This window comes from Aegilops tauschii, chromosome 3 (genome assembly GCF_002575655.3).
Source record: "Aegilops tauschii subsp. strangulata cultivar AL8/78 chromosome 3, Aet v6.0, whole genome shotgun sequence".
NCBI classification, from domain to species: Eukaryota; Viridiplantae; Streptophyta; class Magnoliopsida; order Poales; family Poaceae; genus Aegilops; species Aegilops tauschii.
Window position 1 is genome coordinate 373,455,691 of NC_053037.3, and position 72,089 is coordinate 373,527,779.

Genomic DNA, 72,089 nt, shown 5'->3' on the forward strand with positions numbered 1-72,089 from the left:
TAGTACTACTTGTCACCCCCAAACTGATGGACAAACTGAAGTAGTAAATAGAACATTGTCAACTATGCTTAGGGCTGTTTTGAAGAATAATAAGAAAATGTGGGAAGAATGCTTGCCTCATATTGAATTTGCTTATAATCGTTCATTGCATTCTACTACTAAGATGTGCCCCTTTGAAATTGTGTATGGTTTCCTACCTCGTGCACCTATTGATTTGTTGCCTCTTCCATCTTCGGAGAAGGTTAATTTTGATGCTAAACAACGTGTTGAATTGATTTTAAAAATGCATGAGTTAACTAAGGAAAACATTGAGCGTATGAATGCTAAATATAAACTTGCGGGAGATAAGGGTAGAAAACATGTTGTGTTTGCACCTGGAGATCTTGTTTGGTTACATTTGCGTAAGGATAGATTTCCTAATTTGCGCAAATCAAAGCTAATGCCACGTGCTGATGGTCCTTTTAAGGTGTTAGAGAAAATAAATGATAATGCATATAAACTTGAGCTGCCTGCAGATTTTGGGGTTAGTCCCACTTTTAACATTGCAGATTTGAAGCCTTATTTGGGTGAGGAAGATGAGCTCCCGTCGAGGACGACTTCACTTCAAGAAGGGGAGGATGATGAGGACATCAATACCATTGTTACACCCACGGCCCCTACTACTATACATACTGGACCGATTACTAGAGGTCGCGCACGCCAATTAAATTACCAGATACTTTCGTTTCTTGGTAATGATTCTAATGTTCATGAGAATATGATGCTGCCTAAATTGGATACATTTGTTTTGCTTACAAATGAAGGGCCTAGCTTGGAAAAGGATGAACATTGGAGCAAGAACAAGCATGGAGTTGATGGCATGCACAAGGGAAACAAGAACGGAGTTTCAAGTGATGATTTCAGGACTTTGAAGCCACCATAATGAGTGCATGAAGCCTTGGACGAAATATACAAGATGCCACTTCATAATATTCGTACAGAGGCTATTCTAGGTGCTGCGTCACCTTATTACTGGGCCAGACCCATGTAATTTCGATATACTTAATATAGGCTGTTTTTAGAGTCCGTATGTGTGGGGAAACAAGAGTTAGGGTTGGTTTCGGACCCCTCCCTCAAGGGCCACGAAATTCCCCCTATTCTTCCATATATACAGCCCTTAGGGCAATGTTTAGACTTTGGGTTTTGTTTAGATTAAAATTTGCCAAATAGCTGCAACTTTGCGTACTTCGTTTGTGTTCAACGACCAGACAAAGGCGTCACAGAACCCCACCTTGATCAATAAAGCTTTCCTCTTATATTCGCAATATCCAGATTGCAATCTTAATTTCTTGCTTGTTCTTCATTTGCCTGTAGGAAACAGACCTTCATGGTCAGGTTGATCATGCTCCGGCGTGGTCAATAACCTCTCGAAGTTGGTTTAGTGATTGCTAAGGCGCGACGTCCTCGCACGTTCGTAGTCGGATCGTCAAAGTCGACTTCCTCCAAAACGATAGCCACCATCTCATCGAAAGACGGGACACCTTTGCCTCTATCAAGTTTGAAGACATTTGAAGTTGTGTGGAATAGGTATCTCAGATTTGCTCATTTCCGGTCTAGAATTCCAGCTGCGGGTGAGGGAGTCCTGGACTAAGGGGTCCTCGGGCGTCCAACCTATTATCAATGGGCCGGACTGGTGGGCTGTGAAGACACGAAGGCTGAAGAATGTACCCGTGTCCGGATAGGACTCTCCTTGGCGTGGAAGGCAAGCTTGGCGACCAGCTATGAAGATTCCTTCTTATGTAACTGACTCTATGTAACCCTAGATCCCCCCGGTGTCTATATAAACTGGAGGGTGTAGTCCGGAAAGGATATACTCATTACCATAGTCATACAGGCTAGACTTCTAGGGTTTAGCCATTACGATCTCGTCGTAGATCAACTCTTGTAATACTCATATTCATCAAGATCAATCAAGCAGGAAGTTGGGTATTACCTCCATAGAGAGGGCTCGAACCTGGGTAAACATCGTGTTCCCTGTCTCCTGTTACCATCAACCTTAGACGCACAGTTCGGGACCCCCTACCCGAGATCCGCCGGTTTTGACACCGACATTGGTGCTTTCATTTAGAGTTCCACTGTGTCGTCGATGAAAGGTTCGATGGCTCGCCTTGTCCTTAAAGACAACATCACCTCCAGGGGAGTCCTGGCCCCAGGCCAAACCCTCCGGCTGGGCGGCTTTACCATGATCGCGCGTTCGGCCGTTGAGCCGACGATGACCTCTCGGGCCATCGAAAACCCCCTTCACATCAACTCCGAACACTCCAAGCAGATGGATCCGGCAGAGTTTTCATCCTTGAACGAGCTCCTAGATCGCATCGCCGCTTTGGGAATCGCCACAGATTACGATCGGATCAGGCCTAAAACCGATCAAGGAGAAATCAAAACTCCACCGGTCACCCACCAGATAGCGGTAGTCGAGGAGCAGGACGGCGAGTCTTCTTCTATATCGAAGACGGACTACTTTCGGATCGCCGATCAGGAAGAACCAGATACCCACCAGCGAAAGGATGCAACCAGCCCTCTGAACATAAAATCGGACGGCAGTCTTAGACAATCAGAAGATACTCCGAAGCCCGGACTGTTGAGTCTGGAAGGTCTTCAGACTCCGGATAATCGGTCAGGTCAGGGTTCGGATTTAATTCCACCCACCCACCCGGACATAGACGCCCTTATGAGCATAAAACAGCAGTCTCAGGAAACGGTCCACCACTTCTGGGCCAGATTCCTCCTTGTCAAAGACAAGGTAAAAGATTGCCGCGACGAGGACGCGATATCAGCATTCTGCAACAATTGCGCGGACGAAGGAATCCTCAACGCCATCAATCGTCGCCGCATACTGAAGTTCGTTGACTTAGCAACTATCGTACAGAAGTACAACGCGATGGAAAGTGCCTGGAAAACTCAGGCAGCTTGCTGGGAACCGTCGGTCCCAACTCAACTCCTCCTACAGGCGAAGAGGGCGCACCCCCGTGGCACGCCCAGTCCAACAGTCAAGAAACATAAACCCATTACGCGGCACGACACCGTTCTGGAGGGATGGCTCGATGGCCCATGCAAAATACACACGACACCAGATACCGTGGCGACCCACAGCCTCAGAGCATGTTGGATACTCCGGTAGGTAGCCAAGAGCGACGAGGACATCCTTATCAAGGACACCCCAGAACAGCACCCTCCAGAAAACGACGACACAAGAGTATTGACGGTCTTCGAGACATTCGCTTCAAACAACAAGCGCAAAAGGGCACTTCGCGACCTCGTCGAAGTTTGCCAAATCGCTGCAATAAACCCTTGGAACGACACGGCTATAACATTTAATGCCAGTGACTAACCAAAGTACAGGACAGTCCGAGTGCCAGCCGCATTAGTCCTCAGTCCCATCGTGGATGGGTTTCGACTTACCGAGGTCCTCATGGACGGCGGCAGCGGACTAAACCTCATTTATGAGGACACACTCCACAAAATGGAAATAGACAGGAGCCGCATCAAGCAAAGTGGCACAACCTTCCGAGGAATTATTCCCAGTCGGGAGGCGCGATGCGCGGGCAAAATCACACTGGACGTGGTATTCGGCACGCCGGATAATTATCGGTCCAAAGAAATCACCTTCCAGGTGGCCCCTTTCAGCAGTGGATACCACGCCCTGTTGGGGCGGGATGCTTTTACACGCTTCCAAGCCATACCTCATTATGGGTATATGAAGCTTAAAATGCCCGGACCAAACGGTATAATCACTCTCGTCAGTGATCCGGACATAGCACTCCGTGCTGAAAACAAAACCGCATACCTGGCCCTTGAGGCGCTATCCGAAGCCCTCGCGGCCGAAGAATTAACCGCACTGCGCTCCACGGTGGACAGGGACGATGTGATTCTCGACAAACGCCCCAAATCCACCTCCTTCAAACCAGCATAAGAGATAGTCAAATTCCAGGTCCACCCAACGGACCCCAAGAAGACAACATCTATCGGAGCGCAACTAAATCCAACAGTTGACGCCGCACTACGAGAATTCCTGGGCGAAAATTGGGACATATTTTCCTGGCACCCTTCCGATATGCCAGGGATCCCACGCAAGCTGGCCGAGCATAGCCTCAATATATTAAAGGGATTTAAACCGGTCAAGCAAACACTGCGGCGCTTTTCCAAACCCAGGCGACAAGCCATGGGGGAGGAGCTGGCCAAACTTATCGAGGCTGGATTCATTAGAGAAATCACATCCGGACTGGCTGGCAAACCTGGTGATGGTACCAAAGAAGGACAAATCCTGGCGCCTGTGTGTCGATTTCAAAGACCTCAACAAGGCTTGCCCTAAGGATCCCTTCCCCCTCTCCCGCATTGATCAAATCATTGACGCCACCGCAGGACATGACTCACTGTGTTTCCTCGATGCATATTCCGGATACCATCAAATCAAAATGAAGGAGACCGATCAAGCTGCAACAACATTCATTACCCCATATGGGTCATTCTGCTTCAACACTATGCCCTTCGGGCTCAAGAACACCGGGGCCACATACCAACGCATGATTCAAACATGCCTTGAGAAGCATATCAGCAAGACAGTAGAAGCTTACGTTGATGACATCTTCATCAAAACTAGGCACGTCAAAACACTAATAGACGACTTACGTCTTACATTCGACAATCTCCGCGCGTATGACATTAAGCTCAACCCGGAAAAGTGTGTCTTCGGTGTCCCCGTTGGAAAACTGCTGGGCTTCATCGTTTCCAATAGAGGAATTGAGGCAAATCCAGCCAAAATCCGAGCTCTGTCACAATTGGCTACACCAACAGACCTCAAACATGTCCAAAAACTCGTTGGGTGCGTGGCAGCGTTAAGTCGCTTTATCTCTAGATTAGGAAAGGCACTACCACTCTATCGCCTCTTACGGCGCACCGATAACTTTGAATGGACAGAAGCGGCAACTGCCGGATTGGAAGAAATAAAGGCCCTCCTAGCAAGCAACCCAATCCTGGCCGCACCAAACGCCGGCGAACCTATGTTGCTATACATATCAGCAACACACCAGGTGGTGAGCGCCGTGCTCGTCATTGAACGAGAATAGAACGGACACAAATTCCCGCTGCAAAAACCAGTATACTACGTATCTACTGTTCTCACACCATGCAAATCCCGGTACCCCCATTACCAAAAGATAGCATACGCGGTCTTCATGGCATCCCGAAAGCTACGACACTACTTTCAGGAGTGTTCAATCACGGTGGCCTCTGAAGTCCCACTCAATGACATGATAAACAACCGCAATGCCACGGGACGGATCGCCAAATGGGCCATAGAGCTACTTCCATTTGACATAACATACAAGCCATGTCGAGCCATCAAATCCCAAGTACTAGCTGACTTCCTCGTCGAATGGACAGAAGCCGAACTCCCTAAAGAGTACGGCGCATATTCCAATTGGGTCATGTATTTTGACGGCTCCAAAATGCTGGCGGGGCTAGGAGCGGGAGTTGTGTTAACATCCCCCACTGGAGATGTCGTCCAGTATGTACTCCAAATACTATACACAGACTCCAACAACGCAGCCGAATACAAGGCCCTATTGCATGGTCTTCGGATGGCCGTATCTATGGGCATACAACGCCTAGAGGTGCGTGGGGATTCAAACCTCGCAATATCTCAAATAAACGGAGACTTTGATGCCAAAGATCCAAAGATGGCAGCTTATCGTAATGCTGGCTTAAAAATGTCGGCTCGGTTCGAGGGGCTCGAATTTCATCACGTCGCTCGAGAAAGTAATCAGGCAGCGGGCATCCTTGCTCGCATTGGCGCCAAGCACGACCCCGTCCCACCCAACATTTTCCTGGAAAGGCTTTTTAAGCCATCCGTGGTGTGGCAAGGGGAGGGCGGCAACAACAGTCCAAATCCGAATACAACCCCAAATCCCGAACACACCGATAGCATCGGGGGCTCACCCACCGAAATAACACCGTCGGCCCATCTCATTATGGCAGTCATTGCCCCATGGACCGAACCCTTCTTGGCCTACATTAATAGGAAGGAGCTTCCCGAAGACCAGAATGAGGCTCGCCGCATTGTCCGGCGTTCGAAGGCCTACATGGTTCACGACGGAGAGCTCTACAAGAAAAGTACTACCGGAGTACTTCAAAGATGTATCTCCGAGGAAGAAGGGCGGCAGCTTTTAGCGGAAATTCACGCTGGTCTCGGCGGACACCACGCCGCAGCTCGGGCCCTTGTTAGCAAGGCCTTCCGTACTGGGTTTTATTGGCCGAAAGCCCGAGCAGACGCGCAGGACCTTGTCCAACGCTGCATCGCATGCCAACTCTTCGCCAACCAAAGCCACATGCCCCCAACTGCCTTACAAACTATCCCCATTACGTGGCCTTTCGCGGTCTGGGGACTGGATATGGTTGGACCCCTTAAAGGGGGAAGCCATAAGAAAAAATATCTACTGGTCATGGTGGACAAATTCACTAAGTGGATTGAGGCTAAACCGGTCAAAACGGCTGAGTCCGGCCCGGTGATAGAATTCATATCCGGTGTTGTGCACCGTTATGGCGTCCTACATAGCATCATCACCGACAATGGCTCTAATTTCATAGCCGACGAGGTGAAAACCTGGTGTACTAATCTTGGCATTTAAACTCGATTACGCCTCTGTCTACCACCCGCAAACCAACGGTCAAGTCAAACAAGCCAATGGTCTTATTATGAGCGACATCAAGCCCAGACTAGTGCGGTCTTTGAGAGAATCAGACAAGCACTGGGTTGAGGAGCTCGATTCCGTACTCTGGGGGCTGCGGCCACGCCCAACCGTACTACCGGATACACAGCTTTCTTCATGGTGTATGGCGCGGAGACTGTATTACCCTGCGATATTATCCACGACTCACCTCGAGTGCGTATGTACGAAGAGAGAGAAGCCGAGCTTGATTGGCAGGACAACCTAGATGCCCTGGAAGAGGGGCGCGATGTGGCAAAAGCCCGTTCAACATTTTACCAACAGTAGGCTCGAAGATATCAAAGCAGAGAAGTACGGGCCAAGATCTACAACATTGGCGAACTCGTTCTACGCCTGCCGGAGAAGAAAAAGGACAAACTCAAGCCCAAATGGGAGGGTCCCTTCATAATTGACGAAGTTCTCACCGGAGGGGCGTACCGTCTTCGTGATGCATCAAACAACCGCCTCGAGCCGAACCCCTGGAACGCGGCCAGACTCCGAAGATTCTATGCCTAGCGCCGAACTCCTTGTTCGTCTCCTTCTCCCCTGTAGTTTCCATTATTTTTTCTCTCTTTTCCGATTACTTTTTTCTTTCTCACTTTAAAGCTTTCGTACGGCTAGACCGCACACCCCTGACGCATACATCTTTAAATATGTACGTCCATTATACCTGGGGTCTTCTTGGACAGAAGTTTTTTATTATTATTCCTTGAGCATCAAGCTCTTCACATATGAGTTTTTTCATATGTACCTTCTCTTCGCCACTATATGCATCGATATGACTTAAGTTTTGGCCAAGCTGGGTTGCCTGGCTCCTGTGCTTATGCCCTACGTTCCCATTAGTTCGGCTAGGGCATAAAGGGAGCACCTCTGCGATTGTTACTGCCGGGTCATCCGGATGTGTACCTCAGACTGGGTGAAGCCGAAAGCTAGCGTTCTTAAGGGAATATTCGGTCGGTGAATTAAAGATGTTTTTTGCACTCACTCCATTGTGAACCCCCAGAAGTTGTACACACTGTGATTTTCACATCACAATTCGGACATGCACACTAATGCATGCACACCCAGGGAAAGGAACCCTTAACGGAACTATTCTCTCTGGAAGATGTTTCTTACAATCTTAATGTAATATAACATAGCTAGCCGGATACAACTTGTCTGTTCAAGCAACTTTGACCCCTACGCCTAGTTTCCACGCATACTCCGGTCTATTCGGCCGTGCGGGTATTCGGAAACACTCCGCACCTTCGGGTCCGGAGGTGGAAGTGAAAAGGTCTGCCATGACAAATGATATACAATTCAGCTAAAGTTACATATAACAAGGGAAGTACATAGTCACTTGGACTCAAACACTTCCTCCTCTACACTGTCCGAAAGGCAGTTTAACTTACAATCCTGTTGGGAATATTTGGCGGCCACCTCTACTTGGTCATATACTAAACTAACGGGAATTTATTCCCCATTCGACCCTAGCGGTCCGACATGGGCCATGTGATTAGGATCCAGCTTGGTATATCGCGTCTTCACCATGGCCAGGCCTCTCGCGCACCCTCTCGGCTGGCCGATATCTTCCATAGTAGGATACGCCACCGCGCTCCTTTGAACAGCTCTACAAGCTCCTCCATACTTCCTGGAGGGGAGGCGGATGGCCATAGGGCCTTGGCAACACTCCGCATCGCCAGCTGAGCCTGTTCGTGCACCTGCGACAACCCTTGCAGCAGATCACTTGATGATCCGGACACCTCCTCTTCAGGACGGCCCGTCAATATACCTGCAATCATAACTATATCAGTTCCATATATCTCTTAACTACTTTAAAAATAGTTCAGACACATACTAAATATGCCGCCCCGCAGCTTCTTGTTCTCCTTCACGGAGTCGTCTAGCTGGGCTCGCACATCTTTCAATTCTTCACCCAACGTGGTGTTGGAATCTTGAAGCTTGTTTTTCTCCCCTCTGACTCGGGTCAGCACACGCTCGCCTGTGGCGTGTAGCCTTTTTGCCTCTTTCTCTCCCTCTTGGGCGATCTTCAACTTCTCTTCAAGTTGATCGGGCGATCCTATTATGCGATCAGCAACAGTATTAGTATAGTTGGTATACAATTATTGTTCCTCGATGGAGGGGAATGTTACCAGAAGACGCCTTCTTGAAGTTTTCCAGTTCGGCGGTAGCAGCATTTAGCTGTCCCCGGCACTGCTCCAGCTCTTGGGCTAGCAGGTCATTCTTCTCTGTAAGGACCTAGTTATACAATGATCCTTAAATCAGTTGTACCAACTGCTTTCAGTCTCGGAGGCTACGGGCAATCGTTATCCTTTTCGGACAAAGAAAAACTTACCTGCACATCTGTCAAATGTTGCTTTGTGGCTTTTCTAAGCCCATCTCGAGCAGCTCGGATGTATGCGTCAGCCGAGCTGAAGGCATTGAATGCCTCTCCTGAGAACTTGGGGTCTCGTAAGACAGCCCTGCAGCGCCGATGATTCATGGCGCTCTCTACTTCCGAGTTGGTAACGGACATGTCTTCCGAACCCTCGGCCGAAGGACAGTCCGGCGTTGTCCCCTTAGCGGCCCCCACCTTTTCGGTGGGATCTAAATCCCGGTTGTTGGGAGTGCGACCGGCCGAATCCCCGGACATAGTCCGGCGAACCTTTTTCCTGATACAGGACCAACATAACAATCACGGTTGGGTACGACTGCCAAAGCATACCTTCAAATCCATACCTCTTCGACGAAGGACCAGCCTTGTCTTCACCGACCTTCCTTTTCGAGGCCTTGCTCGGCGCGGGAGCCGCTCTTCCCGGAGTCATCCCCGGCGTAGCATGACGTGCCGAACGCCTCCCCTTTGAAGCATGAGACAGTGCGGTGGGTGAGGCAGTGCGAGGAAACTCTTTCGAGGGGGATTTCTCCTGATTACTTACGTGGGAAGCTGGAAGAAGACCAGGATAATCGGCGATAATGGCCACTTCTGTGTCGTCATAGCTCGCCTGGTAAAACACCCCTTCCGTGAGTACCACGAATATATCCGGGTCCTCTTCGAACCCAGGATCAAGCTCCCGGTTGTGGGTCTCCGGCTGTGGGGCAGGGCTATTAAGCCCCACGGTTACCTTCCGCCGGTGTTGTTTCAAAATAGACGGATTGGGAATTCATTAAAGATGGCTAAGAGAGCGGAGCGAATAAAAGCAAAGGGGTTAAGCAAAGGGGTTAGGACTTACCCAGCTAGGAGGGTTGTACATGGAGTACCCGTCTCTGCGATTGATGCGGAGAAATTCTTCTTCCTCCCCTTTAAACAACTCGGCCAGTATCTTGACTAGAGCGGCGGGGGTGTCCGGACCTTTTCGACCATAACGGGAGGCATCATCCTCCCCATTGTAGTGCCACATTGGGAGCCCTCTGTATTGAAGTGGCTGAACCCCTCGCACTATGGGGGTCGCCATTACCTCTACTATTGTAAAACCAGACTGGGCAAGCATCCTTATCTTGCCCAGGAGCTGACGAACCTCCGCACTGTCCTCCTCTTCAAGACTTCAGGGACGCCAACTGTGACGTTTCTTCAACGGAACGCTTGCAAACTCTGGGAGACCCTTGCGAACTGGGTCGGGAAGAGCGACGTCTTCTATATAGAACCATTTGGAAGGCCATTCTTCAGATGCCTTCCTTGGTGTGCCGGACAGGTATCCGGTATCGGCGACGCACCATACTTCGGCTCCGCCCACTTCAAATATTGACCCTTGGTGGTTGCGTGGGACAAGACATAACAACTTTCTCCATAGTTCAAAATGGGCCTCAATGCCCAGGAACAGTTCGCACAAAGCGACGTAGCCCGCAATATGCAGAATGGAGGCGGGAGTAAAGTTATGCAGCTGAAGGCCATAGTATTCCAGAAGCCCCCGGAGGAACGGTTGGATTGGAAACCCAACGCCCCTTAGCAGATAAGGGACGAAACAAACTCGCTCCCTCCAAGATGGATTGGGAAAATCCTCCGCCTAGGTCTCACCGTTAAGGGAAGCTTGCCCTGCTTGAACAGGGACCAGATCTGCAGGGGGAGGAATCCCTGCGGTTGCAGCTTCTCTAATTGGTTGTGGGCCACTGAGCACCTCTCCCACTCGCCTCTCTCTGAGTCGAAGGAGGAACTAGGAATGCTAGCCATGTTGGAATGGCTTCTCCTAGTAGTCTTTGGGGATTTTTCTCCGCGAGATATTGAATGGATCTAAGATCTGATCTCTTTAAATATGCGCTCTTCCTGGCCTGAACGGGGTGTTATCTGCAAAAATACCCTGACCCCCCGCATTCGCTCGACACGTGGAAGACGAGGTTATTAACGCGCAGAAGCCGAGGGGAGACATTGAATCTACGGCCGAATACACTACTTGAAAATCATTAAAGGAGGAACCCACCTTGCAATGTGAGGCAATTTGTGTGCCGAACACCTCGCTGTTGAAGACTGGTTCTGGGGCTACTGAGGGAGTCCTGAACTAAGGGGTCCTCGGGCGTCCGACCTATTATCAATGGGCCGGACTGGTGGGCTGTGAAGACACGAAGGCCGAAGAATGTACCCATGTCCGGATAGGACTCTCCTTGGCGTGGAAGGCAAGCTTGGCGACCAACTATGAAGATTCCTTCTTATGTAACCGACTCTATGTAACCCTAGATCCCCCCGGTGTCTATATAAACCGGAAGGTGTAGTCCGGAAAGGATATACTCATTACCATAGTCATACAGGCTAGACTTCTAGGGTTTAGCCATTACGATCTCGTCGTAGATCAACTCTTGTAATACTCATATTCATCAAGATCAATCAAGCAGGAAGTTGGGTATTACCTCCATAGAGAGGGCCCGAACCTGGGTAAACATCGTGTCCCCTGTCTCCTGTTACCATCAACCTTAGACGCACAGTTCGGGATCCCCTACCCGAGATCCACCGGTTTTGACACCGACAGCGGGCATTCACCCTCTTCATGTAAATCTTGTAAAACAAGAGAGAAAAGGTGTAAGTATTGTACCATAATGTGAAATAGCAATCCATAATGCAATAATTATCAACATAAAAACATGATGAAAATGGACGTATCAACCACCGCCCCCGACCACCTCGCACTTGGTTCTCTGTTGTGGTCTTGAGTGAGATAGATATATCTTGTTGACAAATTAGATCCATATGTCATGTCACACATTGGGGATGTTTTTTCTAGGGGCTGCAAAAAAGGCCATTTGGAAATCCAAAAAATTACGAAAATGCTAAAAAATATGGCGTCAAATTTTAGGCATGGCAAATCAAACGTTTTTCATGACAATTTATATTGATGCGAGTGTGACACACAAATGAATGGAGGCGGATTCGCTAACTAAACCGTCGTTCGATTTGTCATGAAAAAATGTTTGTTTTGACATGCCTAAAAATCTGACATCCGTTGGATATTTGGATTCAAAATTTATTACTGACCTGGTGAGATGCTTTAAAAAAAGAGCCCTCGTGAGATTTACCAAGGACTCAGGTTGTGCCTGGAAAATCTAAGTTTTGTGCCTGGCCAATCTAGCCTGGGAGAGGAATGTTTGGTTTGTGGCTTTGCCTGGTGATGTTTGCTTGAACTACGTCGCTATTTCCCCAAAGAGGAAGGGATGATGCAGCACAACAACGGTAGGTATTTCCCTTGGTGATGAGACCAAGGTTATCGAACCAGTAGGAGAACCACGCAACACTACGTGAACGGCACCTGCACACAAATAACAAATACTTGCAACCCGATGTATTAAAGGGGTTGTCAATCCCTTTCTGTCAACGCCGCCAGAAATTGGCAAGTGGACATGAGAAAGTTGTAATAAATTGATAGATAGATTGCCAAATAAAATAAAGTGCAACAAGTTTTTTTGTATTTCTGATTTAATAGATCTAAAAATAAAAGCAAATAAAAATAGATCGTGAATGCAAATATAATAAAGAAGAGACCCCGGGGCCGTAGATTTCACTAGTGGCTTCTCTCGAGAAAAATAGCAAACCGTGGGTAAACGAATTACTGTTGGGCAATTGATAGAACTTCAAATAATCATGACGATATCCAGGCAATGATCATTATATAGGCATCACGTCCAAGATTAGTAGACCGACTCCTGCCTACATCTACTACTATTACTCCACACATCGACCGCTATCCAGCATGCATCTAGTGTATTAAGTTCATTGAGAAATGGAGTAATGCAATAAGAATGATGACATGATGTAGACAAGATCTATTTATGTAGAAATAGACCCCATCTTATTATCCTTAATAGCAACGATACATACGTTCGGTTACTCGGTTCCCCTTCTGTCACTGGGATCAAGCACCATAAGATCGAACCCATCACAAAGCACCTCTTCCCATTGCAAGATAAATAGATCAAGTTGGCCAAACAAAACCCAAATATCAGAGAATAAATACGAGGCTATAAGCAATCATGCATATAATAGATCAAAGAAGACTCAAATAACTTTCATTGATAAAAAGATAGATCTGATCATAAACTCAAAGTTCATCGGATCCCAACAAACACACCGCAAAAAGAGTTACATCATATGGATCTCCAAGAGACCATTGTATTGAGAATCAAAAGAGAGAGAGGAAGCCATTTAGCTACTAACTACGGACCCGTAGGTCTACAAAGAACTACTTGATACGTCCATTTTGCATCATGTTTTCCTACTGTTATTTATGATGTTTTTATGCATAATAATGCTTTTTGGAGTAATTCTAATGCCTTTTCTGTCATAATATGCAAGGTACACACAAAAAGGGAGAATTCCGACAGCTGGAAATCTGGACCTGGAAAAGCTACGTCAGGCCACCTATTCTGCACAACTCCAAATGAGCTGAAACTTTACGGGGATTTTTTATGGAATATATGAGAAATATTGGAGCCAATAAGTATCGGAGGGGGCCCACTAGGTGGGCACAACCCACCTGGGCATGCCAGGGAGCCCAGGCGCGCCCTGGTGGGTTGTGCTCCCCTCGGCCCACCTTCGGTGCCCATCTTCTGGTATATAAGTCATTTTGACCTAGAAAAAAAAATAAGGAGATGACTTTCGGGACGGAGCGCCGCCGTCTCGAGGCGGAACTTGGGCAGGAGCACTTTTGCCCTCTGGTGGAGTGATTCCGCCTGGGGAACTTCCCTCCCGGAGGGTGAAATCATTGTCAGCATCATCACCAACAACTCTCCCATCTTGGGGAGGGCAATCTCCATCAACATCTAAAACAACACCATCTCCCCTCAAACCCTAGTTCATCTCTTGTCTTCAATCTTTGTACCGGAACTATAGATTGGTGCTTGTGGGTGACTAGTAGTGTTGATTACATCTTGTAGTTGATTACTATATGGTTTATTTGGTGGAAGATTATATGTTCAGATCCATTATGCTATTTAATACCCCTCTGATCTTGAGCATAATTATCATTTGTGAGTAGCTACTTTTGTTCTTGAGGTCACGGGAGAAATCATGTTGCAAGTAATCATGTGAACTTGATATGTGTTTGATATTTTGATAATATGTATGTTGTGATTCTCTTAGTGGTGTCATGTGAACATCGATGATACGTATCCAACGTATCTACTTTTCCTAATGCTTTTCCTCTAGTTTTGAACCCTAATTTGCATGATTTGAATGAAACTAACCCCGGACTGACGCTGTTTTCAGCAGAACTACCATGGTGTTGTTTTTGTGCAGAAATAAAAGTTCTCGGAATGGAACGAAACTTTGCGAGGATTTTTTGTACAATAAAAAAGAATTTCTGGAGCCAAGAGTTACCTGAGGGGGGCGCCTGGGTGGGCACAACCCACCAGGGCGCGCCTGCCCCCCAGGCGCGCCCAGGTGGGTTGTCCCCACCGGGTGGCCCCGCGGACCCTGAAACCGACGCTATAAAATCCTATTTTCCCAGAAAAAATCAGGGAGAAAGAATTATCACGATCCACGAGACGGAGCCGCCGTCACCTCATGTTCTTCATCGGGAGGCCAAATCTGGAATCCATTTGGGGCTCCGGAGAGGGGGATCTTCGTTCTTCGTCATCACCAACCCTTCTCCATCGCCAATTCCATGATGCTCCCCACCGGGAGTGAGTAATTCCTTCGTAGGCTCGCTGGTCGGTGAGGAGTTGGATGAGATTCATCATGTAATCTAGTTAGTTTTGTTAGGGCTTGATCCCTAGTACCCACTATGTTCTGAGATTGATGTTTGCTATGACTTTGCCATGCTTAATGCTTGTCACTTTGGGCCCGGGTGCCAAGATTTCAGATCTGAACTGTTTATGTTATCACCATTATATCCATGTTCTAGATCCGATTTTGCAAGTTATAGTCACCTACTACGTGTTATGATCCGGCAACCCCGGAGTGACAATAGTTGGGACCACTCCCGGTGATGACCGTAGTTTGAGGAGTTCATGTATTCACCGTGTGTTAATGCTTTGTTCCGGTTCTCTATTAAAAGGAGGCCTTAATATCCCTTAGTTTCCAGTTGGACCCCGCTGCCACGGTAGGGTAGGACAAAAGATGTCATGCAAGTTCTTTCCATAAGCATGTATGACTATTTACAGAATACATGCCTACATTATATTTATGAACTGGAGCTAGTGTCGTATCGCCCTAGGTTATGTCTGTCACATGATAAATATCATCCAACAATTTACCGATCCAATGCCTACGAATTTATCTTATATTGTTCTTGCTAAGTTACTACGGCTATCGTTACTGTTGCACTTGCTACAAAACTACTGCTATCACTGTTACCGTTACCATTACTGTTGTCACTATTATCAAAACTATCATATTACTTTGCTACTGATCACGTTGCTGCAAATAATTAATCTCCAGGTGTCGTTTGACAACTCAGCTGCTAATACTTGCAAATATCCTTTGGCTCCCCTTGTGTCGAATCTATAAATTTGGGTTGAATACTGTACCCTCGAAAACTGTTGCAATCCCATATACTTGTGGGTTATCAAGACCTTTTTCTGGCACCGTTGACGGGAAGCATAACTATATTTGTTGAGTCACTTGGGATTATTATCAATTTATCACTATGAAGAATCTGAAGGATGCTAAGACTAATATTTATCCCTCTAAGACGAGGGGAGGTAAGGAACTGCCATCTAGCTCTGCTTTAGATTCACCTTCTGTTATAAGTAAACTTGCAACACCACCACATGCTATTAATCCTGATTTGTCGCAAGTTATTGATGATGCTAGTTCTGCTATGAATGATACTTATGATAATGCTAGTACCTTGCATGATGATGATGTGCCACTTGGTAACTTTCTTCACGAACAAATAGCTGGAGTAAGACAACATGATGTTGTTGAAACTGATGATGAGCTTGAAACTGAAAATCTTGAAACACCTGATAGAACTAGCCTTCCTAGATATGAATTTCCTAAGGTACCGGAAGGTTATGTTATGAATGAGGAGACAACTAGAGATATTCTTGCTTGTAAGGATAGAGATGATTTAGAGAAATTATTATGCAAGTATTTTGAATGCTAGAATGCAATATGATCCTAAGTTTGCTACCTCGCCTATCTTTATTGATGATAAGGATTATGAATTCTCTGTCGACCCAGAGTTAATTACTCCGGTTGAATCTGATCCTTTCCATGGTTATGAAACTGAAACTGTTGTGGCACATCTTACTAAGTTGAATGACATAGCCACCCTTTTTACTCATAATGAGAAAACTCGCTATTACTATATTCTCAAATTATTTCCGTTCTCATTAAAGAGTGATGCTAAAGCTTGGTACAATACTCTTGCTCCTGGTTGTGTGCATAGTCCCCATGATATGATTTATTACTTCTCTAGAAAATATTTCCCTGCTCATAAGAAACAAGCTGCTTTACAGGAAATATTTAACTTTGTGCAAATTAAAGAAGAGAGTCTCCCACAAGCTTGGGGGAGGCTTTGCCAGTTACTTAATGCTTTGCCTAATCATCCTCTTAAGAAAAATGAAATACTTGATATCTTCTATAATGGACTAAGTGATGCTTCTAGGGATTTCCTGGATAGTTGTGCTGGTTGTGTTTTCAGGGAACGAACAATTGGGCAAGCTTAAGAATTATTGAATAACATATTGAAAAATTATGATGATTGGACCCTTCATGAACCACCGGTTAAACCCACTCCAAAGAAGAGGGGTATATTATATCTCAGTCCTGAAGATATGCAATAGGCAAAGAAATCTATGAAGGAAAAAGGTATTAAAGCCGAGGATGTTAAAATTTACCTCCTATTGAACAAATACATGGGCTTGATACGCCACCACCATCTAAGGTGGTAGAGGTAAATTCTCTAATGAAGTTCAATGATAATGATAATCCTCACAATATGCACCCTGCTACCTCGAGCATGCCTTGGTTTTCCCTTGAAGAGGAAATGGTGATGCAGCAAAGTAGCGTAAGTATTTCCCTCCGTTTTGAGAACCACGGTATCAATCCAGTAGGAGACAACGCACAAGTCACCTAGTACCTACACAAACAATCAAGAACCTTGCAACCAACGCGATAAAGGGGTTGTCAATCCCTTCACAGTCACTCGCAAAAGTGAGATCTAATAAAGATAGTAAAGTAAATATTTTTGGTATTTTTGTTGTATAGATTGGAAAGTAAAGATTGCAAAATAGTAAACGAGATGCGATGTAAATAAAAGAGATGCAATATAATAAGAAAGAGACCCGGGGACCATAGGTTTCACTAGTGGCTTCTCTCAAGATAGCATGTATTATGGTGGGTGAACAAATTACTGCCGAGCAATTGATAGAAAAGCGCATAGTTATGAAGATATCTAAGGCAATGATCATGAATATAGGCATCACGTCCGTGTCAAGTAGATCGAAACGATTCTGCATCTACTACTATTACTCCACACATCGACCGCTATCCAACATGCATCTAGAGTATTAAGTTCATAAGAACAGAGTAACGCATTAAGCAAGATGACATGATGTAGAGGGATAAACTCAAGCAATATGATATAAACCCCATCTTTTTATCCTTGATGGCAACAATACAATATGTGCCTTGCTACCCCTACTGTCACTGGGAAAGGACATCGCAAGATTGAACCCAAAGCTAAGCACTTCTCCCATTGCAAGAAAGAACCTAAATCTAGTAGGCCAAACTAAACCGATAATTCGAAGAGACTTGTAAAGATATCAAATCATGCATATAAGAATTCAGAGAAGAACCAAATAATATTCATAGATAATCTTGTTCATAAATCCACAATTCATCGGATCTCGGCAAACACACCGCAAAAGAGTATTACAACGAATAGATCTCCAAGAACATCGAGGAGAACTTTGTATTGAGAATCAAAGAGAGAGAAGAAGCCATCTAGCTAATAACCATGGACCCGAAGGTCTGTGGTAAACTACTCACGCTTCATTGGAGAGGCAATGGTGTTGATGTAGAAGGCCTCCATGATCGATTCCCCCTCCGGCAGATCGCCGAAAAAGGCCCCAAGATGGGATCTCACGGGTACAGAAGGTTGCGGCGGTGGAAAAGTGGCTGCGTGGCTCTCTCGGATCAATCTAGGGTATAAGAGTATATATAGGCAAAAGAAGTACGTCGGTGGAGCTACGAGGGACCCACGAGGGTGGGGGGCGCGCCTACCCCCTGGGCGCGCCCGCCTGCCTCGTGGCCGCCTCGTAGAGTTCCAGACTTCAACTCCAAGTCTTATGGATTGCTTTCGGTCCAAGAAAGAGCATCCCAAAGGTTTCATTCCGTCTGGACTCCTTTTGGTATTCCTTTTCTGCGAAACTCTAAATAGGCAAAAAAAATAGAAACTGGCACTGGGCCTCCGGTTAATAGGTTAGTCCCAAAAATAAGTATAAAAGAGCATATTAAAGCCCATTAAACATCCAAAACAGATAATATAATAGCATGGAACAATCAAAAATTATAGATGCGTTGGAGACATATCAAGCATCCCCAAGCTTAATTCCTGCTCGTCGTCGAGTAGGTAAATGATAAAAACAGAATTTTTGATGTGGAATGCTACCTATCATAATTATCAATGTAATTTTCTTTATTGTGTCATGAATGTTCAGATTCGAAAGATTCAAAACAAAAGTTTAATATTGACATAAAAAATAATACTTCAAGCATACTAATAAAGCAATCATGTCTTCCCAAAATAACATGGCCAAAGAAAGCTATCCCTACAAAATCGTATAGTCTGCCTATGCTCTATCTTCATCACACAAAGTATTTAAATCACGCACAACCCCGATGACAAGCCAACACTACAAAAAAAAGACACATCCGTGACATTTTGGGCCGAACGAAAAAAATTATGTCATACTTATGACACTTCTATGACGATAATTGTGACAAAACCCGGTATCATCATAGATGTGGTGGGCTCCTACTTCTATGACAAAAAATCATGACAGAAAATGGGCTTTTCGTCCTGGGCGGGCCGGAGACGCAGCTGCATGACATTCTTTGGGCCGTCCATGACGGAAAAAACCGTGGTAGAAGCGAGGGCGAGGAAAATATCAGGGTGTTCCCGGTTACGGTGGGTGGTCGGGGCCGAGCGATGCGCGTTTCTCTCGTACACGCACGCGCGTGGGTGTGAGGCATTGGGGTCTAACTGAACCCGAGCGATTGCACTGCAGGCTACGCGTTACTGAAGCTGAGCGATCGATCGATGGCTGTTAACTGAACCCGATCGAGCGATTCCTTCGCTACTACTGCTAACTGAAGCCGATCGATGCTGCCCCTGGATGAATAGTGAGCATTGCTGGGGGGGTTTGGATGAACAGTTCCCGGTGGGGGTCGATGAACAGGACCCCCGTGGTGTTGCCTCTGGATGAACAGGACCCCGATCGATCGAGCCGGTTGGGGCTGGATGAACAGGACCCCGTGGAGGGCTAGATGAACAGGACCACCCCGTGGAGGGCTGGATGAACAGTAGACGGTGGAGGGCTGGATGAACAGTAGCCCATGGAGGGGTGGTTGAACAGGAGCCCGTGGAGAGGGCTGGTTGAACAGTAGCCGGTGGAGTAGCGCGCGGTGGAGGCTGGATGAACAGGAGCCCGTGGATGAACAGTCGCAGGTGGAGGCTGGAGGAGGTCGATGGTGGATGAACAGTAGCCCGTAGAGGCTGGAGGGGGTCGGCGGTGGAGATGAACAGTATCCCGTGGAGTCCCGTTTTGCGGTACGCCACATCCCTCCCGATGAGTAGGACCCCCGTTCGACCGTAGCGCTCCAACACAAGTCCGTTTCCTCCATTTTGCGGTACGCCACACCCCTCCTGATCAACAGGACCCCCGTTTCGACCGTAGGAGGTCAGTTTCTTCCGTTTTGCGGTACGCCAGACCCCTCCCGATGAACAGGATCCCGTTTCGAACGTGGCCGGTCGAACACAAGGCCGTTTCCTCCATTCTGCGGTATGCCAGGCCTCGTTTCCATCGGCTATTCCATCCAAGCCCTCCCGATGAACACGACGACACATTCCGTTCCGACCCAGCCGGTTGGCTCCCCATGGACACGACGACGACGCAGTTTCTCCGTTCCGACCCAGCCATGTACACGAGCCCTGGCTGTACGTATGCGCGAGTAGGCGTTCGAGACCCCGCCCGTATGTACGTACGTGGCCCTATTTTCTTTCTTGCACACTGGCCACTGTACGTACGTGTACATGCTACGTGCGCGCCTCTACTATGACACGTGCGCGCCTCTACATCGACCAGTATGTACGTACACGTTCGCGACCAGAATGACAACGCTACGTACACTTCGACCAGGTGGGTCCCGACTATCAGGCACTTCCTTGCATGCGAAGATGTAGCTGGTGGGTCCCAGCAGTCAGGGGGCGAATCGTTTTTTTTGCCCGGACGCACTTCCTTGCGTGCGAAGATGTAGCTGGTGGGTCCCAGCAGTCAGGGGGAAACGTTTTTTCGCGAAATACGGTGGCCCGTCCGGTGGGTCCCCGCTGTCAGGTGGAGGATAATTATTTTGTGCGTAATAAGGAGGCACTTCCTTGCTGCGGCCATGGACCTAGCTGTCAGCCTCTCCACATACAGTCCACGTCCGATGGAAGCCGTTCCTTGACCACGCCGCGCCGAGAGCAACAGGGCGGTGGACGACGGCGAGGCCTAGGAAGGGGACGATGCAGAGCCGGGGAAGACGCGGTAGTGGATGCCCACGCGTAGAGGAGTATGAGGGTTCACTGGTTCGCTGCAGTGTGAGGCTGCCGTCGCCGCAGAATAACAGGGGCTGTGGGTGAGTAGAGGGACAGCCTGGCCAGCGGTGGGAGTAGTAGGGGGCGGTGAGGCCTCCGCGGCATCGTAGCCGGCCACGGGAGGCAGGAGCACGAGGCACGACCGGCGCTGGTTTGGGCGGCTGGAGCAAGAAGACCAGAGGTTGAAGAAGCACTACGGCCATTGGATAGACATCGTACGATCATTGGAGCTAGAATCGTGCATATTGACTAAGTTGACAAAGCCCTCCGTCCCCGTCAACTTAGTAGGCCCACAAGTCAGCCTGCCACTATACTGGGTCCCAGCTAGCAGGGGGAGTATTCATTTTTTTGTGCGTAATAAGGAGGCACTTCCTTGCGTGCGAATATTTAGCTAGTGGGTCCGAGCTATCAGCGGCGTTAACATTTTTTTCACGAAATACAGAGGCCCTTTCGGTGGGTCCCAGATGTCAGGTGGAGGAATCATAATTTTGCGCGTAATAAGGAGGCATTTCCTTGTGTGCGGCCGTGGACCCAGCTGTCAGCCTCTCCACGTACAGTCCACTTCAGATGCATGTCGGTCGTTGACCACGTTGACCAGGCCGCGCCGAGAGCACCAGGGCGGTGGATGATGGCGAGGCCTAGGAAGGGAACAACACGGAGGCAGGGAAGACTCGACAGTTGTTTCCCACGTGGAGGGGAGTACGACTGTACGAGGGTTTACTGGTTCGTCTGCCGTCGCCGGAGAATAACATCAGGTGTGGGTGAGTAGAGGGATGGCTAGGCCAGCGATTGGAGTACGGTGGGGCGGTGAGGCCTGCGCGGCAGCACAGCCGGCCGCGGGAAGGAGTGAGCACGCAGTCCCGCCGGCGCTTGTTTGAGCGGCTGGAGCAGGAAGAGCAGAGATTGAAGAAGCACGACAGTCGTTGGATGGACATCCAACAGTCACTGCTTATGCGTCAACCTTTTTTTAGGAAAGCCTCAAATCTGTGGAAAACAGCATACAACCAATCTGCCATTATTTCTAATAATTTACAGCCCATTTGCTAATTCTTAAGGTTTATTTGGAGCCCATATTCTTTTTGTTAGCATTACAGCCCATATTGTGGCCACGGTTAAAAAATTGTACGAAATTTTGCATATTTCGGTGCGGTCGGAACTGTTTTTAATCCTGAAATTTCGAGTCACATTCAAACTGATTTTAAAATTAAATGTATATCAATATAAAATCCAACAAATTGTCCACGCATAAAAATCAATGCAATTTAAAATCTTGAAATGAAAAAAATAAACTTGAAACTAATTGCCGGTTTGATGTGTTTTAAAAATGTACAACCCATTTCTCATTACTGATAGGCCATTTTCTCAGCCAGCCGAATGAAGCTCTCCTCGTCTTGAAAGATTTGCAGCCCAACAGGCCTGATAAAGCAACTTACTTGGCAAATCACAAAAAACTGGGTTATGGCCGTGGACCCAGCTGTCAGCCTCTTCACGTACAGTACTCTTCCGATGGAAGTCGGTCGTTGACCACATTGACCACGCCGCGCCGAGAGCACCAAGGCGGTGGACGACGGCGAGGCCTAGGAAGGGGACGACGCGGAGCCGGGGAAGACGCGGCAGTGGATGCCCACGCGGAGAGGAGTACGAGGGTTCACTGGTTCGGCTGTGGTGTGAGGCTGCCGTCGCCGCAGAATAACAGGGGGTGTGGGTGAGTAGAGGGATGCCCTGGTCGGCGGTGGGAGTAGTAGGGGCGGTGAGGCCTCCGCGGCATCACAGCCGGCCACGGGAGGCAGGAGCACGCGGCACGACCGGCGCTAGTTTGGGCGGCTGGAGCAAGAAGACCAGAGGTTGAAGAAGCACTACGGCCGTTGGATGAACATCGTACGGTAACTGGAGCTAGAATCGTTCATATTGACTAAGTTGACAAAGCCCTCCGTCCCCGTCAACTTGGTAGGCCCACAAGTCAGCCTCCCACTATGTTGGGTTCCAGCTGGCAGGGGGAGTATTCATTTTTTTGTGCGTAATAAGGAGGCACTTCCTTGCGTGCGAAGATAGCTGGTGGGTCTGACCTATCAGCGGGGGGCACGTTTTTTCGCGACAGAGGCCCTTCCGGTGGGTCCCAGATGTCAGGTGGAGGAATCAAAGACTTGAGAAGGCGTACAGAACAAGCTAGTGTACCAGTAAAGAGACGTTGCTGAGTTTTAGAAAAAAGAGAGACGTGCTCCTGTAGCTGGTTCGAATCCAAACCTAGACTATGACTATATATGGTGCTATGCTACTCTGCAAGTAATGAAACTGACATATCCAACATTCGCTTCTCCTCTTCTCTACTTACTCTGCCTAGCATCAGAAGCTCTGGCCGCAGCAACCATGTCCGCTGGCTGCTCGTCCACCTGCTCTTCAGCAGGCAACAACCAAATATGCGCCAAGTCGCCACCCGTCCCATCGCCTGTGGGTCTCATCACACCCTCGCCGACACGCACACTGCAGCCAGTTGCTCATCGCAACCCGCTACCGTTGGTGTGGTGCCACTGCTGCAAATCACGCAGAGTCATCCGTCGCGTCTCAACCACAATCCTCAACCCTGGCCGAGTCTTCTACAAATGCCCGAATCATGGGGTAATAATATGTTTAAGTGTTGTTCTGTTGCTTTCAGTTGCTGATTTTTTTTAATAGTTTGGTTGATGATCTTCCAATTTGATTCGTGCAGAAAAGGGAAGATTCGTGTGATCTGTATTTCTGGGAAGTTGCTGATGTGGGGGAGTGCAACTACGCTGATTATTTGGTTAGCCGAGGAATCCCAATACCAGTAGGTTGGGGTGTTGGACAAGTAACTGAAGGAACGACAAAAGAGGAAGATGCAGAGCAGAAGGTTAAAGATGTAGTTCCTCTGATCATGGCCAAGCAACAGCTGCTGAACGGCCTTGACAGCAATGAGGAGATGAAAGAGCTTGTGAAGATAATGGGCAAAATCGATGTGCTCTGTAGGATGATTTTCTCTTTATTTGCAGTGTATGTAGCACTTGTGATGTATTCAGTGGCTATGACATGAGCACTTTGCTGAAACTAGTAATGAATGAAACCTGTGTAGCAGGTTGGGCGTAGTGTTGTGAACTATTAATGATTTCTATTAACGGAAATCAGGGGGTATCCTTTTGCTCATAAATAAAGAAATAGCAGAGGCCCTTTTGGTAATAAATAAATAAATTAGCAGAGGCCCTGTCGGGTCAGCTTTGTTCTCATTCGAAGACGTCAAGCAAATTGTAGTCCAACAACAAACTATGTCATCAAATTCAAGTTTCACAGCCAAATATGAGTACAACTAAACAACAATGTCATCATGTTTTAGTCGTCATACAATCACCAAACACATATCAGCATACATAACAAGTGATGTTCTCACAGGAAAATACTAAACAACATGTTCATCAGGTTTCAGTTGTCATAGCAAACACAATTTCACATAGTAGATAAAAAACGTCTTCTGACAGGCAAATACGACAAAAGCAATGTAATCATCATCCGCAGCAGCAGCGTCAACATCTTCGCCATGTGTATCAGTCTGAATCATAATTCCCCAAGGTGTCATCTTCTTCTTCGTCCTCAACGTCCTCGAACGTTGGCTTCTTCTAGATCAACCCTTGTATGCCCACAGCACGATAGGCAATCTTTTCGCCGGCGTCATTGACGTGATGGTTCTCAAAGATATTAGGAACATCTGTGTTATCTTGTACATCAGGAGCAGTGTAAGCATCATCTTGTTGTGCAACTTCATTAAACGAATTCCTCTGCTCAAACCTTTGCAATACTCTCCAGTCATCACTACGTGCAAATGTGTCTTCCAAGAAAAATATCTGTGTCGCTTGATTTGCCAAAATAAAAGGCTCGTTGGTCTGGTACGCCGCCTTGACATTGATGGATTTGAAATAATCATCAGCTCTGGGTTTTGCGATCCTGGAAAACAGGTTATACGAACAACAGCACAACAGAACCACACACCGATGATCCTCGAAACTGGAGATATACTGCAACTGAACAATGTCTGTTATGTTAGCATACATTTCAGTTGTCTCTTTGTCATACGTATCCGTGCTCATGGTGGCACTGTTTTGTGTCTTCCTACCTTCGTCTCGTGCAAGGGTGTTGTAGTGCACATCTCCAACAATGCAAGATTCATAATGTCTTACCCGAGTATCAGGACCCATTGCTAGTGAGTAAAGGGCATCGTCAACTGCCTGCCCATCCTCCCGCATCTTCTTAACCTATGGTTAGAAAATAGACAAGTTGATCATCTTATGTACTCAATATATTAAAAAAACTGACAGTGCAATTCAAAAGCTTACATGGCTCTTGAACCATTTCGCAAATCCTGCCATAACCAGTTTGTCAATGTTTCTTGGATTTTGTGGCAGTAACTCCTTTTTGTAGATGCTGCACAACATAGTGACCGCGTCAAACATCTAAATATATAAGAATGTGCTGCAAGTTTAGTAGATTATGATGTATAAGCTGCAGTACTCAGCACTTACTTGATATAAGGTAGTATCCCAAGACAGTTATTCAACACATACCAAACCATTTTGTCAAAATCTTTAGGTTTGTCCCCTTGTCGACTCTTCCCTGTAACTCAAACAGAATAATCGAAAACATTGAGCCCGGGATTGTCTTCATCCACCTCTTTGCTAAGCTGATCAGCTGTTTCAATGTATTTTGAGCAGAATGTCAACGCTTCTATAGCAATGTAGGCCTCTGCAATGGAACCCTCGGGTCTAGCTCTGTTCCTCACATAGCCCTTGAAAGTGCCTAGCCGCCTTTCAATAGGGTACATCCAGCCATACTGTACTGGACCTCTAAGTAGTGCCTCATCAGGTAGATGAACAGCCAAATGCACCATCACATCAAAGAAGGTTGGAGGATATATCTTCTCAAGGTCGCATAGGATAGTTGGTATCTTGTCTCTAAGATGCTCCAAAGCATCTATCCTGATATTTCTACTGCAGAGTTCCCTGAAGAATTTTCCCAACTCTGCAACTGCTCTGTATAAGTCAGGGCGGCCCAATCCTCTAAGGATAGCAGGTAAAACCCTTTGAAGTAGGATGTGGCATTCATGAGTTTTCAACCCTTGTACCTTGTTTCCATCTGCACTGACTCTCCTTTTAGGGTTGGAAGCAAATCCATGTGGGAATCTCACATGTGACAAGACCTCGCAGAATTCTTTTCTTTTTACCTTGTCCAAGCCGTACACAGCTGGTGCCATATCCCGTGGTTTACCTTCATCTTGCACGTGCAAATCCTGTCTGATACCCAGGTGTGTCAAATCAATCCTAGATTTTAAGGTATCTTTCGTCTTGCCTTCAATATTAAGAAGTGTGCCGATAATGCTGTCACATATATTTTTCTCGATGTGCATCACATCAAGATTATGCCGCAGATCCAAATCTGTCCAATACTCCAAGTCCCACAAAGTGGACCCGCGAGTAAACAATAATCTCTCTTCTGCCCTGCCACGCTTCCTTTTCCCGCTACCATTACCAGGATGGTTTCCTGGTGTAATATGCCTAACCTTCTCTAATTCCACTAGAAACTCATCGGCGGTGAGCCTCTTTGGCGCATCACGGTTTTCATGCTTTGAATTGAACACATGTCTTGGTATTTTCTAGGATGCGGCTTGTCCTTGGCAAGGAAACGACGGTGTCCAATGTAACAGATCTTGCTAAGTATTGCGTATGGCAGCGGATTCCTGTCACAGCGAACACATGCATTGTAACCATGTGTCGTTTGCCCTGACATAGTGCCCAAAGCCAGATAATCATGGATGCACCAAATTATAACAGCACGTAGAAAGAAATCAGCTGGTGGGCTGCTATATAGGTCTCGAGTGAGAACACCCCTCCATAGCTGTTGAAGTTCCTCCACAAGAGGCTCCATGAACAAATCAAAATCCTTTCCAGGACTTTTTGGACCTGGGATGAGCAAGGCCAACATGTAGTTTGATTCTTTGGTGCAGACATTTGGAGGCATGTTGTAAGGGATAACAAGCACTGGCCACATGCTATATGTGGCGCTCTGGTGGCCAAATGGGTTAAATCCATCTGAAGCTAAGCCAAGTCTAATGTTTCTCGGGTCAGCAGCAAACTTTTTATGTTTCTGATTGAAGCTTTTCCACTCACTACCATGTGATGGATGGCTCATTACATTCTGATCTCTGTACTCCTGGTTTCTAGAATGCCACAGTACATCCTCTCTTGTTTCAGCATCATGAAACAACCTCTGCAATCTTGGTGTAATTGGAAAATGTCTCAGAACATTATGAGGAATCCTCTTCACAGCATCACCATCTTTCCATCTTGATGATTTGCATTTCGGTCATTCACTTAAGTTGGCATAATCCTTCCGGAACAGAACACAATTATTCTTACAAACATGGGTCATATCATATCCAATTCCAACTGCACAAAGGAAATTCTTCATTTTACTGTAGGTGTGTGGCAGCTCAGACGCATCTGGGAAAGCTTCGCAGAAAGCAGCCAACATCGCATCGAATGATTTGTTGGTCATCCACTCAGATGTCTTCACCTGAAGAAAGGTGACCATAGCGGAGAATACTGACAACTTATTTCCTGGGGTGACAGCCATGTTGCATTGTTCCAACATGCGGGCCCACCGTTTTTCTTCTGCAGGTGAAAGTTCACGGAATGCACGAGCATTTCGTAGCATTGTTTCAATGTTGGTCAAACTCACTGGCTCCGCCACCACCTCCTCCTCCTCCTCCTCTTCCACCTGAGCATCAGGCAGATCAAGATGGTGATCTGCTGCTTCCACGTAGTCAATAACATTGACGTTCACAGCTTCACCATGATGAACCCACCTAGTATATGTGACCGACATCCCATACAAGTGTAGATGATTTTGCACAGTTGACTGGAGTCTTGTAACTGAATTCACACAACTGCTACACGGGCAGAGCACATCTGATTTCAGACCACCGTACTCAGCTCTGATAAAGTTCATGAAGTTTTCAACCCCCTCGACATATGCAGCGGAGAATCTTCGAGCAGAAGTTCTCCAAGTCCTGTCCATCTGTTAGACATACAAATTAGTTCTTCTACTAGATATTACAGGAGAAACATATATGCTTTTTTATGAAGTCCAGAAGAAAATACCTAGGTCGATGTCTAAAGCTATGGCAAGATATTTGGACGAGCAGATCTAAGTAACGAAATATATGTAAAGCTAATTCAGCAAACATATTTGAGTGCTAATTATGGCAGGCTGTTTCAACAGTCAATGAGGCCGAGCACACAGCCATCGAACTATCGAAGGCCATCGCAGCAACAAAGATCGAGTATAAAACGGTGTAGAGCTATTTCACCTAACAGATTGGCTACTAGACCATGGCAATCTACGTCACAACAAATATATGGCAGGATATTTTAGCAACTAATCGGCCTTGGCATGCCATCTCAGCTAAGCAGATTGAGTGCAGAACAGGGCAAGGAAGCTTCTTAAGCAGAGCATATTGACTATAAACTACTTCGGCAAGCAGTGAGATTAACAGCGTCTATCAGCTAACATTCAGCGCTACAACGACATGCACGGGGCCTCAGTCTAGAATGCGCGTACCATGGGAGAAGCTGACCGCCGTGTGTCTCCACACGAACGTCGCCAGCGGTGGCGGCGCTGACCGGCGTGCGCCTCCACAAGAACGTCGCCAGCGGTGGTGGCGCGGCTAGAGGACGACAGTCTATGAGAGCGTACTGTGGGAGCGAGAGGATCACCGTGCGTCCCCTCGACGAACCGCGGCGCCGACGTAACGGCGCGGCAGGGAGGGTAGCTTTGGCGGAGCGAATGGAGTGGAGGGGGATGGGGGGAGGGGGTTTGGGGAATATTATTGGCTAGTTGGCCGAAGGGCGGTTGAATCTAGGATTTGGGGGGAATTTTTGGGTGGGGGGGGATTTTCGCGCGGTGGGGGGGGAGTTTGGCGCATGGTCGGTTTCTCCAAGTGCAGTCCCACGTGTCAGTGAAGAGGCAAGCCGAAGCGCGTTTCGTTTGCGTGAGCCGTGTGCAGGACCGAACGTGTGTGGGGTGCAATGCGACCGCGACAGGGGTGCTGTGAGTGTACCGCCTTTTTCCTTTTATAAACTAGGTGCTTCGTCCCCTAAAAAAACTTGTTGCTTCGCGCGATCCATCGATACTACTACTAGTAATTCGGTAATCCCGACTAAAACGGCGCGGCCGGGTCTTTTCCCGCGCGATATGCTGGGAGGTTGGCTTAGTTGGTTTTTTTAGGACGAGTAATGCTACACCTACGTAATCCCAGTTACGTAATTAACGTAATGTGAAACGAGTGAGCTGTTGATTATAGATTGGGGGGAGGGAGGGGCCCACCACCATGAAAATCAGGGGAGGAGAGAGAGAGGCAATTTACGTTAACCCTTTCGTAGGTTCCCGTAGATGTAGAAAGATGTGAAATGCGTGAATGTGCATTTGCAGATAAGGCCTTCCCTCGTTCATCCTTTTCTCCCACAAGATCTTGATCTTCCATGCAACGCACGAGCATCTTGCTAGTACTCCTACAATATACTATATTATTGTGAAAGTTCATATACACCGGCTGAGATTAATGCAAACACGGCAGATTTTCATTACATTTCAAACTTTTATAGGACAGAAAAATAAAAGAAACCCGACCCTAAACCTATTTTACGGTGGCGACTAACGTCCTCCATCTGCGATCTCCATGTACGGGGGCGGGGTTCAAGACCCGTGAAGTGAAGGTGCGGTCTCCGGCGAGGAAAAGTAGAACACGGGAGACGGACCGGCCAGTTGGCACACCATGCCCTGCCGCCTCCCATGCCCTACTCATCATCGGAGGAGTCCCCGACCTCGGCGGTGCCGGACGTTGGACGGCGGCAAGTAGGATGCGTGGCTGACGGTGCTCCCGCCGTCAGCCGCCAGCGTGGCCACCGCTTGTGCGGTCGCGTCCGCGTCCGGCTACGTCGCTATTGCGTCGCGAGAGGTGACTTGAGCGAGGGCGACGACCTCGAGCTTCATCCCCGAAGACAAGCTCTCCCGCAGAGCGTTCGCGCTTGTGGTCATGGCGGATGTGGTGCCAGGTAGGAGGACGATGCGCTATGGTGTGGAGGTTAGCTGGGCGTTGCCGCTTTAAGTAGCGCATTCCGGTGAGGCCAAGCGTCCTGGTGCGTCATTAAGTCACCGGAGTTGGTTCCTCGGGCACCGAGCCTCTTAACGACGGCATACGGACGGATGGCATGAATGCGGGCAGTTGGCGCCGGCTGGGAACGCACCGCGCCATGGCGTGAGGGACGAGGGTTTTTGGTGTGCCAGGGTAGTCAGCTGCGGTCGTGGCAATGTTGGAGATGCCCTTTGCTCACATGCGATCGACGCATGTCATTGAAAAAGCAAGACGACCCGGCATGGTCTCAGGTCCTGAGGATGCAGTTGGCCGCGCTACACCACTCCGCGGACGCGTCCCGGCGCCCCGTGCATCCTCGACGAGCCGGGTGTTGGGGTGTGCTTGGATTGTGGCCAAAGTGCACCTTACCAAAATTTTGGTCATGACCCAAAGATTGGTATTTGTTTGGATGGTTGCCATTTTTTGGCATGCCAATGAACTCTAGCCAATTCTAGTTCATTTTTCTTGCCAATGTCGGCCAAATCATGGGCAACCAAAACCTCAACCAAAATTTTGGCTACCCAATGCTTTGATGGGGCAACCTTGGGCACAAACCAAACATACTGTTTTCCCGGCCATATTCAAGCGTCAGTGCTCTGCGTTGCGCATTAGGCCTTTCACTATGTAGGCCAAGCGAGACAACTTATTGTTTATTTGAGCCGTTCAAGTATAATCATGTGGCGTTTGCTTATTTCTCATTCCTCTCCAACCCTCTTCTCCATCGATCATGTCGCCCTCCGGTCGAGTCCATCCTCCCGCATGCCTCATTTGAACATTCCGCCGAGTATCATTCGCATGTGGGCCTAGACCATGCTTGTATTTCCAATGTTTTGTAATTTGTCCGACATGCATATACAAACAAACGGTTCGTTTGAAGTTTCACTTTGCCTCCACTATGTGTCGCTTCGCGTCTTAGTTTTGACATCCCACTCGGTTCATGCCCCGACACAGGTTGACGAGATCGATTGATGTTCTGAGATCAATTGCGTGTCGTGCAATGCGATAAAGGTTTGGTCTATTTCTGTGATAGAAATGACCCGCGCGGGGGGGGGGGGTCTGTGGGGATCAGAGGGAGTATATTGTATGTTCATAAGCAAAACGAACGTATTGTACCCACCCTAGTCCTCTTTCAATCGATCTCCAGACCCCGAGATGAAATCGAGAGAGAACGAGTGGGGGCATGTGTGATACCTAAGGCGGATTCAAAATTTTGAATCGGTGATCATAGCATCTGCAAATCATATATAAGGGTATTCAATGTTCGTTTCGTTTTTGAACGTACAATATACTCCCTCCTATCCTTTCTAGTTTACATATAAGTTTTATGTGTAGTCAAAGTATCTCTACTTTGATAAAAAAAAGTATCAACATTCAACAACGCCCAATCAATATTGTTAGATTCGTATGTACTCCTAAATTTGTACTCGAGATGGTTTCCAATTTGTTTTCAACCACGTGAATGTGCTTGTTCTCGCGCATGCTCTTCCTACTAGGATTTCGTCACGTATAGCCAGTCCAATAGTAAGTCTTTTGAAGCTCCTTGTCCAATAGTACTAGTGGAGTACTGACAACATCTGAACTAGAGTATGCAGTGCTCATAGTAGTACTCCCTCCTTCCATTTATATAGGGCCTATGTGGAGGAGAGAGATGTGAAAAAGTAAGGTGAGTGAGCTCTCATGCAAGAGCCTAGCTATATACGCATTTCTAGTTAAATACAAATAAATATGAAGAAAGAGATGGAGAGGAGATGGAAAAAAGTACTAATACAATATCCAACCTTATAATTTTTTTGCGGGAAATAGCCAACCTTATAGCCCACACTACTGTATGAGTGCATATAATAGATGATGGCTATAGATGACATGGCAGTTCCTTATAGCCATCGACTGGCTATATTATTAACCATGCTCTAATGCGTTTTCAAAACCGCATTTGACTATTGACAAGATTAATAGTACATGAGATGTATAATGTGAAAATTATATCATTGGAAGCTCCTTTCACATACGAATTTGACCGTATGCTTTGTGTAAGTTGCATGTCATATATTATTACTCTAACATTTGGTCAAAGTTAGTCTCGAAAAATGCATTAGGCCCTGTATAGTAAATGGAAGGAGGGAGTAGTAGTGGAAGTGGATCCTCTGACGTAGGTATCCCTGCCTTACCCTCCCTTTCGGTCACTTACTGGCGGACCCCATGCTTGCTAGGCCCTGCATGTCAGTTACTCAATGGGTTCGGCCACGTCAGGGGATCCTCATCTGTAGTATACTCCCTATGTTTTTATTTACTCCGAATAAAACGGAGGGAGTGGTAGTATAAATGACGCGGGCGGGGGAGGGACGTCGGTTTGCTCTCAACTGCGGTCCCACAAGCGAGCAAAAACGCAAGACGAAGCGCATTCCATTCGGTGAGCGACGTGGAGGGTCCAGCGTGCCGGGCTGCAACGCGAACGTGACAAGAGCGATGTACAGTCAAAACCGATTGACCGGTCGTCACCTGAACCACTATTCACACCAGAACCTTCGCTGCTCGGCCTACGCCAGCCACTGCCCTAAAACCACACCTAATCTCCAGCCCCTTCCCCCACCTTTCGATCCCCTAGCCCGCATCAAGCGTCCCCTAGTTCGCCGGAAAGCCATGGCGCGCCGCAAGATCACGTACTACAAGATGCTGACGCCGGAGCACCGCGCAGAAATCGCGGCGGCGGTCGGTGCCACAGACCTCCGTTCCCAAGCTCGCTTTGTGGCGAGCCAATCCCCGAGTTCTCTGGAGCCAAGCTACGAGGAGGAGGAAGCCGATCCAATGTTCACGGCGGAGGTCACGACGCAGAAGGCCCCCGATGGGTATGAGACGATAGACGTTGACTTCGTGCCGGCGTCCGAGTCCCCCATGGTGCAGGCGGACCAGCGGTTCAACCTGGCGATACTAAAGGAGGACTGGGAGGCAGAGGCTCAACTCGACGTGGAGCGCGCGCATGCCGCTGCCATCGAGGCTCTCCTGCAGGCGGAACCGGATGTCGTGGATGTGAACCGGGCGGCAGAGGCTCAACTTGAGGCGAAGTGCGCGGATGCCGCTGCCATCGAGGCCCTTCTGCAGGCGGAACCGGACGTCCTGGACTTGAACCGGGCGGCAGAGGCTCAACTCGACGCGGAGCGCGCGGATGCTGCTCTCATCGAGGCCCTCCTGCAGGTGGAACCGGACGTCCTGGACTTGAACCGGGCGGCGGAGGCTCGACTCGACGCGGAGCGCGCGGATGCCACTGCCATCGAGGCCCTCCTGCAGGCGGAACCGGACGTCCTTGACTTGAACCATGCGGTGCTCTCGTCCGTGCAGAGAGCCCGCACGCTCCGCGTGAACGAGTAGCTGGAGGCCGAGGACAACCACGGTGCGGAGATACATGTCTGCAGCTACGGCTGGTTCGCGCCGGCAGCCAAAGACGACGAGACCGTCTCGTTCCGCGAGCAGTGATAGTTTTTCTTTATGTTGTTGTTTTTATGGATCTTTTGGTGTGTACAAACATATATTGTTATGCAAGTCGCCTGACTTGGGTCAGTCTACCATTTCAGGCGGTTGGATGACTATCCTACGTCTCCTAACCCTTCTTCCTCACCCCTTCTTCTTCCCCAACAGACCACCGCACGGGCCGTACGGATACTCCCCAACATGCGGTTGGATAAACATACTCTATGAACGAAAATTATGTGTAAGCGATAGGATGATTGAGTTTGGTTTGTTCACATGCGACAGCACGTGCACTACAAAAAAAATACACTTCCATGATGATACGTGTTTGTCACAGTAGGTCACGTTTTCTGTCATGCATGTACATCCATGACAAATTTATGACAGAATGAAGATAGTCATACCTGTGCTGTCATAGAAGTGTTCCATGACATTACCAAAATTATCATCATGGAAGTGTCCACTTCCATGATGATAAATCGCGCGTCACAGAAGTGCTTTCGTCAAGGGTGACCAACACGTGGCATCCACCGTAACGGAACGCCGTTAAGCTATCGGGTCCGGTTTTGGATCCGATAACCCGTTAACAGCCCGGACCAATGGGGATTTTCCATGTGTAAAATTATGATTGGCTGACGGAAACACGTGTCAGCTCTACGTTGGCACAGGTGTCACTCATCCAATGGGCGAGATGTGCCTATGATATGTTGACACGTGGACTGGCCCAAAAGTGGCCCATAAAGTTTAAATGGGCCAGCCCAACTAAAGGCCCACAAGATTTTGCGGTCCATAATGGGCCAGCCCAGCAAAAGGCCCATGAGATTTTGCGTATCATAATGGGCCGGCCCAGCTAAAGGCCCGCGAGATTTTGCAGGCCATAATGGGCCGGCCCAGCTAAAGGCCCGCGAGATTTTGTGGACCATAATGGGTCGGCCCAGCTAAAGGCCCAACATTCTCAGTTAAGGCCCGTACGGCTAGTGTGAAATCGGCCCGTCAACGGCCTGTCCTAAACTTGTCATCATCGTGGCCCATGGTCACTTCTGGCCCGTTAATAGTCCGCTAAGTGTATGGGCCGAATTACGGCCTGGTGTATTTCCAGCCTATTAAAGGTCCTGCTTCATTTGGGCCCATTTACAGGCCATTGAAACTTTCGGCCCATAAACGACCATGAAGGATTTGGGTCCTATTCGGCCATGTCTGACATTCGGCCTGTTAGAGGCCCACTATAGATTTGGGCCACTTTCGGCCTGTTGTGATTTTCGGCCTGTTAACGTCGGACGAAATCCATGGGCCATATGTGGCCCAAGGTCACATCGGGCCCATTAACGGCCCATATAAAAATGACGATAATCTAGCCCGACCGAACTTCCGGCCTGTTAAAGGCCCGTGTATTAGGTCGGCGCATTTACGGCCCGTCCGAACTTCGGCCTGTGAAAGATCTGCATCGTAAATGGGTCCAATCTCACTTTCGGTCTTTTAAAGGCCCATGTTTTATGGGCTCGAGATATTTACACCTGTAAACGACCTATTGTTACCGAGGGCCCAAATTATGTTTAGGCCTGTTAAAGGCCCACTATGGGCACAGGCCTACCAGAAAAATATGAAATATTATGCTGATTTAGGCCCGGATATTTTTAGTGGGCTACATGCAAATTTCGGCCCATAATCATTTTTAGCCCAATTGGAATGGGCCCGACGAATGTTGCCATGTTGGGCTCCTATGAAGCTTTCGGCCGAATACATTACTAAGATAAACCTACACTATACAAAAATAGCATCGTGGGATGAATACGGTGTGAGTAGAGACGTAAGGTTTGCACGAATAAGGGAAGAGGAGTACCGCTTTCTGCTGGCAGTGCTGTGTCCTCCTTCTGTTTTTCCAACGATCTTCTTGTGGTTCACCGGAAATGAGAAGTTGTGGAGGACAGTACAGCCTTGGACGAACCCATGGCCAAGTTGTTGAGTGTGGTGCGATGGCCGTCTGTCGCCGGCGGGGAAGCAGATCCGAGGCGGCGAATGACGGCGTAGCGGGAACAGCTCCGGTGCAGTGGATGGTTGCGACAATGGAGCGGCAGCAGTGAGGCGCAGGAAGGCATGGTCGGAGTGGTTCTGGTATGGCGCACGTCGGCGTCGGTGTCGTGGAGGCAGCTCTACCTCGGCTCCAGCTGCTAAGTCCTTGAGGGCGTTGCGGTTGCGGTTGCGTTGGATGACGACGTCGGGGTACCGGCTCCGGCGTGATGGAGTTGGGCGGCGGTGGATTGGGCGCTATGGGGTGGAGGACGGAGGAGGCTGGGGTTTCGCGGCTGGTGGAGAGGGCGTTTTGGCGCCCACGGAGTATGAATGGGGAAACGGAGGGAGGCGGGGAACTAAGGGGGAACAATGTTTCGGTTTGGGACGCGCTTGTTTGAAATTTGGGGAAAGTTACAAACTTTGCCCCCATCTAAAATTTCGGACATATTGCGGGTTGGGGGTAGGACAGTAATCTCAGGTGTCCCAAATCTGGGCGGGATAGATTTCGGCCGAGCGCATGGGTGTTTAGGCGCCCACGGCGTATGAATGCTTCTCGGAGGCGGTTGAGACTGGCGTCTTGGTGAAGTTACAAACCTACCCCGATGGACATCGGGCCGATAGGCTACACGGGCCAGAGTCAGGACAGTAATTTCCTACCACCAAACATTAGTCTCGCGTGGTTTCGGGTGACCAGAGGCCTACTTGGCGCTTCGTTCAATATTTGGGAGCAGAAGCATTAACGTTTTCGGTTCTCTTGAATTGAACATTCAGGATTTGTCAAACTTCACAAATATTTACTCTTGAAAATCCTAAAGCTACGATTATTTTTGAATGGAGGTGGTACATTTGAATATACATTGTACACGAGTATATATTAAAAAATATGCAACTTACCTTAGTTCATGCATGGTTCCAGATATAATCTCCTTGGTTGAAAAAAAAGTTAGACATGCGTATGAATATATATAGCATGTTCAAACGCACAACAAAGATTATGCCCCCTTTTACATCCGATTTACAAATGCCATTATCTCGGGTTCAAATAGATGAATGCACTTCCTATGAATTTGAATCTTGGAAACCCCCTTTATGTTGAATTCGACATGTATTCTATTTCGTAGCTAGCAATTTGGAATGTATCCATGCAAGTGACAAATGTATAAAGTGCTTCACACTAACAACATGGAGTGCACTAATTAATGTTTATATATGAATTGCAAAAGCATCCATTGCCTATATTTCAAACCGCTCTCACTCTATGGATCGATAATATGAAATAAACACATGCACATGCTAGAATTCAATAGAGTATGGGTGTCTGATAGACCGATTTTCGTCCATACGCAATTTGCAAAATTCATGACCTTATCCAAAAATAATAATGCCATTTATATTTTAATTTAATGCGTAGAACCGCCTTTTACACGTAGATGCACTATGCCTCAGCCCGTTCTCACAAACGCGCTATATATCTCTCTATCTACCGCATAAGTGCACACACTTTATATGCATCGGCATTTCTCTTTCACACATGCTCACAATCTCTCTCGGGGTGTCGGGGAGTCTCACGCACATGCTCTCTCTGTATCTCTCTCTCTCTCTGACTACTATGTACCACTCTTTTCACTAATCTCAGTTGGAAAACACTATTTCTCTCACTTGCATATATACACACGCACGGTCTCTACTAGACCTCTATACGCACATATATGTGCCTACGTGTCTCCCGCACGCACATTATCTTTAGGCCTCTCTTGCACACATTGCCCCCCCCCCAGACACACCTCTCTCTTAGTAGTTGGCAGATATGATTCCATCATGTCATTCGGTAGGATATCCCTGACTGTTAGGCTGGATGGTAATACGAGGCAAAGTTTTACCCTAGTTCAGACCCTTGCAGTTGAGGAAAAAGCCTACTCCTGGTACTGTATATTAGTGATATGGGTGTGTACAAAGTACACGTGAATACCAGGCATTGTGCGTGTGTGTATACTATCGACGAACTAGCCCCCAAGCTTCTATAACATACTCGGGGCCTAGGGTTACAAATCATATATAGTCGGCTTATCACCAGTGGGGATAGAGTCCTCCGCGACTTTGGTAGCTAGCTTCGTGTTGTACACCGAGTCCTCCACATGGGTCTTCGTATAACACGTCTCGATCCAACCTATGTGGCGCTGGATGGAACCAACCCATGAGTCCTCATGTTGACCCGCCACAACTAGAAATGATGTGCCCACCACACCACGCACGCAATCGGCCACTAAGAAAATAAGCATACACAATAGTACAATGTTATACATGAAAGTTAATTGCATGGTGCATCCAAAAATATTTGTTCTGCATTGTGAATGTTTATATATTCTCCTAAAATATTAGTCACGGGAAAGAGAAACGAAGGGCATATCTCTCCTTGTCTCCACCGGACATCCCCTCTTTCTACACCACTTTCACGTACGCACACAAACTATCTCTCGGCCCTCTAAAAGTATGCATGCCCACGACACATTCACGCATGACGGTCACTGTATTTCAAGCTAAAGCACTATATGGTCACTAGAGTTCAAAATATGCTCATTACGATCACCGTATACATTCTCGTGGTGATCATACGATATCTAGCTCACGATACGTCTCCGTATTTTCTTGATGACACTGACGGACTTTGCATTTGATGCGTGCTCCGTATTTTGTTGACGACACTTACGGTCATTGTATTTCAAGCGAAAGCACGATATGGTCACTGGACTTCAGAATAAGCTCATCACGGTCACCACATACATTTTGTCGTGCTAACCAACATGTGGTTGGATGGTTAGGAGGACAGCGGTTTCTCGAGCCCACCAGGGTTAAAGTCCTGGTGCTCGCATTTATCCTGGGTTAATTTCAGTATTTTCCGGCGATGTGCGTTCAGTGGGAGGAGACATTCCACTCGACTACGAGGCACCTATGGTGACTTCGTAAAATCTCAAGATCATATGCTGGCCCACTCTCTCGAAGGTGCTCATAGGGGTAGGGTCTGCGTGTGTGCGCTTATAGCTGTGAGTGCTTGCGTGTATATATGAGCCCTTGCGTCTGTACCGTGTTAAAAAAATACATGTCATGATTATACGGTCACTGGCTCACCCGTACAACTCCGTATTTTGTTGATGACACAATCAATTGACCAGTCAAATGTTCCACGTGGCGCAACTAGTGTTGGACCATCGGGGCGCGTAACCGTGGGGCCCACCTGTCAGCCCGTATATGAAAGAAAGAAATGGTAGTTTGAGTCTGTACTATGTTAATAAAATACATTTTAGGGTGATCATACGGTCACTGGCGCACCATACAGCTCCGTAATTTGTTGATGGCATGATCAATTGACCAGTCAAACGGTCCACATTCAGCAGCGCACATTACCATAGGGCCCACCCGTCAGCGCGTATATGAAGGAAAGAAATGGTAATAAATTAGTGGTCGGTGGGTACTCGAAGTCGTGAGACCTCTGGTTGGCAGTCGCCGACAGTGGGGGGGGGGGCGTTGATTGGGCGGTGGGGTGGGGATCGCCGGAGAAAAAGCTCAGCGCGGGGGGGCCTAGAGGGATGGCTGTTGCGGCGGAGGACCGGCGGTGAGGAGTGGTTTCGGGGCGGCGTGGCGGCGCGGGCCGGCCGTGGTGCACCCTTTGTTAAGGACATGGATTGTTACGGGTATTAATCAATCTTATCTGTGATAAGCAGAACATTGATGTTTGTAGCGGTCTTTATGAATCACAACGTATCGAACGGGCTATCAACATAGTAGGCTTATCTACAATGAAAGGATGACGTCACACTCAATGAACAATCATCGGTTGATGAAATGCCCGCTTCTGACCGCCCTGGCCCACCAAAGGTTCCTCTGCTGTGCGCTACCTGCGTTGGGTCACTGACATGCAGGCCATGTACCCAAAGAGCCCACACGTCAGTGGAAGAACGGCGCGCTGTCCTACGTCAGAGTCGAGGGCGCCACTCGCTGCACGCCCGGCTGAACACGCCTCCTTGCTGCATTCAAACACCTCCATGAAACCCGCCAGTGTGGAAGCCGAGAAACCCACTCTGGACACACGTCCGTTCATGACCGGGCCGACAGTAAACGCAACGCCGGCCGAGCTCCTCCCGTCCGCCGTCTATTTAATCTCATATTTAAACGAGGCCAAATGCCAGCCAAGAATCGCACACCTCCGCCGCTCCCCTATCTCCTCCTTCACCATTTTGTCCACTCTTACAATGGCTTAGGAAGAGTAGTTATTCTGCATCCAAGCCGGCTGGGTGGCCCGCCGAGCCCACTGGATACAAGCTATGCAGCTCGCTGATTCACCTCCCTCCGCTCTCCCGACGGAGCCAGTTGCCACCCCAAGGCGGCGCGCGGTTTAGCAACTCGCCGCTCCAGGCCAGCTCGACGAGGAGCGGCGCACGGGCATTGTTGCTGCCGTCCACGCTGCCGCCTCATACCGCGTCTCCCGTTTCTGTGGCCGAGACTCCCATGCCGCCGGCCGTGCCATGCAAGCAGCGACAGAAGCCGGGTGCGCGGAGAGCGACGAGTCGGTGGCGAGCGCCTCCGCGTTCGCCGCCACCATCAAGGAGAAGTAGAACACGGGAGGCCGCCGCCGCCTGGGTCCATGAAGGCCACCACGGAGGCGACGCCGGCATACACAACAAGTGTCTTGCTAGATCCTTTTTTTGCGAGGACCTTCGTCGACCCCGCATATACCTCCGGGGCTCCCGACAGTCCGGTGATCGTGCTGCCGGCGGGCGACCATTTAGGCCAGGTATTATATACCTGTGCTGTCTAGAACTAGCACCGCGTAGTTCATTTGAATGTAATGAAATCCGTCATGTTTGTATGAAAATCCGGTATCTTATATGATTTCCGTCATTGTTTATATGAATTATTGCCGTGTTTGCGTGAATTTCGTCCGGTTGGTTGACTTGCTGTCATAATGTGTGCGGCTACGGTTGGATGGCGTAATTTGCGGGTCGCCGGTCGGTCTGCGGGCGGCTCGGGCGGCGTGGTGGGACAAAAATAACACAACTCGTGCGAGCTCGTCTCCAACTTGCGCGTTGGAGGATGCATGAGAACCCGAGCCATTCCTCGTTCATCGGTGGCAAAGGCACCGGTGGGCAAAAGGGTCGCCAATATTTTGGCTACCCCGGGCAAGATCCAAACAGCCCCTCCCAACAGATTCAAATCCCTCATTCGCCGTGGAATTTTTCCATGTGTTGTTTTCATGGACTAGCAAGATGCCCGTGCATTGCACAGAACATCAAGATGCATTTTTTTTGACAAAACACCTGTTGTGATTGACCCATGCAGGAGTAATCCCATTTTGTAAAAACTAATGATTGCTCGAGAATTTTATCGGATAAATGGTATCTCGAGAATTTTATCGGACTCCATTTTTGTATACAAGGCCACAAACCCATATTATAGGTACCAAGGCAAAAATTAATGTCTTCTAACTCAATGTTGCAAGACACCTTGTTTCCTTGTTTGCCGTGTAAATTAATGTGTATTCTTCTCTTTCATGCACATCAAGCCAATGCTCACACTCCCGCATGCATGCAAGGGGTAATTAATGTCCTCCTTTGCTAGTAGTACTATGAGGCAAACACCATTAATATTGCATCGATTAGTGTTAGTGGCCTTGTATATCTGCCAATTGTAATTTTGATAGTGGCCTTGTATATAAAAATGGAGGGAGAAAGATGAGGGATAAGGTGAGGAGGAGTGGGGCATGGTGGTGACTGGTGGTCGGACTGGGCGGAGGCATGGGGATGGACGACGCATTATGTCTAGGTTTGTATCTCTATAGTCCCTCTCACACACACCCACGTAGGTGGGGGACATGCATGAAGAGAAGAGGTGCACGCACGACGCACGTACTCCCGTCTCTTTCCCAACCACACCCGCGCGGGTACACGGTGGAGCTCATTTCTATACAAAAAGGCAGCTCACGTGGTAACTTGACACGTGTACTAGTTGTCCACTAGATGGAGGGAGGATCGTCTACCACGGGTGAACAAACAAATTGCGACTTGACGCATTATGTTAAAAAAGCGGCAAACCATGTGGGGCCTACCTTAGAGGCAAGGCTCTATACACTGGAGTACTTTTGATGTGTCCCGTCAACTCGCAGAACGAGGAGAAGCTTGCTTGGTACGCCGTCTCCCCCGCCCACGGGCGCGGTGGCTCGCAGGATGAGGTGAAGCTTGCTTACTACGCCTTACGCCCGCTCCCTCGCCCACACGCGCGATGGCTCGCAGGACGAGGAGAAAATTTTAATAGTACTCCCTCTGTTTACTCCTTGTCCCTACCTTGGTTAGAGAGATTATCATATTGTTTGGAATATATATGTCCTTTAGTACTCCCTCCATTTACTTAGAGGGTGCTTGGATACGTTTTAGTCTCATGACTAAAAGTAGTGGGACTAAAACTTGCTAGCCTCGCCCATGCTTGGATCCAAATACTAAAGAGACTAAAATCAAGTTAATGAGCATTTATTATCCTCCAAACCCTCCAATCCAGAACTCGCCTGTGTTAAAGGAGAGGAGTTAAATGAGGAGAGAGAGGACTAATACACATTTTAGTAGGGGTACCCCTGACTAAAATGTTTTAGTCTCAAGACTAGTTTTAGCCCCTCTTTAGTCAGGGGTGCTTGGAACTTTAGCCTCTTAAAGAGACTATTTTTACTCAGACTAAAATAAGTCCCTTGGATCCAAGCACTCTCTTATACAAGGCCACTATAAAAAATACATTTTGCATCTATACAAAGCCACAAATAGTAATCGAGACAAAAGTTACTACTCCCTCCTTTCCAGTTTATGGCTCAATTTCAAAAACTCTCCAACCAAGGTAGACGGTGAGTGGTCGAATTAATTTCATACTCCTAGTTTGCACAAGTAATTGTTGGGGAACGTAGGAATTTCAAAAAATTTCCTACGCACACGCAAGATCATGGTGATGCATAGCAATGAGAGGGGAGAGTGTTGTCCACGTACCCTCGTAGACCGACAGTGGAAGCGTTATCACAACGCGGTTGATGTAGTCGTACGTCTTCACGATCCGACCGATCAAGTACCGAACGCACGGCACCTCCGAGTTCTACACACGTTCAGCTCGATGACGTCCCTCGAACTCCGATCCAGCCGAGTGTTGAGGGAGAGTTTCGTCAGCACGACGGCGTGGTGACGGTGATGATGTTCTACCGACGCAGGGCTTCGCCTAAGCTCCGCAATGATATTATCGAGGTGTAATTTGGTGGAGGGGGCACCGCACACGGCTAAAAGATCTCAAGGATCAATTGTTGTGTCTCTGGGGTGCCCCCCTGCCCCCGTATATAAAGGAGCAAGGGAGGAGGAGGCCGGCCCTAGGAGGGGGCGCACCAAGTGTGGAGTCCTACTAGGACTCCCTAGTCCTAGTAGGATTCCACCTCCCATATGGAATAGGAAAAGAGGAAGGGAAAAAGAGAAGGAAGGAAGGGGGCGCCCCCCTTCCCTAGTCCAATTCGGACCAGACCAAGGGGAGGGGTGCGGCCACCCTTGAGGCCCTTTTTCTTCTTTCCCGTATGGCCCAATAAGGCCCAATACGTATTCGCGTAACTCTCCGGTACTCCGAAAAATACCCGAATCACTCGGAACCTTTCCGAAGCCCGAATATAGTCGTCCAATATATCGATCTTTACGTCTCGACCATTTCGAGACTCCTCGTCATATCCCCGATCTCATCCGGGACTCCGAACTCCTTCGGTACATCAAAACTCAATAAAACTGTCATCGTAACGTTAAGCGTGCGGACCCTACGGGTTCGAGAACTATGTAGACATGACCGAGACACGTCTCCGGTCAATAACCAATAGCGGGACCTGGATGCCCATATTGGCTCCCACATATTCTACGAAGATCTTTATCGGTCAGACCGCATAACAACATACGTTGTTCCCTTTGTCATCGGTATGTTACTTGCCCGAGATTTGATCGTCGGTATCTCGATACCTAGTTCAATCTCGTTACCGGCAAGTCTCTTTACTCGTTCCACAACACATCATCCCGCAACTAACTCATTAGTCACAATGCTTGCAAGGCTTATAGTGATGTGCATTACCGAGTGGGCCCAGAGATACCTCTCCGACAATCGGAGTGACAAATCCTAATCTCGAAATACGCCAACCCAACAAGTACCTTTGGAGACACCTGTAGAGCACCTTTATAATCACCCATTTACGTTGTGACGTTTGGTAGCACACAAAGCATTCCTCCGGTAAACGGGAGTTGCATAATCTCATAGTCAGAGGAACATGTATAAGTCAGGAAGAAAGCAATAGCAACATACTAAACGATCGGGTGCTAAGCTAACGGAATGGGTCAAGTCAATCACGTCATTCTCCCAATGAGGTGATCTCGTTAATCAAATGACAACTTATGTCTATGGCTAGGAAACATAACCATCTTTGATTAACGAGCTAGTCAAGTAGAGGCATACTAGTGACACTCTGTTTGTCTATGTATTCACACATGTATTATGTTTCCGGTTAATACAATTCTAGCATGAATAATAAACATTTATCATGATATAAGGAAATAAATAATAACTTTATTATTGCCTCTAGGGCATATTTCCTTCAGTCTCCCACTTGCACTAGAGTCAATAATCTAGTTCACATCGCCATGTGATTTAACATGAATAGTTCACATCACCATGTGATTAACACCCATAGTTCACATCGTCATGTGACCATCACCCAAAGGGTTTACTAGAGTCAGTAATCTAGTTCACATCGCTATGTGATTAACACCCAAAGAGTACTAAGGTGTGATCATGTTTTGCTTGTGAGATAATTTTAGTCAACGGGTCTGTCACATTCAGATCCGTAAGTATTTTGCAAATTTCTATGTCTACAATGCTCTGCATGGAGCTACTCTAGTTAATTGCTCCCACTTTCAATATGTATCTAGACCGAGACTTAGAGTCATCTAGATTAGTGTCAAAACTTGCATCGACGTAACCTTTTACGACGAGCCTTTTGTCACTTCCATAATCGAGAAACATATCCTTATTCCAGTAAGGATAATTTTGACCGCTGTCCAGTGATCTACTCCTAGATCACTATTGTACTCCCTTGCCAAAATCAGTGTAGGGTATACAATAGATCTGGTACACAACATGGCATACTTTATAGAACCTATGGCCAAGGCATAGGGAATGACTTTCATTCTCTTTCTATCTTTTGCCGTGGTCGGGCTTTGAGTCTTTACTCAATTTCACACCTTGTAACACAGGCAAGAACTCTTTTCTTTGACTGTTCTATTTTGAACTACTTCAAAATCTTGTTAAGGTATGTACTCATTGAAAAACTCATCAAGCGTCTTCATCTATCTCTATAGATCTTGATGCTCAATATGTAAGCAGCTTCACCGAGGTCTATCTTTGAAAAACTCCTTTCAAACACTCCCTTATGCTTTGCAGAATAATTCTATATTATTTCTGATTAACAATATGTCATTCACATATACTTATCAGAAATGTTGTAGTGCTCCCACTCACTTTCTTGTAAATACAGGCTTCACCGCAAGTCTGTATACAACTATATGCTTTGATCAACTTATCAAAGCGTATATTCCAACTCCGAGATGCTTGCACCAGTCCATTGATGGATCGCTGGAGCTTGCATATTTTGTTAGCACCTTTAGGATTGACAAAACCTTCTGGTTGCATCATATACAACTCTTCTTTAATAAATCCATCAAGGAATGCAGTTTTGTTTATCCCTTTGCCAGATTTCATAAAATGCGGCAATTGCTAACATGATTCGGACAGACTTAAGCATAGATACGAGTGAGAAACTCTCATCGTAGTCAACATCTTGAACTTGTCGAAAACCCTTTTTGCGACAATTCTAGCTTTGTAGATAGTGACACTACTATCAGCGTCCGTCTTCCTCTTGAAGATCCATTTAATCTCAATGGCTCGCCGATCATTGGGCAAGTCAATCAAAGTCCATACTTTGTTCTCATATATGGATCTTATCTCAGATTTCATGGCCTCAAGCCATTTCGTGGAATCTGGGCTCACCATCGCTTCTTCATAGTTCGTAGGTTCGTCATGGTCTAGTAACATAACCTCCAGAACAGGATTACCGTACCACTCTGGTGCGGATCTTACTCTGGTTGACCTACGAGGTTCAGTAATAACTTGATCTGAAGTTTCATGATCATCATCATTAACTTCCTCACTAATTGGTGTAGGAGTCACAGGAACAGATTTCTGTGATGAACTACTTTCCAATAAGGGAGCAGGTACAGTTACCTCATCAAGTTCTACTTTCCTCCCACTCACTTCTTTCGAGAGAAACTCCTTCTCTAGAAAGGATCCATACTAAGCAACGAATGTCTTGCCTTCGGATCTGTGATAGAAGGTATACCCAACTGTTTCCTTTGGGTATCCTATGAAGACACATTTCTCCGATTTGGGTTTGAGCTTATCAGGATGAAACTTTTTCATATAAGCATCGCAACCCCAAAATTTTAAGAAACAACAACTTTGGTTTCTTGCTAAACCTCAGTTCATAAGGCGTCGTCTCAACGGATTTTGATGGTGCCCTATTTAACGTGAATGCAGCTGTCTCTAATGCATAACCCCAAAATGATAGTGGTAGATCGGTAAGATACATCATATATCGCACCATATCTAATAAAGTACGATTACGACGTTCGGACACACCATTACACCGTGGTGTTCCAGGTGGCGTGAGTAGTGAAACTATTTCACATTGTTTTAACTGAAGGCCAAACTCGTAACTCAAATACTCTTCTCTACGATCAGATCATAGAAACTTTATTTTCTTGTCATGATGATTTTCCACTTCACTCTGAAATTCTTTGAACTTTTCAAATGTTTCAGACTTATGTTTCATCAAGTAGATATACCTATATCTGCTCAAATCATCTGTGAAGGTCAGAAAATAATGATACCTGTTACGAGCCTCAATATTCATCGGGCCACATACATCTGTATGTATGATTTCCAACAAATCTGTTGCTCTCTCCATAGTTCCGGAGAACGGCGTTTTAGTCATCTTGCCCATGAGGCACGGTTCGCAAGCATCAAGTGATTCATAATCAAGTGATTCCAAAATCCCATCAGTATGGAGTTTCTTCATGCGCTTTACACCAATATGACCTAAACGGCAGTGCCACAAATAAGTTGCACTATCATTATTAACTTTGCATCTTTTAGCTTTAATATTATGAATATGTGTATCACTACGATCGAGATCCAACAAACCATTTTCGTTGGTGTGTATGACCATAGAAGGTTTTTATTCATGTAAACAGAACAACAATTGTTCCCTAACTTAAATGAATAACCGTATTGCAATAAACATGATCAAATCATATTCATGCTCAACGCAAACACCAAATAACACTTATTTAGTTTCAACACTAATCCCGAAAGAATAGGGAGTGTGCGATGATGATCATATCAATCTTGGAACTACTTCCAACACACATCGTCACCTCGCCTTTTACTAGTCTCTGTTTATTCTGCTACTCCCGTTTTCGAGTTACTACTCTTTAGCAATTGAACCAGTATCAAATACTGAGGGGTTGCTATAAACACTAGTAAGTACACATCAATAACATGTATATTCAATATACCTTTGTTCACTTTGCCATCCTTCTTATCCACCAAATAGTTGGGGTAGTTCCGCTTCCAGTGACCAGTCCCTTTGCAGTAGAAGCACTTAGTCTCAGGCTTAGGTACAGACTTGGGTTTCTTCACTTGAGTAGCAACTTGCTTGCCGTTCTTTTTGAAGTTCCCCTTCTTCCCTTTGCCCTTTTCTTGAAACTAGTGGTCTCGTCAACCATCAACACTTGAAGTGGTCTCGTCAACCATCAACACTTGATGTTTTTCTTGATTTCTACCTTCGTCGATTTAAGCATCACGAAGAGCTCGGGAATTACTTTCGTCATCCCTTGCATACTATAGTTCATCACGAAGTTCTACTAACTTGGTGATGGTGACTAGAGAATTCTGTCAATCACTATTTTATCTGGAAGATTAATTCCCACTTGATTCAAGCGATTGTAGTACCCAGACAATCTGAGCACATGCTCACTAGTTGAGCGATTCTCCTCCATCTTTTAGCTATAGAACTTGTTGGAGACTTCATATCTCTCAACTCGGGTATTTGCTTGAAATATTAACTTCAACTCCTGGAACATCTCATATGGTCCATGACGTTCAAAACGTCTTTGAAGTCCCGATTCTAAGCCGTTAAGCATGGTGCACTAAACTATCAAGTAGTCATCATATTGAGCTAGCCAAACGTTCATAACGTCTGCATCTGCTCCTGCAATAGGTCTGTCACCTAGCGGTGCATCAAGGACATAATTTTTTCTGTGCAGCAATGAGTATAATCCTCAGATCACGGATCCAATCCGCATCTTTGCTACTAACATCTTTCAACATAATTTTTCTCTAGGAAAAAAATAAACACAGGGAAGCAACAACGCGAGCTATTGATCTACAACATAATTTGCAAAATACTATCAGGACTAAGTTCATGATAAATTTAAGTTCAATTAATCATATTACTTAAGAACTCACACTTAGATAGACATCTCTCTAATCATCTAAGTGATTACGTGATCCAAAGCAACTAAACCATGTCCGATTAACACGTGAGATGGAGTAGTTTCAATGGTGAACATCACTATGTTGATCATATCTACTATATGATTCACGCTCGACCTTTCGGTCTCTATGTTCCGAGGCTATATCTGTATATGCTAGGCTCGTCAAGTTTAACCTGAGTATTCCGCCTGTGCAACTGTTTTGCACCCGTTGTATTTGAACGTAGAGCCTATCACACCCGATTAACACGTGGTGTCTCAGCACGAAGAACTTTTGCAACGGTGCATACGCAGGGAGAACACTTTTATCTTGAAATTTTAGTGAGAGATCATCTTATAATGCTACCGTCAATCAAAGCAAGATAAGATGCATAAAGGATTAACATCACATGCAATCAATATATGTGATATGATATGGCCATCATCATCTTGTGCTTGTGATCTCCATCTTCGAAGCACCGTGCTTGTGATCTCCATCTCCGAAGCACCGTCATGATCACCATCGTCACCGGCGCGACACCTTGATCTCCATCGTAGCATCGTTGTCGTCTCGCCAACTTATTGCTTTTACGACTATCGCTACCGCTTAGTGATAAAGTAAAACTATTACATGGCGATTGCATCTCATACAATAAAGCGACAACCATATGGCTCCTGCCAGTTGCCGATAACTCGGTTACAAAACATGATCATCTCATACAACACATTATATCACATCATGTCTTGACCATATCACATCACAACATGCCCTGCAAAAACAAGTTAGACGTCCTCTACTTTGTTGTTGCAAGTTTTACGTGGCTGCTACGGGCTTAGCAAGAACCGTTCTTACCTACGCATCAAAACCACAACGATAGTTTGTCAAGTTGGTGCTGTTTTAACCTTCGCAAGGACCGGGCGTAGCCACACTCGGTTCAACTAAAGTGAGAGAGACAGACACCCGCCACTCACCTTTAAGAAACGAGTGCTCCGAACAGTGAAACCAGTCTCGCGTAAGCATACGCGTAATGTCGGTCCGGGCCGCTTCATCTCACAATACCGCTGAACCAAAGTATGACATGCTGGTAAGCAGTATGACTTATATCGCCCACAACTCACTTGTGTTCTACTCGTGCATAGCATCAACGCATAAAACCAGGCTCGGATGCCACTGTTGGGGAACGTAGGAATTTCAAAAAAATTCCTACGCACACGCAAGATCATGGTGATGCATAGCAACGAGAGGGGAGAGTGTTGTCCACGTACCCTCGTAGACCGACAGTGGAAGCGTTATCACAACGCGGTTGATGTAGTCGTACGTCTTCACGATCCGACCGATCAAGTACCGAACGCACGGCACCTCCGAGTTCTACACACGTTCAGCTCGATGACGTCCCTCGAACTCTGATCCAGCCGAGTGTTGAGGGAGAGTTTCGTCAGCACGACGGCGTGGTGACGGTGATGATGTTCTACCGACGCAGGGCTTCGCCTAAGCTCCGCAATGATATTATCGAGGTGTAATTTGGTGGAGGGGGCACCGCACACGGCTAAAAGATCTCAAGGATCAATTGTTGTGTCTCTGGGGTGCCCCCCTGCCCCCGTATATAAAGGAGCAAGGGAGGAGGAGGCCGGCCCTAGGAGGGGGCGCACCAAGTGTGGAGTCCTACTAGGACTCCCTAGTCCTAGTAGGATTCCACCTCCCATATGGAATAGGAAAAGAGGAAGGGAAAAAGAGAAGGAAGGAAGGGGGCGCCCCCCTTCCCTAGTCCAATTCGGACCAGACCAAGGGGAGGGGTGCGGCCACCCTTGAGGCCCTTTTTCTTCTTTCCCGTATGGCCCAATAAGGCCCAATACGTATTCGCGTAACTCTCCGGTACTCCGAAAAATACCCGAATCACTCGGAACCTTTCCGAAGTCCGAATATAGTCGTCCAATATATCGATCTTTACGTCTCGACCATTTCAAGACTCCTCGTCATATCCCCGATCTCATCCGGGACTCCGAACTCCTTCGGTACATCAAAACTCAATAAAACTGTCATCATAACGTTAAGCGTGCGGACCCTACGGGTTCGAGAACTATGTAGACATGACCGAGACACGTCTCCGGTCAATAACCAATAGCGGGACCTGGATGCCCATATTGGCTCCCACATATTCTACGAAGATCTTTATCGGTCAGACCGCATAACAACATACGCTGTTCCCTTTGTCATCGGTATGTTACTTGCCCGAGATTTGATCGTCGGTATCTCGATACCTAGTTCAATCTCGTTACCGGCAAGTCTCTTTACTCGTTCCGCAACACATCATCCCGCAACTAACTCATTAGTCACAATGCTTGCAAGGCTTATAGTGATGTGCATTACCGAGTGGGCCCAGAGATACCTCTCCGACAATCGGAGTGACAAATCCTAATCTCGAAATACGCCAACCCAACAAGTACCTTTGGAGACACCTGTAGAGCACCTTTATAATCACCCATTTACGTTGTGACGTTTGGTAGCACACAAAGTGTTCCTCCGGTAAACGGGAGTTGCATAATCTCATAGTCAGAGGAACATGTATAAGTCATGAAGAAAGCAATAGCAACATACTAAACGATCGGGTGCTAAGCTAACGGAATGGGTCAAGTCAATCACGTCATTCTCCCAATGAGGTGATCTCGTTAATCAAATGACAACTTATGTCTATGGCTAGGAAACATAACCATCTTTGATTAACGAGCTAGTCAAGTAGAGGCATACTAGTGACACTCTGTTTGTCTATGTATTCACACATGTATTATGTTTCCGGTTAATACAATTCTAGCATGAATAATAAACATTTATCATGATATAAGGAAATAAATAATAACTTTATTATTGCCTCTAGGGCATATTTCCTTCAGTAATTAGTACGCTCGTTTTTCTCAAGAAGTTATGTTTACCGAGGCATTAATTAGAACGAATGCATGAATGACCACTAAATTTCCATGAACTTCTACATGCATTGGTGAGTTTTCTCTTGACACTGCTTGCATCGGGTGATCTAACGCACCTCGAAATCCAACATGTGATGGTACTACTACTAGTAGTAGAATTGAGACTTATAAAACGGAAAAACGAATGTTTTGTAGATGAGCCCTATAACCCCTAGTGGGTACGTACTCCGTAAAATCAGATTTCCCAAAACTAAGTCGCTCAACCTTTATTTGCTTGTTTCCCTTCCTGCCTCCTTGCCTCGAACAGACTATGCCAAACTCCCCTGCATGCCGCGCGGGAAAAGACCCGCCCTCTCCTTTTTTAGTCCGGGTTTGTATCGATGGATCGCGCGAAGCAGCAAAAACCCAAGCCGTGTCTTGTACTCCTCCGTCGACGCTCGCTTTCATGAATTCTGTACTTCCTGTCGCCGACATGTGGGACATATAGAAACCGGGTCGACGTGTCAAGCACCAAATAACAGTGCAGAACAACAGGGGGGACGCACCCCGGCCGTACCGCCCCAGTAGTAGCAGTAATGAGCAATGAGATGTCAAATCACAATGCCGCACCTTCCCAGACGGACGAAGCAACCATTATTTCACACTTCGGTTCGCCATCATCTCAAACCATGTAGTATTGCTTCTGCCTCAAGAGGGACACGCGCATCGGCTTGGTACATCATGACACGTGGGACCGCGTGACAGGCCATGCTCCCCCGCCGATCGCTCGGTAAAATCACCTCATTTTTACTACTATACTTCCTCCGTATCGGTTTACATGGCATGCACGTCGTTCTAGGTTGAGAATTTAACTGGCTATATATGTGATGAACAGTATATGTTTAGAAACTACATCCGCTTAATAATCCAATGATATACTTTTTGTGACATAGTAACTCAGATTTAGTTAGTCAAATGGATGACCTAGAACTATGTGCACGCCCTATAAACCGAGACGTCTAAAAAAACGAGACGGAGAGGGTAGTTCAGTACGTATCTTTTTAGATTAATATAGTCGGGATTCACCAAGGAGCAAAACCAAGTGGTAGGCTGCACCTGTCGTGTTGGCGTAGCGACTCAAGCAGGGTCGGTCCGCGCATGAAATGGCGACACACTTAACAGGACCCCTTTGGCCGACATGTGGCTCATCCACCGTCTTGTTCCACGTGCGATGCACCAAATTACAGTTCGGAGCAGCGGTTGGAATTGGAGGCACCCTGGTCATAGCACCGCAGTAGTAGAAAATGAGCGATGAGGGGTCAAATCACAAAGCCCCACCTTTCCCACATTAAGCTGGACGGACGAAGCAACCATCATTTCACTCTAGGGTGCAAGAGCATAAAGAAAAGAGAAAACCAATGATGCGTGCGGCAGCTACCTAGGGCACCCTAGGGTAGGGGTCTCCACTACAGATCATTTTTTTAAAGCGCCTCCACTACAAATCGGCTTCTCCCACGTCCTCTTGAAGAAAACCGATGATGCGTGCGGCGGTAGGGTTTGTAGGAGTACTACTAGGGCGTGCGGGGCCACGTCGTAGTAAACGGGAGAGGGATTGAGTTCAAGTCGATGCCTTAAATATGCGTGGGCCGCTTGGTTTTAGGGGAACGAGGCAGCATTTTGGGTTCGGGGACCAGTGGAGATATAGTACGTACAAAAAATTGTGGACGCAGGTTTGACCGAAAGGCAATGATGCATGGGCCCTGCATTTTATATACCCGGGGCCGCGTGAAATTTGCTACTCTACTCAAAACTAGTAAGGTACACATGCATTGAACGCATGAGATTTCGAAACCAAATTATGAATAATACACACTATAGCATGTAAAGCTTTGAGTCATATATGCATGATGTAGATGTTCGTTTAGTTCTTATAGTTCATCTAATTCAAAATCAGTTAGTTTTATAAAAATGTTAAGATTCATGGGGTTGTGCATTGTAAAGCATAAAGTAAAAAACAAATAATGGCAATTTTTCATTTAGAAAAAAATCAATTATGATACGGAAGATTCTAGAACAAAGGAGAAGTGCTTGTGTTTTGAGGTTTGTGCATTATGCTTAAGTTCAACCATGGAGTCTTCTAAATTGTACATGTGGCAGATCTGGTGGAATGTTGATGATATCCAACAACCAGTAGTGCTCGGATTTGCCATCTCTGCACTGTCGGATTAGCTTCATCCAGCAACCATCTTTCAAGTTATTCACACACTATATAGTTCTTGTGCCATAGTTGCATGTCTTGGAAAAAAGCTACTAGTGGGTTGTACTAGCTAATTAGGAATAGAAGATGTATACATGGAAGTTGTAGGGAAAGAGATGACATGGAGTATCTCAATTCCTATGAGTAGGGATTGGAAAAGAGATGTCATTTGGTTGACATCATAGGAACTTTTCTATTGAATCTAGAGATGACATGTATCTCAATTCCTATGAGGAGGGATTAGAAAAGAGATGTAATTTGGTTCATATCATAGGAACTTTTCTATTGAATATACGCTAATGTTTATTTTCCTTTGAAATTATGGGAGTATAGGAATCCATTCATATGAACCAAGTGGCTCTAAAGCTATAGAAATGATATCATGTTTATTTCCTTTGAAATGTGGAGTATATGAATCTATTCCTATGAACCAATTGGCTCTAAAGGAAAAAATCCTATAAAAATCATATCATATAGAGTTCCAATGATATTCCTCCACACCAAAGGATGGTTGAAATTGCTGCAGGTGATACGATGGTCTTTCTTTGTAGACTCCTCCCCCATCTTTATAGTTACCTCTCGAAGATGAATGAAATGATATATACAGGGTATTCTACATGTGCAATTTGGTACACGAAAACTCGGTAAAAGTTTGCGAGGTTCGAATTTTCAATAAAGCTATATGCGCTGCATTTTGGAACGGAGGGAGCATACGGCAGTTGCTAACACTCACCTGGAAGATTTGTGTGTAGGAGGAGTGGTTGTTCTGTTAAATGACATGGCAAAACTGACACTGTCGGCTGCCGATCTAACGGTTCTTATGGCGTTCGTCAGGAAAAGGCTTGTGGCGAACGTTTGTCGGATAATGATTTACGGACACATGCATTGCATTGATACATGCCCCCCTCTCTCTCACGCACACGCACCCTCCCGAGTCCTCTTGCACCCACCGTCTATCTGCAGGTAGACGTCACACACATATGTGCTCTTCACACCCTACCCTCAGAACTTCTAAAAAACAAAAGACGTCGCGCACATTTTATTTTAGCTCACACGTCACACACTTATACTATTACTCTTGTCGCGAACGTTCTTTGGGCATAGTATATTGTACTCTCACGAAGAGAAGCGGTGCACGCACGCACTAGTTCTCTCACACTCACTCGCGGGTACACGTAGGAGCGCATTTTTTTGAAGCTGGTACAATAAAATCACTCCACTATATATATAAGCAGGAGCCTTAGCGCTTGCTTTACTAGGGTTCCTCTCGTTCACTCTCTCATGCTCTCCAGATCTAAGCAAGACATAGGTGGCCACACTCTCTCTCAGCTCACGGCTGGTGACAAATCCGGCCGGACAACCTCGACCGGGGCAGGGGTGTAGGTGCATCGTTCACGCTGTCGTCGGCGGCGAGGGAGGAGACCAACGGCTGCCCTCGCGTCCCGATCGGCGGTCGTGCCGTTCTCTCCAAGAGAGCACCGGCTCCGGAGGGCCTCCGACCCCTTCTTCCTCCCTGCGGTGTTGTGGCCAAGATGCGACCTCCCGACGCCGTCTTTGCCACATGCCAACGACCCTCAGGTATATATTCCTTCGAAACCTGCCTTGCTCTACTGCCCCAGCTCCCCACTTGGCCTCGTGTGGATCTTTTTCTACTTCCGTCCGCTGTTCCAAAGCCACCTAGACTTTTACTATTATTAGAGGTAAAGCTAGTTCATACAGTCGACTCTAAGAGTTGGTTCAAACAGGGAAGAAAGTGGGAAAGCTGTAGCATGAATCTAGGACTTGGTTCTAAGAGGAAACGGGGGAAATTAGTAGATACTGGCTACCCAACCGGTCTCTTGGTTGAAAAGACGAACAAAGCATGGTGGATGGCGAAGGGTGGGGGGAAGTGGACCTATCTCTTGGTTGAAAAAGGAAAGAAAGTGACGGGTGTTGGGGGACAACGCAAATGAGAATGAGCAGGTCTAGGTTTCCTGTGCTCACATAGGAAAATGTCGCCGAGGAGATAAAAAATGGGACAAATGCAGACATGCTGCCTGAGTGTTTGTCGCTCTCGGCAACCACATCTGCCTCACCACTTAAATCTCACACCGCTAACATTGCTTCATCCCAGTGGAACTGCACAAATTTGATTGCACATTTACTGACCATGTGCGACTCTCATGACAGTAATACTAATGCTATTGTTCTGCATGTTAATCTAGTGGCAGTGTTGATGTGATGTGATGCTACTTACGTAAGGACACTTTCATACTGTCAATCTAGTGCCAATTATAACACAATAGATGCTGTTGTTAATCATACGCCACTGCAAATATCTGTCACTGTTTAAATAACCGTATTTCGTATTTGCGCAAATAGGGATGTTTGTCTCCATATCGTTTCGGGATGTCTGTCTCCGTATTGTTTCTATCCACGCATTCAAAAGCACACACCTCAGTTTTAGTAGAACTGCACAAAATGAGATGGCTATCCCTCTTTGCCGTCGTCTAACCACCCGTCTTCCAGGTATTCCTACATTGGTAGTTACTAGGTAGAATGACCAACGCAATATAAAAGAAGTTGATTCGTATGTTTTACTTCCTGATTGCAGTGCAGGGACGAGCGAAAACAACTGCATCCTAGTCCGGAATGCACTTTCTACCAGTTCATCCATGGACCGAGGACTAGCTGGCACGGCTGCACGACGGTTTTTTGGACTGGTGCGCGGACAAGAGGCATTGTGGTCTGCTTATTTCTGCAAATAGCGGTGCTTAAATTTAGTGGAATGCACAATAATTTCAATTGGTCAGTACACTACATGGTTCAGTTCAGCATTCCAGCTGAGAACACAAATATAATTGGTTATTCTGGAATGAGAGAACCTAACCCTGGATGGTGGCAACAAGAAAAAACCAAAGTGAACTCCAGGAAATTTAAGCCTGCCGGGAGGCCCTTTGTTGAGAGAAGCCTTGCTTGTTTTTTCCTGATTTGTAAACCTTCTCACAACTTTGTCTTTTGCTGTGAACTAGTATATGTTTGTTATGTTCTATGAATCATTGAGATGTATAAAATTGCTTAACTTATGCTTTTCAAGTTTTTTATGAAGCCGAGTTTAATGTGAGTGTTCCACATGAACGCTGGACTAGCGTGTGAATGTTTGGAATTTACATTGTGGCCTCAGTTAACTGCATGAACCACTGTAACAAGATACATGGTTGCTTATATGTTAGACATCAGATTGTTGATTGTTAGCTGGTCGATAGCCTAGTGTTGAAGCGAGCTGAGCCAATGTGTCGTGTTTTGCACAACTGCTTACAAGTGGGGTAGCACCAACAGTGTTTACAAGTACTTATGTATACGTCGGTGCACAGTTCTCAAAGGAGTACTCTATTTCATCAAAACACACACTGCTCGTATGATAAAACTAGTGAGGACGCATCTGTTTCGGCAACAATTACGATGATTCACGGGCACACAAAAGTAGCAGCAGTTCCCATAGACGGATTCAAACAGTGTACTAGCCCCAGAGGGCTCGATAACAGGCAAGGTTCGGATAATTAGACAGAATCCAAACTACTATCAAACACTAGCTGGGGCAAGTATTTCATGCCTCGATCTAATTTGGGCTGGACACAAGACGGACCTTGCCATGAACATCATCGAGGACGTCCGGCAGCAGCTCAATCCTGTGAACCTTCATGAAGAAAACCTTGTGGCCTTGCCACTCATAAACTTGTTTGTGGAGGCATGCCACGTCATCTTCCTGCGTAAGCTTGACAAGAACAGTATGCCTCACAAACGAAGGAGTAGCTTTGAACTTCTTGTGCTTCAGTACACCCTGGACAACACGCCTGACAACAGTGAGGTTGGAATACAACTCTTCATTGGTATAAGCGCAAATGGCTTCCAGGATCCAACAGCCTAAAAACTATGTTTTCCCAGTGCTTATATTCAGGTCATCCACCTCATAGCGAGTGACATGTACAACCACACAATCCTTGTCTGCATCAGGGCTCTAATTGAAACAGAAACAAATTATGAATTACTTTCTAGTATAAGAAACACAAGTTATTTAAACCACTATGTATATCATGGCATCGAAGCTAATAAAATTTTGCATTATTCATCACCACATACTTAGATGAAAAACCACAATCGAGATCGGCAAAGAAGAAAATCACCTTGGGAAGCTCAGCGGGTGGGGGGGGGGGGGACACATCCTCAAAGGGGGAAAACCGCTCCTGCAGTGCCACGGGGGCTGTAACCTCAAACGGGGCGTTGACCATCTCAGTAGTGGCCGTGAGCGTATCTGGGGTCGGCTCGGTGGCTGCCTCCATCTTCTTGGAGCTCTCTGTCTCGTGGGGATCAGCCTCCCATGTTTGCTCCGATATCGGCAGATCTTTGCCTGGTTCTCCTTGGTCCATCATGAAAATGACGAATACTAGGAGACCATTGAAAGGAAAACACAATCGCAATGACAATGAAACAAAAAAGAGAGTGAGGATCGGTTAGTGCTTTGCAAAAGTTCTTTTTTTTTTCTCTAAACGAAAATATACCAACATCACGGATCTGCTTACCTTCCCTTCGTTGGGAGAGAAGAACAGTGGCAGATGTGAGTGTTGCCTTTCTTGAAGACGGTGAGAGAGAAGGGGATTCAGCGAAGAGTGAAATGATGGTTGCTTCGTCCATCAAACCTAGACTGCGGGGAGGTGGGGGTTTGTGATACGACGGCTTGTTATTGCCGCGCTACGACCGGGGTGACTCTCCGCCTGCATACTGCCTTCTAATTTGGTGGATGGCATTTGGGCCCGCGCGCTGCATGGCCCGCATGTCGGTGAACAAAAGTATAACGGCATTCAGTAGAGGGAGACGTTTCGATGACCTAGGAGGAGCCAGAAGCGGTATTGTATCCACTGTACTAGTAGTAATTGTTTTTCTGGGTAGCTGTAGAGTGTCTCCACTGTACTAGTAGTAATTGTTTCTCTGGGCCCAAGACAAAACAGCCCATCCACCCTAGTAAATAGTAAAATCAATTCAAAAGTCCATATATTTACTGAATGAGAGGCGCTACCCACACCCAGCACACCGCCCCCCAAAAAAACCTGGGTGTTCTTCTTCCTCCTCACTCCCACCCACCTCACGTCAGCTCGCTCCACTCGTACCCCCAAATTCCTCACCTCACTCCTACAGAAAACCCCAGCTCCCCTACTTCCTCACTACTACAAAAAAACCCCAGCTCCCCTTCTTCTTCACTCGCACTACAACTAGGCTCGTCATTCGTTACTCTGCTCAAATCCGTGAGCACGACGCGACACCCTCGAGGAAAATGGAGTCGGCTGAACCCAGCGCCAAGAAGATGAGGCTCCCGCCAGCGGCGACGCCTGTTGTAGATCCCGCACCCGGCAGCGCGGGGAGAAGCGGCGACCCCGCCCCCACCGGATCCCAGGAACCCATAGAATCTCGGGTGGACCGCATCAGCGATCTCCCGGACGCCGTCCTTGGGGAGATCATCTCGCTTCTCCCCACCAAGGATTGTTGCCGAACCCAAGTCCTCTCAATTCGGTGGCGCCCTCTATGGCGCGCCATGCCCCTTAATCTCGACTGTCGTCAGCTATCTCTCTTCAATGATTTTGAAATCCACAGAGCCATCATCTCCTCCCACCAGGGCTCCGTTCAAAGCCTATGCATCCCTTCATGCTACCTGAGCAAGCATACCATGCCCTGCATGGTGGACGCCTTGCTGAAATCCCCTGAATTCACAGAACTACAACTGCTTGAGTTCTACTATTCCCGTGGAAATCACCTACCAGATACCGAACGCCATCTACCTGTGCCCTCAGCACCGATGTCCATCTCGCGGTTTTCCTCCTCTCTCCACACCGCCACCTTTGCGCTGTGCGACCTACCAGACAATCTGGTACTAAACCTTCGACTCCCATTTCTGAAGAAACTTTCACTTGTGCGGGTTTGTATATCGGAGGCCTCATTGCACATCATCATCCACTCCAGTTGCCCTGCCCTGGAGTGCTTGGTGCTTGTTTTCACAGTTAGAATCGGTTGTCTCCAAATAAAGTCGCCTAACCTTGTAAGAATTGGAATTTGTTTTGACGGAAGGCAGCTCATCATCCAAGATGCCCCTTCACTTCAAAGGTTGATCATTGATTCTAGTTATTCACCGTTGCAAATAACCGTCCTCTCTGCACCTAAACTAGAGACCTTGGGTGTAATACATGATCTCTGTGCTCATTTCAATATGGTGTTTGGCTCCACAGTTCTTCAGGTACTTTACATTATCATCTACACATGTAACCATAAGCTGCATTTTAAATTTCTGCGCATAAATTATATGTCATCTTGGAGTACACATTTTGTACTAATATTATGTTCTATGCTCAATGAAGAGTTTCTCCATGGATGGCCTATTGCTGGATTCTGTCAAGATCTTATATATCCAAATGAATAGTTTTGATCTGAACAAGATTATTGGCTTGCTGCAATGCTTTCCATGTCTGGAGAAGTTGTATATAAAGGTGATAATTTCACGCACATTGGAAGCCCGCATATAGTGTACTAGAATTAACCGTTCAGCTGTTGCTCTTTCGACACTCCTTTTTTTAGACCTTAACTGTTTTCAATCTTCATGTCTATTTAGGCAACAGGACAGGGTAAGAAAGTTATAACCAATCGGTGGATTCGTAAGCATCGGGATTTTCTCACTTCTCATGAGATTTGATTGAAGACAATAACGCTAGAACGATATGTAGCCAACCGTGCAAACACTAGATTTGTCACATTCTTCCTGCTGAATGCGAGGTTACTATTGTCCATCAGGCTTAAGTTTATCAGCAGCATGGTTTTGATGGATGGGTATGTGGAAGAGCAAAAAAAGGAGTTTCAGGTGGGCAAAAGAGCTTCTGAACGTGCCGGGCTTCTATTTACAACATATTGTGGTCATAATCCAGTAAATTTTACGACCCAGGATGTTCATTCTATGGACCTGACCGATCCATTTGACTGTGACTTCCAAAAACAGTGCTGGAGTTAGATGTTGTTGCCCTTTTCAACCTGGGTTTTTTTGTAAACCTGATGAACAATTAACCCTCATGCTTTTGTATAGTTTGTAAGCTGGAGTTTGATGTTCTTGCCCTTTTCAACTCGGCTGTGACTGTCATATTTTCTTTGAAGCAAGGCAAATGGCTTGCCAGTCGTTTAATTTAGAGTGAAATATTGTAACAACTAACAAATCCCAACCAAGGGAAATAACATCACTCTCGCCGGCTGCTTGAGCTCACTGTGCATTACAGAAGCCAAGTGATTAGCCCCCTCCAGCACCCACAAACTTATTTCCAACTAGCACATCAAATGGGCTGTAAATTTTCATAGGAAGGGCTGCATGACCGTGACAGATTTGGATTCTGACATTTGGGACCCGCGAGGAAATAGCCTATCCAAGGTGGTGTCGACTTACTAGCCAGTCAACAAACGGTTCTGCCTACCAGTCGTTGGATTGACATCCAACATCTATCGTGTATCTTCTATCCCTTGTCTTCTTCTTCCTCCAGCCACCCAAACCAAACCACCCCGTCTGCTCCGCCTGCTCCCGCCTCTCATGGCTGGCTGCGCCTCCGCCGCCCTACCGTACGTACCCTCCAACGTTGGCAGTCCCTCCCTCTATTCCCCCACACGTCCTGTTATTCTCCGGCGACGTCAGCCCCAACACGCATCCGCACCCGAACCAGTCAACCCTCGTACTCCCCTCCACCTGCGACTGGACCGACGCATCTTCCAAGGCTCCTGTTCGTTCCATCCGAGGCCTCGTCGTCGTCCTCCGCCTTGCAGCCTTGGTTCACTCGCCGTGCGCGGTGCGCCGCCCTCTTGCATTGTCAACGTCGTCAACAACCGAGAGGAACAAGGAGATGACTGTACATGGAGAGGATGACAGTAGGGACCCACCAGCGTCATGGCAGTACGCAAGCAAGTGCCTCTATATTACAAGCCCAAAAATATGGTTCCTCCTAATGGTTGGACATCTGGGGCTCACGCCATTGTCAACATAGTCAATAAACGAGAGAATTACACTACGAGCGGCTGACACCAGGGACCCAGCAGGTCGCGCAGTTTTTTTTGAGGAACAAGCAGTTGTTATTTATACTAGTTTTAGCGACGTATCAGGGTAACAACGGGGCTATGCGGGGGCTGTGGCCCGTCCAGCCAGGGTTTTATTTATGTTTATCACATCATGAGCCTAGTTGTGTTTTTTTCTTGCTGAAAATGGCTAGCCTAGTTCTATTTTTTTGAAAGAAATACCCAAACGAGGCCTACTTGCTTTATCAGCCCCGCTGGGCTGCAAATCTTTCAAGACGAGGAGAGTTTCATTCGGTTTGCCCAGAAATGAGCTGTACATTTTTAAAACACATCAAACCAGGAATTAGTTTCAATTTTTTTTCATTACAAGATTTTAAACTCCATTGATTTTTATGCGTGGACAGTTATTTGGATTTTATATTTATATAAATTATTTTTCAAAATAGTTTGAATGTGAATCGATATTTCGGGATTAAAAACAGTTGACCGCACCGAAATATGCAAAAAATTCGTATACTTTTTAACCGTGGCCACATTATGGGGTGTAATGCTAACAAAAAGAAGATGGGCTCTAAAAAAATTCTTAAGAATTAGCAAATGGGCTGTACATTATTAGAAATAATGCACACAAGAGCAGTGACTGTTGGATGTCCATCCAACGGCTGTCGTGCTTCTTCAATCTCTGCTTTTCCTGCTCCAGCCGCTCAAACAAGCGCCGGCGGGACTGCCTGCTCCTTCCTCCCGCAGCCGGCTATGCTGCTGCGCACGCCTCACCGCCCCACCATACTCCCATCGCTGGCCTAGCCATCCCTCTACTCACCCACACCTGCTGTTATTCTTCGGCAGCGGCAGACGAACCAGTAAACCCTCGTACAGTCGTACTCCCCTCCGCGTGGGAAACAACTGCCGAGTCTTCCCTGCCTCCATGTCGTTCCCTTCCTAGGCCTCGCCGTCGTCCACCGCCCTGGTGCTCTCGGCACGGCCTGGTCAACGTGGTCAATGAACGACATCCATCGGAAGTGGACTGTACGTGGAGAGGCTGACAGCTGGGTCCACGGCCGCACGCAAGGAAATGCCTCCTTATTACGCGCAAAATAATGATTCCTCCACCTGACAGCTAGGACCCACGGGAAGGGCTTCTGTATTTCGCGGAAAAAACGTCCTCCCCGCTGACAGGTTGGACCCACCAGCTATATCTTCGCACGCAAGGAAGTGCCTCCTTATGAAGCACAAAAAAATGAATACCCCCTGCTAGCTGGGACCCACCATAGTGGGTGGCTGACTTGTGGGCCTACTAAGTTGACGGGGACAGAGGGCTTTGTCAACTTAGTCAATATGAACGATTCTAGCTCCAGTGACCGTACGATGTCCATCCAACGGCCATAGTGCTTCTTCAACCTCTGGTCTTCTTGCTCCAGCCGCCCAAAGCAGCGCCGGTCGTGCCGCCTGCTCCTGCCTCCCGTGGCCGGCTGTGCTGCCGCGGAGGCCTCACCGCCCCCATACTACTCCCACCGCTGGGCAGGCCATCCCTCCACTCACCCACACCCCCTGTTATTCTGCGGCGATGGCAGCCTCACACCGCAGTCGAACCAGTGAACCCTCGTACTCCTCTCCGCGTGGGCATCCACTGCCGCGTCTTCCTCGGCTCCGCGTCGTCCCCTTCCTAGGCCTCGTCGTCGTCCACTGCCTTGGTGCTCTCGGCGCGGCGTGGTCAATGTGGTCAACGACCGACTTCCATCGGAAGAGTACTGTACGTGGAGAGGCTGACAGCTGGGTGCATGGCCGCAGCTGGGTCCACGGCCACAGCCCAGTTTTTTTGTGATTTGCCAAGTAAGTCGCTTTGTCAGGCCTGTTGGGCTGCAAATCTTTCAAGACGAGGAGAGCTTCATTCGGCTGGCCGAGAAAATGGCCTATCAGTAATGAGAAATGGGTTGTACATTTTTAAAACACATCAAACCAGCAATTAGTTTCAAATTTCTTTTTTTCATTTCGAGATTTTAAATTGCATTGATTTTTATGCATGGACAATTTCTTGGATTTTATATTGATATACATTTATTTTTAAAATCAGTTTGAATGTGACTCGAAATTTCGAGATTAAAAACAGTTCGGACCGCACCGAAATATGCAAAATTTCGTATAATTTTTTAACCGTGGCCACAATATGGGCTGTAATGCTAACAAAAAGAATATGGGCTCCAAAAAAACCTTAAGAATTAGCAAATGGGCTGTAAATTATTAGAAATAATGGAAGATGGGTTGTATGCTGTTTTCCACAGATTTGAGGCTTTCCTAAAAAAAAGGTTGACGCACAAGCAGTGACTGTTGGATTTCCATCCAACGGCCGTCGTGCTTCCTCAATCTTTGCTCTTCCTGCTCCAGCCGCTCAAACAAGCGCCGGCGGGACTGCCTGCTCCCTCCTCCCCGCGGCCGGCTGTGCTGCCGCGCAGGCCTCACCGCCCCATCGTACTCCCATCGCTGGCCTAGCCATCCCTCTACTCACCCACACCTGCTGTTATTCTCCGGCAACGGCAGACGAACCAATAAACCCTCGTACAGTCGTACTCCCCTCCGCGTGGGAAACAACTGCCGAGTCTTTTCTGCCTCCGTGTCGTTCCCTTCCTAGGCCTCGCCGTCGTCCACCGCCCTGGTGCTCTCGGCGCGGCCTGGTCAACGTGGTCAACGACCGACATGCATGTGAAGTGGACTGAATGTGGAGAGGCTGACAGCTGGGTCCACGGCCGCACGCAAGGAAATGTCTCCTTATTACGCGCAAAATAATGATTCCTCCACCTGACATATGGGACCCATCGGAAGGGCCTCTGTATTTCACGAAAAAATGTTACTGCCGCTGACAGCTTGGACCCACCAGCTATATCTTCGCACTCAAGGAAGTGCCTCCTTATTACGCACAAAAAAATGAATACTCCCCCTGCTAGCTGGGACCCAGTATAGGGGCAGGCTGACTTGTGGGCCTACTAAGTTGATGGGGACAGAGGGCTTTGTCAACTTAGTCAATATGCATGATTCTAGCTCCACTGGCCGTACGATGTCCATCCAACGGCCGTAGTGCTTCTTCAACCTCTAGTCTTCTTGCTCCAGCCGCCCAAACCAGCGCCGGTCGTGCCTCATGCTCCTGCCTCCCGTGGCCGGCTGCGATGCGGCGGAGGCCTCACCGCCCCTACTACTCCCACCGCTGGCCAGGCCATCCCTCTACTAACCCACACCCCCTGTTATTCTGCGGCGACGGCAGCCTCACACCGCAGCGAACCAGTGAACCCTCATACTCCTCTACGCGTGGGCATCCACGGCCGCAGCAAGGAAGTGCCTCCTTATTACGCGCAAAATAATTATTCCTCCACCTGACAGCGGGGACCCACCGGACGGGCCACTGTATTTCGCGAAAAAAACATTTCCCCCTGACTACTGGGACCCACCAGCTACATCTTCGCACGCAAGGAAGTGCGTCCGGGCAAAAAAAAAACGATTCGCCCCCCCTGACTGTTGGGACCCACCAGCTACATCTTCGCACGCAAGGAAGTGCCTGACAGTCGGGACCCACCTGGTCGAAGTGTATGTAGCGTTGTCATTCTGTTCGTGAGCGTGTACATACATACTGGTCGATGTAGAGGCGCGCACGTGTCGTAGTAGAGGCGCACACGTAGCATGTACACGTACGTACAGCGGCCAGTGTGCAAGAAAGAAAATACGACCACGTACGTACATACGGGCAGGGTCTCGAACGCCTACTCGCGCATACGTACGGTCAGGGCTCGTGTACATGGCTGGGTCGAAACGGAGAAACAGCGTCGTCGTCGTGTTCATGGGCAGCCAACCGGCTGGGTCGGAATGGAATGTGTCGTCGTGTTCATCGGGAGGGCTTGGATGGAACAGCCGATGGAAACGAGGCCTGGCGTACCGCAGAACGGAGGAAACGGCCTTGTGTTCGACCGGCCACGTTCGAAACGGGATCCTGTTCATCGGGAGGGGTCTAGCGTACCGCAAAACGGAGGAAACGGACCTCCTACGGTCGAAACGGGGGTCCTGTTGATCAGGAGGGGTGTGGCGTACCGCAAAATGGAGGAAACGGACTTGTGTTGGAGCGCTACGGTCGAAACAGGGGTCCTGTTCATTGGGAGGGGTGTGGCGTACCGCAAAACGGGACTCCACGGGATACTGTTCATCTCCACCGTCGACCCCCTCCAGCCTCCACGGGCTACCGTTCATCCACCGTCGACCTCCTCCAGCCTCCACCTGCGACTGTTCATCCACGGGCTCCTGTTCATCCAGCCTCCACCGTGCGCTACTCCACCGGCTACTGTTCAACCAGCCCTCTCCACGGGCTCCTGTTCAACCACCCCTCCACGGGCTACTGTTCATCCTGCCTTCCACCATCTACTGTTCATCCTGCCCTCCACGGGGTGGTCCTGTTCATCCAGCCCTCCACGGGGTCCTGTTCATCCAGCCCCAACCGGCTCGATCGATCGGCGTACTGTTCATCCAGAGGCAACACCACGGGGTCCTGTTCATCCACCCCCACCGGGAACTGTTCATCCACCGCCCCGCAACGCAGACTGTTCATCCAGAGGCAGCATCGGTCGGCTTCAGTTAGCAGCAGTAGCGAAGGAATCGCTTGATCAGGTTCAGTTAACAGCCATCGATCGATCGCTCGGGTTCTGTAACGCGTAGCCTGCACTGCAATCGCTCGGGTTCAGTTAGAGCCCAACGCCTCGCTCGGGTTCAGTTAGAGCCCAACGCCTCGCACACACATGCGTACGTACAAGAGAAACACGCATCGCTCGGCCCCCGACCACCCACCGTAACCGGGGACTCCCCGATATTTTCCGCGCCCTCGCTTCTACCACGGTTTTTTCCGTCATGGACGGCCCAAAGAATGTCATGCAGCTGCGTCTCCGGCCCGCCCAGGACGAAAAGCCCATTTTTCTGTCATGATTTTTTGTCATAGAAGTAGGACCCCACCACACCTATGATGATACCGGGTTTTGTCACAATTATCGTCATAGAAGTGTCATAAGTATGACAGAAAATAATTCGTCCGGCCCAAAATGTCACGGATGTGTCTTTTTTTGTAGTGGTGTCAGTGAGGGTGCATTCCCTTGGTTGGGTTTGCGGCGTGCAGGAGCGACTGTGTGAGGGTGCGGTGCGACCGCGGCGTGCAGGAGCGACCGTGTGAGGGTGCGGTGCGACCGCGACAGCTGTGCGCAAGTGTACCTCCTTCATTTTGAAAACTTTAGGCAAGCTTGGCAAAAATGTGTGGCGAAGTATGGCAATGCAAGGCCTAGACCCAACCAGGATAAGTACGTACTACGTACTAGGAGTACTAGTGTTAAAAAAGAAAGGCGGGGTTTTCCTTCGCGGGATTAATCGATACAAATCCTCGTTTCACGTGTCAATTAATGCGTATTTTTTTCTCCAAAGCCCAAAGAGCTAACCATCTCACTCCTCATCGCTTGATTAATGCAGCGCCATGCAAACCAACCTTCTCACTTCCGCATGCATGCAGGGGATATTAATGTCCTTGGTTGCTAGTACGAGGCAAACCCCATCAATTTTGCCTCGATTAGTGTTAGTGGCCTTTTGCAAATTGTAATTTTGATATACTAGCCTTGTGTACAAAAAAATGGAGGTAGTAACTATATTTGACTTCCTTCCCCATTGCGGTGACATCGACGATATCTCGAACGTTGTGGTTTGGCGAAGTGCGTTCGACGGAGAGCACCATTGAGGGAGATCACGGTAAGTCGTTCGCAAGTGCCGCCTACAAGCCGAGACAACAACCTTATTTGCATCCAGGAAGTCCGTTGAACCAAAGGACGCGTAAATGTACTAGTACTACTCGTACACAATAGCGTCGTCCGTCCAGCTTAGTGCGGTGAGATGGTTTCTCGAAGAAGACGATGGAGAAGCGGAGTCAGCGAAGAGTGAAATGATGGTTTCTTCGTCCGTGCTTTGTGATTTGACGCCTCACTGCTTTGTGATTTGTGATAGAAGGGACATGGGAGTAGACTCTGTGCTCTATACTGTACATGCGTCCAAGCACGGGAGAAAGAGGAGAGACGTTGCATTTTTCTATTCCTTCAATGAATCAATCAGGGAGCTTCGGTTCCATCCTTTTGGCTTTGGCAACACCGTCCACAATGGTTCCCATGATGCCAAAAGCTATTTTCACATTTGGCTACACATTGTGGATGCCCTTGACCGTACCACTTGGTTTTGCTCCTGTGTGCTATCTATACAAATCTCAATTATATTGATCTAAAAAATTATAGAATCAAGATTAGTAAAAAGGAGGTGATTTTGCCGCGCGGATGGCGGGGGAGGTTTCTTATTTTTAGAGGACGTTGTCCTGGAGGTTTGCTAACATGCGGTCCCACGTGTCAGTGCTTTACCAAGCCGATCCGCTTCCCACATGAGGCAGAACAACGACAGAAGCAACACGTGGTTAACTTGAAGAAGATGAGGGAGAAGCGGATTCAGCAACGACTGAAATGATGGTTGCTTCGTCCCTCCAACTTCTTTTTTTAGCATTATTACTTCGTCCCTCCAACTTAACTGCGGGAAAGGTGCAGCTTTGTGATTTGACGCCTCATTGCTCATTACTACGTCGGCGCCATGACTGGGTGCTCCACCCCGGCTGCTCTGCACTATATTCCGGTATGGCACGTGGACCCGGTAGCTTGATGTCTCACATGTCGGCGAAAGGGACTAGAAGATTTATGAAAACGAGCGCTCCACTTTTACAACGGAGGAGTACACGACACGACGGCCCAGTGAACTGTCACTTGTACTGTATAGTACTATAGTTTTGCTATTTCGCACAATCCATCGATACAAACCCGATTAAACAGGAAAGGGCGGGATTTTTCCCGCGTGGTATATGATACTGGCCATACATTTCAAAGGCAATTTTAATGTATGCAAACTGAATAATTAAGTAACGATATGATATCTACTAAAACTAAAAACACATATGATTTATTGTGTTAGAGTGTAGTAGTAGTGTTGTATTGCATAGTTGTTAGATGTAACATGCGAGAACGTGTAGTGATGTAGTTTTGGAGGGCCTACAGAGAGAAAAGCGTAATATGTTCACCGAACTTCAGAATAAGCTGATTACGGTCACTATATACGTTTTGCGATGATTATACGGCCACTTGCTCACGGTTCAGCATCGGATTGCACTCTGTTGACCGACCAAATAGTCTGTGTGGCACCATGTTGACTAGTTAAATTGACCACGTTCCTTGTGGGTCCCACCTATCAGTTCGCATAAGGAAAAGGTCAGATAAACACAAATTTACGCAGGCGCGACAAGACTCCAACCCGTGCGCGGGAATCACCTGGTTGTGTATGTGTCTGTCAGGGCCTGATGTGTGCGCATGCACGTGTAGGTTGAGCACTTGAGCGTGAGAGTGTGTGTTGGTCGTGTGGTGTACCGGTGTGTGCATGCATGCGTGCGTGTGTGTGTGTGAGTGTTGCGTGTGTGCGTGGCTGTGTGTGTACGTGTGAGTGTTGCATGCGTGCGTGGGTGCATGTGCACGTGTGAGTGTTGCGTGCATGCAGTTCGTGTGCATGCATGCGTGTGTGTATAATCACCACACCAGCTCCTGTGTGTTAAAACAGACGGCTCAGCATACCAATACAAGGCCACCTTGTCTGCTGTGCCCGCGGTCATGACTTCGAACCACCGTCCAATATATTTTTGTCGTTTGTTTTCATTCTTACTAGCAAGATGCCCGTGCGTTGCACGTAACATCAAGATGCATTTGTATGACTAGTTTATCTTGTGAGAGAAAAGGATGAACGAGGGAAGGCCTTATTTGCAAATGTGGAGAGGTGTGTGGGTACCTTTTTGCAAAATTTTCATAGTTCCTTTCCTATCCGTCAGATATAAATCGGACGGCCTATATTGCAGGATGGCAGGCACACCATCATCACCAACTCTATTTTTTATAAGAGTGTATTTTATATTTTATAAGAGTGTAGATGTAGAGTAGATACAAGCTGACAGGTGGGCCCGATGGTAGTGAGATAATGTGATGCAACACTAGAGGTGCCACGTGGAGCGTTTAACTGGTGACCGTAATGAGTGGATTCTGAAGTCCAATGTACGTATCGTGCTTTCGCTTCAAATACAATGATCGTCACTGTATATATCGCGAGAGAAAGATGAAACATGCGTGAATCTGCTGGGGGCTTACTTTTAGAGGACCTGGAGATAGTTTGTGTGGGTACGTGAAAGGGGCGTAGAGGGGGGTATGCGATGGAGAGAGAGATGCTCTTCGTTTCTCTTTATTATGACTAACTTTATCTATAGTATAAAAATATACATATTCACAGTGTGGAATAAATATCATTGTGGGCACCATGCAATGCAAATTAGCGTTCATACACCTCCATATAAGTTTATAATGTTGTATATATGTAGAAATTCTAAAATAATTTTTTGGCCACACTTTATTCAAAAGGAATGTTGTATGCGAAATAAACGTGAAGAGAGGGCTTTTTAGATCAATGGGGTACGTGATGTAACATGTGTGAATGTGTAGTTGATGCATTTGGCAGGGCCTAGATATGTATGTGTGTGTATTACGTATACGAGAGAGGCATGGATAGAGGGGCCGGCGGGGGGGGGGGGGGGGGGAGAGATAGCACGAGAAATGAGAGTGGTCTAGAGAGAGAGAGGCGAATATGACGTCACGGCGAGAGATTCCATTGAGTGTGTATATGCAAGGGGGAGTGGATAGAGGCACCATGAGAATATTTTTGTGTGTGTGGTGTCTGTGTTGGTATGTGTGGGTGTGAGAAGATAACGAGACGTGGGGACAGAGGATGTGTCACCGCGTGAGGTCCGGTGGGTCGAGGCGAGGCCCTTCGTTCGGTTCCGTCCCGCGCCACATTGTTCGGCCCGTGACGCATTTAGGGAGACCCATGGATGACTAGTCGTACAAGACAAAGATAGCATAATTGTGAAGGACTCTGTGTCCACTGACAAAGCCGGCTAGGATTTGTAACCCTAGGTTCTCGGACTAAGGTAACCCCTTTATCTCTGATATTACTATTTATCCAACCTAACTTTAAGGGGCATCCTACAGAATGCTCTGCTAGAATCATACTCGTCGATTAGGAAGAGAGGTGTGAGACAATGCGTGAGAGATAGGCCTAAAGATAATGTGCGTACAGGAGACACGTAGGCAGGTCTATGTATATAGAAAGGGTCGATGGGGATTGTGCGTGTGTATGCTTGCGAGAGGAAGAGTGCTTGTGATAAAGGTTAGTGAAAACAGTCGTAAATGGTTATGAGAGGGAGGGAGGGTTATATCGAGAGCTGTGCGAGAAAGACACCTCGGGAGAGAGTGTGTGAGCATGTGTGAGAGACCACCGATGGAGAGTGAAACTACACGTAAAAGACTGCTGTACACATTGATTAAAGATATAAATTGTATCCAAATATTAGGATGGGATCATGATATTTGCAATTAGCGTAAGGAACGGTCATTAATCCATCAGACATCTAGATTCTATCGAATGTGAGCATGTCTATGTTATTATTCGACACAATTGATCCACATAGTTAGTATTTTGAACTCCACACAATGCATCGCTTTAGCAATCGAATATAAACGTGAGTATAGTTCATGTTGTGTGTGTAAAGCACATTATACATACGAAAGTTACACAATGAATATTATAAATAGCTACCTATGAACTAGCATACATTTGAATTCAACTTAAGGTGGTTTAAAAAAAATCGAATTCAACATGAAGTCCATTCAATTATTTGAATTTGATATCATGGCATTTGTAAATCATAGCTAAATTATGGGGGCACCAATCTTTGCTCTGATTTTGTACATAATAGAATATGTAGTCGTGTACAAAATAGATTCAAATTTAGCTCCTCCATTCCAAAATAATCGTAGTTATAGGATTTTCAAGTGTCAAAATTTCAAAAAGGAGCGGATAATTTAATGAGGTTTTCAAACATACAAGGTCAAATTTAACGTTGTCTATTTAGGTCAATCCTCAAAGTTCAAGAGTACTCTAAACGTGAATGCTTGTGTTTCAAAATTTCGAACGAAGCGCCAAAAGAGCCTCTACTCGCCCGAAACCGCGTGAGACCAATGTTTGGTAGTACAAGGAAATTACTTTTCTAATAACTCCGACCCATGAAACCTACCGGCCCGACGTCCAAAGGTCTAAACCGGGGTAGGTTTGTAGCTTCATCTAGACGCCACGCAGCCACCTCCGAAAAACATTCATACACAATGGCCGCCTAAGCACACATGCGCGCGGCCGAAATCGCTCCCGCCCACTATTTGGGACACCTGGGATTACCATCCTACCCCCGACCAGTAGTAGGTCCGAAATTTAAGAGGGGGCAAAGTTTGTACTTTCCCCAAATTTCAAACAAGCGCGTCCCATCTTCTGTTTCAAAAAGCCAAAAACAATCCCGTCCCAGACCGAAACATGGTTCTCCCCCCTCCCCCTGCCCACCCGTCCGATTCCTCATTCGTACCCCGGCGTCCTCCGTCCGCCACCCCATCCCACCCATCAACCGCCGCCCTCCTCCATCACGCCGGAGCTGATACCCCG